This window comes from Aristolochia californica, unplaced genomic scaffold, assembly GCF_029961685.1.
Source record: "Aristolochia californica isolate CCGP_79_NKW_82.1479 unplaced genomic scaffold, dmAriCali1.0.hap1 SCAF_9, whole genome shotgun sequence".
Lineage (NCBI taxonomy): Eukaryota > Viridiplantae > Streptophyta > Magnoliopsida > Piperales > Aristolochiaceae > Aristolochia > Aristolochia californica.
The window spans coordinates 22591908-22663996 of record NW_027182290.1 but is presented as its reverse complement, the minus strand read 5'-3'; the positions used below and the strand labels follow the sequence as shown (position 1 = coordinate 22663996).

The 72089-nt window shown below is 39.4% G+C and overlaps 2 protein-coding genes across 2 annotated transcripts; both read left to right on the top strand.

Moving 5' to 3' along the window:
- Positions 1-28114: 28114 nt before the first annotated feature.
- On the top strand, positions 28115-52714 carry LOC137940127 (uncharacterized). Its single transcript, XM_068785057.1, has 20 exons — positions 28115-28479; positions 31377-31529; positions 45708-45886; positions 46042-46149; positions 46973-47143; positions 47258-47812; positions 47899-47973; positions 48062-48190; positions 48320-48394; positions 48473-48682; positions 48892-49044; positions 49151-49371; positions 49465-49582; positions 49691-49823; positions 49974-50178; positions 50284-50389; positions 50472-50612; positions 50706-50831; positions 51612-51726; positions 52025-52714. Exons 1-20 carry the CDS (start codon positions 28281-28283, stop codon positions 52423-52425), a joined length of 3573 nt encoding a protein of 1190 aa, XP_068641158.1. The 5' UTR covers positions 28115-28280; the 3' UTR covers positions 52426-52714.
- A 3531-nt stretch (positions 52715-56245) lies between these two features.
- LOC137941549 (uncharacterized) lies at positions 56246-59784 on the top strand. The gene is made up of 5 exons (XM_068787007.1): positions 56246-56842; positions 57626-57784; positions 58713-58808; positions 59067-59222; positions 59489-59784. The coding sequence occupies exons 1-5, from the start codon at positions 56291-56293 to the stop codon at positions 59615-59617; spliced, it is 1092 nt and encodes a 363-aa protein (XP_068643108.1). The 5' UTR covers positions 56246-56290; the 3' UTR covers positions 59618-59784.
- Positions 59785-72089: the final 12305 nt, after the last annotated feature.

The window sequence follows — 72089 nt, the reverse complement described above, 5'->3', positions numbered from 1 at the left end:
CCGTCGTGGCCGTCATCCGCGACGATAGGTCCTCCCCGGCGCCGTAACCCCCTTCCCTCCGCGTCGTCTCGGTGGAAAACCAAAATAGGGGAGAAATAATCTCCCCCTTCCCTCGCGAGAAGATGATCTCGCACGTGCTATTTCGCACATGCGAGATCATAAAATAAAAAAAATAAAAAAATATTTTCCTCTGGAAAAAATTAAAAATAAATTTTATAGAAATAATTTTCTATAAACTATTAGTGTCTCATGTATGTTTTTCTAATTGAAATTTTTTATTAAAAATCATATAATTTTCTAAGTAAGATTTTTTGTACCAATATGGGGTAAAAAACTGTATAGAAAATTTTTGAATAAGTATTTAACAGTTGATGTTGTAATACTTTTAGCATGAAGCAATTTTCATTGCAATTTTGTGTTTGATATTTTATTTAATTAAATTTTATCGATAAGTATAATAATATATTAGATTGATAATTAATTTTTATTTACTTCCCTAGAAGAGACAATAAAAGGTCCATTTAACTTTCCTAAGAAAATTTTGAAATATTTCTTGTAATTTTCTAATAAGTCACTAATAGTAATAAGATTTTATTTAAAGGTTTTTTTGGGAATATGTATCATAGGAAAAATATTTTTAGTTTTTCCTAGAATATAAATTTTTATCTAGGGGCACTAAGGACGCCATAATAAATTATGGCCAGATTCAAAAATTACAAAACAAGCTAGACAACAATTGGAGTAAAAAATATTAATATTGGTGCATTTTAATCCATTATTGAAATTAAATCCTGAACCGGCCCTATCATTATATTTTTTAAAAATGTATACATAATTTTATATATAATTTATTCAGAGCCACCCCTACGTGCAAGATCATAAACAAGGAAAAAAAACTCTTTGTCCCTTCCTCATGGCTCTTAAATAAATTGAAAAGATATTTTAGTAGAAATACGTTTCTAGAGACTATTAGTGGTTTTTTCAATAAATGTTGAAAATACATTTTTAATAGAAATATAGGGACCATTAGTGCCTCATATTTTTTCAAAATATTTTTCTAATTATAAATTCTTTTTAAAAAATCATATAATTTTCCAAGTAAGATTTTCTTGCCAAAAAGGGTTAGAAAACCATATAGAAAAATTTTGAATAAGTATTTGACAATTGATGATATAATACTTTGAGCATGAGGCAATTTTCATAGCAATTTTGTGTTTAACATTTTTTATGATTAAAAATTTATCGATAAGTATAATAATATATTAGATTAATTATTAATTTTTATTTATTTCCTTAGAAAAGGCAATAAGAGGTCCATTTAACTTTCCTAAGAAAAATTTAAAATATTTCTTGTAATTTTTTAGTAAGTCTGTAATAGTAATAGGATTTTATTTAAAGGATTTATAGTTTTTATTTGGGTGATTGTAAATTGATAGTGATATTTTATTTAATTTTGTTGTGTTTGATTATTGTATGGAGTTTATTTATAATGTTATGTAGTATATGGAGTGTTTAGATTATTTTATGGAGTGTATAAACAATTTCATGAAGTGTTTATGGAATGTATAAACAATTTTATGGAGTGTTTATGGAGTGTTTATGCAGGTATTATGTATATTTATTATGCCCAATTTTAAGTAGAGGTCATGCCGAATTTTATACAATTATTATATATATTATGCTCAATTTTAAGTAGAGGTTATGCCCAATTTTATGTAAAGGTCATACCCAATTTTATGTAAAATGTATGCATAATTTTATATACATTTTATTCGATATATATTTTTTGAAAAGTTTTAAATGTATGTTGAGGCTCGAGCTCGGCTCGAAGCTCGGCTCAAACTCGTTGGGCTCGAACTCGATAACAATTTTAGGCTCGAGACGAGGCTCGGCTCGAAGCTCAGCTCAAAATATTTAAATCAAGCTCGACTCAAACATAAGCAGGTTCGGGCTCGGCTCGGCTCGATGCCACCCCTACTCGTGAGAATCCTAACAACATGGTATCAGACAGGTCCACCCTCGGTGACTCCTCTTCTCCAGAGGAGATACGTTAAGTGCTTTAAGATCTTCAACAAAGGTCCACACATCAAGGTGCTGAAATTACAAACATCCATAATACATTGCACAAGCTGGAATCTTCTCTCCAAACCGTAATCCGTCAGCTTGCAGCACTTCAATCGACCGCACCACCACCAGCTACAAACTCTCAACCACTGGCAGCAAACCAACCACACTTCACGCCACCACCACCACCACCACCACCACTACGCCCACAAACTCTTCCTATGGCTGCTCACGCATAGGGACCAACTACGGTTCCCAGGTACTATAAACTCAATTTTCCTACATATGATGGCTCAAAGGATCCTTTACTTTGGTTCACAAAATGTGAGCAATTTTTCTATCATCAACAAACGTTGGATGTGGACAAGGTCACGTTGGCCACCTACCACCTGCTCGATGAAGCGCTCATGTGGTTCCATCGCTACCGAAATGTCCATTCAACTCAGGATTGGCAAAATTTTAAACATGCTTGCCAGATGAGGTTTGGAGCTCCAACTAGTAGCAATCCAGTGGAGGAATTGATCAACTATAAACAGACTGGCACTTTAGAATTGTACCAGAAAATATTTCAGGAAAGGTTGGCCCGAGCGAGTGAATTTGTTCCTCCTCACCTGCATGTTCAGATCTTTAATGTGGGATTGACCGAGTCGGTTTCGCTTGGAAGTGGAATTACTTGGTCCTATAGACTTGGATTCAGCCATGAATTATGCCAAGGCTGTGGAACAGAAACAAAGAGTTCTGAGGAATCATTAGGCCAAAAACCCTTTTGGACCAACAGACTACCGAGTACTGCACTTGGGCCACATTTTGGCTCTTCAGCCCCTAACCGTGCAGAGCAGTCTACAAATGTGCGCCCCGCCCCCCCCCCCCCCCCCCCCCCCAACACACACACACACACACACACACACACACACAAACAATCTTCCACGTAAATTCTTGACTAAACAGGAAATGGAGACAAGAAAGACCAAGGGCCTCTGTTTTAATTATGAGGAACAATTTCTCCCAAGACATACCTGCAAAAGATTATTCAGTATAGAACTTTGGAAAGAGGGTTCAGAAGTGCTTCCTAAAGATGATATTGTTGAAGAGGAATAGCAAGAACCAGAGCTCTCCCTCCATGCCATGCATGGCCTGCATAGTTCTAATACCATGCAGGTAAAGGCCAAGTTACACCATCTCCAGTTACTTGCTTTAGTTGATTCTGGCAGCACACATAATTTTATCAGTGAGCCCGCAGTGAAAAAATTGGGATTAGAAATCAAACAGCAAAAGGGTCTCTCGGTGTAGTGGCCAATGGGGCTAAAATTGCTAGTGTTGGGTTATGTGCAGCCACCCCTTTTACTATTGAGGAACATTCATTTAAGGCTGACTTACTAGTCATTCCTTTAGCAGGATTTGATTTGGTGCTCGGGGTAAAATGGCTTCAGCTATTAGGCCCTATATTGTGGGGTTTTCAAGCTCGGACTATGACATTTACAGCACAATAGGGCCAAATTACATTGCAGGGTACCAAGGCACAGGTGCCCAGCGCACTTCACACTTTCCAGATTCAGAGCACTGGTGATTGTAAGTTATCTCCATTACTTACAACCTTTGCCAATTTATTTAATGACCCTACTGGTCTACCACCAATGCGTCACTATGATCACCACATACGTTTGAAGTTGGGAACTGATCCAGTGGTGGTGTGTTCTTATCGTTACCCACATATATAGAAAGATGAAATCGAAAGACAGTGCCTGAATATGCTCACTCAGGGAGTTATCTAGCCCAGTAGGTCTCCCTTCTCATCCCCTGTGTTACTGGTTAGCAAAAAGGATAAATCATGGAGGTTTTGTGTCGACTACAGGCAACTCAATTTCCATACAATTAAAGACAAGTTCCCCATCCCAGTGGTGGACTAGTTGGTGGATGAGTTTCATGGTGCTACGATTTTTACCAAGTTAGATTTGCAATTGGGCTATCATCAAATTAGAGTTCACCCTGCATATCTGGAGAAGACTGCGTTCTGCACTCACCACGGTCATTTCGAGTTCCTCGTCATGCCCTTTGGTCTCTCGAATGCGCCCTCCACCTTCTAGGCCCTTATGAATGAGGTGTTTTCCTCACTTCTACGGAAATATGTGTTAGTATTTTTTTATGACATCTTGGTATATAGCACAAATTGGGACGAACATCTCCAACACCTCCATCAGGTATTTATCATTCTACGCTCCCATCATTTGGTTTTGCATGAATCCAAATGTTCTATGGGCACTTCAGAAGTCACATATTTGGCCCACATTATATCAGTAGTGGGCGTGAAGATTGACCAGAGTAAGATACAAGCTGTCACCGATTGGCCTCCTCCCACCTCCCTTACCGCCTTAAGGGGATTTTTGGGCCTAGTGGGATATTACAGAAAATTTATCCGTACTTATCGCCAGATAACAGCACCACTCAACAACCTTCTCAAGAAACATGCATTCACCTGGTCTCCCTCAGTGGCACATGCCTTTCAGCAGTTAAAGGAGGCCTTAGCCTCAGCGTCGGTGCTACAGCTACCGGATTTTGATGAATCCTTTGTGGTGGAATGTGATGCATCCAGAGGAGATATTGATGTAGTGTTACAGCATCTGGGACACCCCATTGCTTATTTCAGCCGCCAATTGGGACAACACCACCACAAGTTAGCAGCATATGAGAGGGAACTGGTTGTGTTAGCCAAAGCCATCCAACATTGGCGGCCTTATCTATGGGGACGACCATTTCTGATTCGTACAGATCATTGCACCCTCAAGTATCTTCTTGAGCAACGCCTCACCACATCACCGCAGCAACACTGGTTGAGTAAACTCTTGGGCTTCAATTTTACAATTCAATATAAACCAGGCAGTTTAAATTTGGGGTTTGATGCTTTGTCTCGTCAGGACATTCCAGAACCACACATTTATGCTCTCAGCCACCCACGCTCACTTTTGTTGGATTTTATTTGTGAGGAGATACATCAATATCCAGAACTTATTTCATTATATCAAGATATTCAGCAAGGGACATTAGCTAGTTATTGGACGATTCAGGATCGTCTTATCCTATACAAAAACAAGATTTTTATGCATCACACGTCCCCACTTCTTCACACCATTCTATCCTCTTTCCATGATAGCACACATGAGGGTCGACAGAAAACATATTTCTGAATCAGTTTGAATTTTATTAGAGGGTATGAAGAGCACAATTGCTGATTATGTAACTGCTTGTCAGATTTGTCAATGAAACAAGGCCGAATCGTTAAGTCCTGTCGGCCTACTACAACCTCTGCAGCTACTGTCTCAAATCTGGTCCGACATTTCCATGAATTTCATTGATGGCCTTCCAACTTCATCAGGTAAATCCGTGATATTAGTTGTGGTTGACCATTTTTCAAAATATGGTCACTTCTTTTCTTTGGCGCATCCATATACTGCTGCTCAAGTAGCTTAGTTATTTATGGACCACATTGTCTAATTACACGGGATTCCAGCATCTATTATCAGTGACAGGGATGTCATTTTTACCAGTACCTTTTGGAAAGAATTATTCAAGTTACATGGCACTCAATTGGCATTCTCTTCTGCCTATCATCCATAGACTGACGGACAAACTGAGGTCGTCAATCGCATGATCAAAATGTATCTTTGCTGTTTTGTAGGGGACTCACCTAAACGGTGGGTTAAGTGGCTTTCCTGGGCAGAATTTTGCTATAACACCTCTTACCACAGTGCACTGGGAACTACTCATTTCAGGGTAGTTTATGGCAGAGATCCACCTCGTTTGTTATCCTATGAACCAAGGGCTTCCAAAGTCACCACTTTGGACCAACCGTTAGCTGAAAGAGACGCTATGCTCACTGAGGTGTGTACTCATCTCCAGGCTGTTATGGTCCTGGGTTAAGTACCTATGTCTTCCGCTCCTAACAGGCCGGTCTTTTGGGTAGTATTGGCTAGGTGCTTAACATTTGGTATCAGAGCAGGCGCTACGTCCTGACTTCGAGTCCCAGCGGCCGCGTGCGCAGGTGGACCGCAAGCCCCTGGCGTGACCCCTGACCCGGTCGCGTTGCTGTGTTAATGCCGCCGTGGTCGTCGGCTCGGGCGGGCGGGGTGTGATGTTATGGTCCTGGGTTAAGTACCTATGTCTTCCGCTCCTAATAGGCCGGTCTTTTGGCTCCTAACAGGCCGGTCTTTTGGGTAGTATTGGCTAGATGCTTAACACAGGCCCAATACTCTATGAAGTTCTATTATGATAAGAAGCACCGAGAGGTATATTATTCCCCAGGAGATTATGTGTGGTTAAAGCTCCGACACTACCGCCAGCTGTCACTGACTGCCTCCAAGCGCCACAAGCTTTCTCCGAAATATTATGGTCCATTTCAGGTGTTGGACCGCATTGGCACCGTGGCCTACCGCTTGTAGCTACCACCCGAGGCAAAATACATAATGTATTTCACGTATCCCAACTGAAGCCGTTCCAGGGTGACTCTCCCTTTCTGTACACCCCTTTGCTACCACTCCATGAGGGTCGTGTCCTTTCTACTCTAGCTCAGGTATTGTAAGCATGCCACATTCAAGGCGATTGGGAAATTCTCATACAGTGGGCAGATGCCGGCCCCAGTGACACTACATGGGAGCCATTATTAGCATTTCGACTTCTCTACCCTTCCTTCAAGGTTGGGGACAAGCTCTTTCTCCTGGAGGGGGGTGATGTTATGAACTCAATAGCATCACGTGTTACCAGCAGGCGTGGGAAGTAATTAATGTGGTTTTCAATTTTAATGTAATTGATTTTGGTTTGATTTTGGTTTGGTTTGGTTTGGTTTGGTTTACAATTTATTTGGCTTGAACCAATGACCCAAGGGTCTGAAGTGTATTTGGTGTCCTCAACCCTATTTAAGGGGACGGCTAGATTAATGAAAGGTAGCGATTGAATTAGTAAATTAGCCTAGAGTAATTTAGATAACAGGTCGAGAGCTCCTTCAAGCTCTCCCCCTTTTTCCCCAAATCCCATTTCCGAATTTCATCCTACATCATTCCATCAATCTATCCCTCGTCAAGCAAAGCAATGGAAGGAAGAGAAGAGAGGATGGTGACAAGATCCATGGCTCGTGAGGATCCTAACAAAAACTCACAAAGCAGAAGGGAGGAGCAGTTTGTAGGGTGCACTGGTTTCCCTACGCAGGATGGAAATTTTAGTCAGGGTGGAGGTACTACACCCAGGTATACAAAATTGGATTTTCCCACTTTTACTGGGTCAGACGACCCCTTAATTTGGTTGCATAGATGTGAAAAAAAATTTATCAATAAAAAAACAGCTGAAATTGATAAGGTGGATTGGCCGCCTTCCACATGCTCGAGGAAGCACAACTATGGTTGCACCAAGTACAATTGGAGAGACTAGATTGGGAGGAATTCAAAAAATTATGTACTATACGATTCGGCCCTCCAACACACAGCAACCCATTGGGGGATTTAGTATTGTTGAGACAGATAGGATCCGTGGAACTTTATCAGAGACAGTTCCAAGAAAAATTGGCTCGAGCAAGCCAGATGGTTAGAGTCGACTAGTAGGTCAATTTATTTACAACAGGCCTTAATGAGTCTTTGAGGTTAGAGGTGGAACTTGTTGCACCTACTGATTTGGTCCGAGCAATGAATATATCTCGAGCACTTGAAGCACGAAAAAAAGATTAAATTTGAAGGACTGGTTGGCCAAAGGGGAAGGAACAATACACCTAGTTGGCAAGGGGGTAGAAACACTGCACCTCAGGTGACATTTCCACCGGTGCAGCCACCCAAACATAATCCGATTACCACTTTGGCAGTAGATACAAGGACAAACAACCCACCAGCCCAATACATACGAAAATTAACTAGTTCAGAGATGGTTGACCGCAGGGCAAGAAACCTCTTCTTATAATTGTGATGAACCTTACAAGGCAGGTCACCAATGTAAACGGTTTTTCTGGTTGGAAGAAGAGGTATTGGAAGAAGATGAATCGAATGAAAGTCCTCAAGAGGAAGACAAACCAGAAATTTTGTTGAATTCCATTACTGGACAAAAGTCAGCCAAAGCTATGCAAGTGAGGGCAAGGGTTATAGACCAGGAACTGGTGGGATTAGTGGACTCCGGAAGATCCAACCTCACCCAATAGCCACGATTTCAGTTACCAATGGAGAGAAAGTCCCTAGCTATGCGGTCAACAAGGTTGTAAAATTTTCAATTGGTACCACTCATTTTCATTCCAAATGTCATACCATTAGCTGGTTTTGATATGGTACTGGGAATCAAATAGTTGCAAACTTTGGGTCAAATTTTGTGGGATTTCTTTGCGTTAACTATGAGTTTTGCGGTGGGCAGACGCCAAGTAATGTTGCACGGCAGTCAAGCTACAATGGCACATCACATCCACCTACTCCACAAACATGACCTACCAGATAGTACTTTAGAAAAGCTGTTGGAAGAGTTCATAGACTTATTTAAGGAGCCTTCAAGGCTGCCTCCATTGAGGCACTGTGATCATATATGTTTAAAACCTGGCTCCAATGTCGTGGTTGTTAGACCATATAGGTATCCACACCTCCAAAAAGATGAAATAGAACGGCAATGCCAAGCAATGCTCGAACATGGACTTTTTCACAGCAGTCGTTTCCTATTCACTTCACCAGTCCTACTCCTTAAGAAACGTGATGGCACGTGGAGATTTTGTGTGGACTATCGAGAATTGAATTCTCAAACCATAAAGGATAAGTTTCCTATACCGGTAGTGGAGGAGCTCTTGGATGAACTGCATGGGTCACGGGTTTTCACAAAATTGGACTTGCACTCGGGGTATCATCAAATTCAAATGCATCCTTTTGACATCGTAAAAACAGCCTTCCACACTCTTTTTGAGTTGGTTGTGATGTCATTTGGATTGTCCAATGTCCCATCTACTTTTTAGGCGTTAATGAATGAGGTATTCCGAAACTATCTTAAAAAATTTGTGCTTGTATTTTTTTATGATATATTAATTTATAGCAAGTTAGGGGATCAACATTTAGAGGATTTATGTATGGTATTTCCATTGCTATGAGCTTATCAAATTTATTTGAAAAGATCTACATGCTCCTTTGCCAAGGCCCAAGTGGCCTATCTCGACCATATTATTTCCAATGTAGGGGTCACCGTTGACTCCGACAAGATTCAACCCATTTTCGAATGGCCACAACCTCCGAATAGCTTGGATTTGAGAGGGTTTTTGGGGTTAGTTGGATTTTACAGAAAATTCATCAAGAATTATGGGCCATTGGCAGCACCATTGACCAGCCTCCTCAAAAAAAATCCCACTATTTGGAGTGAACAAGCAGCACAGTCCTTCCAAGCACTCAAACTAGCCATCGCGTCCGCACCAGTTTTGCAACTCCCTAATTTTGAGGAATTATTTGTAATCAAGTGTGACGCATCCGGTGGGGGCATTGGGGCCGTCCTACAGGAACGCTACCACCCCATTGCATATTTCAGCAGGGAATTGGCAAAAAGGCATCACAAATTGGCAGCATATGGAAGGGAATTAATCGGCTTGGCCAAGGTTGTGCAACATTGGCAACCTTATTTGTGGGGCCGTACATTTCTCATACGCACCGATCATTACAGTCTTAATTTTTTGCTCAAGCAGTGCCTCACTACTTCTCCTCAACAGCATTGGATCAGTAAATTGATGGGTTTTGACTTTTCGGCAGAGTACCGAGCCAGAAAGTTAAACATGGCGGCAGATGCTTTGTCAAGGAGATTGAAGAATCAGCAGCTCATTTATGCAGTAAGTCAACCTCATTTTCTCTTCTTAGAATTAGTTAAGGAAGAAATTAAATATACTTCGGCACTACAGGAGTTGCACAAACAAATTACCAAGGGGGAAATGGACTCTAAGTGGTCAATCCAGGATACTCTTATTTGCTACAATAATCATATATATTTAATACACACATCAGTATTGATTGCAGCAATCTTATCTGCCTACCATGACAGTGCACATGAAGGCATCCAAGAAACCTTGCATCACATTAGGGTGGATTTTTATTGGCAATCCATGAAGACCACCATTGCTGAATATGTCATAGCATGCCAAATATGTCAGTGTAACAAGGCAAACCACTTGAGTTCAGCAGGATATTATGGTCCTGGGGTTAAGTACCTATGTCTTCCGCTCCTTACAGGCCGGTCTTTTGGGTAGTATTGGCTAGGTGCTTAACATTTGGTATCAGAGCTAGCGTTGCACAGGACTTCTCCAACCTCTCACTATCCCTACACAAGTTTGGGCCGACATCTCTATGGATTTTGTTGAGGTCTTCCCAAGACATCAGGCAAATCAGTGTTATTTGTGGTGGTAGGTCGATTCTCCAAGTATGCTCATTTTATTCCAATGGCACACCCCTATACAACATCCAGAGTGGCACAGGTCTTCCTCGAGCATATTGTCCATTTGCATGGAATTTCGGAATCAATTATTAGTGATCGGGATTCAGTCTTTACCAGCCATTTCTGGCCGAACTTTTTTGTCTGTGCGGCACCAAACTGAACTTCTCCTCATCATATCATCCTCAAATAGACGCCCAAACAGAAGTGGTTAACCGCGGCATGGAGATGTATCTAAGGTGCCTTACACTGGGTTCAATGGCTACCATGGGCTAAGTCTTGTTATAACACTTCCTTCCACACAGCTTTGTAGTCCACTCCATTTCAAGTTCTATATGGCAGAGATCCACCTCGGCTTCTCTCTTATACTCTGGGCTCCACCAAAGTGAAAGCCATTGATCAGGCCCTCATTGACCGCAATCAGATGTTACATGATATTATTGATCGCCTCCAGAGGACCTAAGTTTGTATGAAGGACTTTTATGACAAAGGGCATAGGGATGTCTCATACAAGGAAGAGGACTACGTTTGGCTACGCCTGCATCCTGACCGCCAGCACTCCCTTACTGGCCTGCAACGCCATAAACTCTCCCCAAAGTAATTTGGACTCTTCTCTATTATTAAGCGCATTGGAAAGGTTGCCTATCAGCTGAAACTTCCAGCCACTACCAAACTTCATGATGTGTTTCATGTCTCCCTACTGAAACCTTTTAAGGGCTTAGCCTCTCCTCCCATTCTATTCCTTCCTCCGGTGGACAACCGACGAGTTCTCCTTACTCCAGCCTCGGTGTTGCGTGTCAGACTTATTAATGACCAGTGGGAGCTTCTAGTCCAGTGGACGGACATAGAACTAGCAGCAGCTACTTGGGAACGCTTGGAAACCTTCCAGCAGATCTACCCAACTTACGAGCTTGAGGACAAGCTCTTTCTCCAAGGGGGGGCAAATGTTGAGGACTCAATAGTAAACTGAGTCATTCAAAGGCGGCGTGGCAGAGTCATTCAATTATTTATTTAATTGCTTTTATTTCATTTTTATTAAATTTATTAGTTAGTATGCCACAGGGGCATAATTGTAATTCTTCATCTTGAACTCTATTTGCGTGAACCCTACTTCGAGGGGAAAGAGAATGAAAGAAGTAAGTATGATTTTAGGTTAAACACAGGATTGGGAGTTCTCCTTAAGGAGCTCTAGGGTGTGCGTTCTCCTCAAAGAACCTAGGTTTACAAGTTCCCTTACGAATCTGATTCTATCTCTTTTCCTGTTTCTGAAATCAAGAGTGACATTGACAGAGAGGAAATCATGCTCTAAATACTGGATTATCCTTCTCAGCGCCGTGTTCCTAGATCCATGACCCAGGACCATAACACCAACGACCATCAACTCTTCCAAGATCGATATCTCCATCTATAAAACTCAGATTGAGAATTGGTTAAATAATTAAGAAAATAAACTTATAGATATTTCTTTGAATATATAATTCTCCATGTAAAGTCTCTTTCTTGATGACATAAGCTGGCTCGAAAGTTGAAGCTTTCTATTGTTGCTCGATCTACTCTTGCAATCCGACCTTTGCTGCTTCAAATATCGATTTCTCTTTGTATAAAATTCCAATTGCCAAAATTCATTTTGTGTTGGAAAGTAGACTCAAATACATTTCCATAAATGTAGAAGTTAGGACCCCATGAGAATGCTTCTAGGTTAACGTGGAAGAAGAAGGAGAGAAGAGAGAGATGAGGGAGAAAGGAAAAGGACGATAGAGAGGAGAGTTTGGATTAAGAGAGAAGAGAGGGTGGCTGGATGTTTTCTCAAAGAGAGGAGAAGGCTTGAATACCTTTCCTCTTAGCCAATGCTCTTATTTATAGTATTATAAAGCCCTTAGGGTTACAAGTCAATAGATTAAAAGACATACGAAGATAATGTATTTACATCTTCATGTCATCCTTATGGAACATTAACCACTTTGCCACTCCTTTGACGTGTGGGCATCTAGCAATGAGCTTGTGGGCTTGAGCCCATCTTCCAACACTCCCCCTCAAGCTGGAGGAGAAAATACATCATAAATACCCCGTTTGTCACCTATATAAGATAGAATTTTGGTTGTAACTGGTTTCGTCAGGATATTAGCTAATTGCTCTTGAGATGAAACATACTTGAGAGAAATTATTCCTGCTTGAAACTTTTTCCGTATAAAATGACAATCCACTTCAATATGTTTAGTTCTTTCATAGAAGACTGGATTTGACATAATGTGAATAGTTGCTTGATTATCACAATGTAGGCCCATAGAGCCTCCTTTATAAAATCCCAATTCGGTAAGAAGAGTCTTTATCCATAAAAGTTGACTTACAGTGTGGGCCATAGCTCGATATTCTGCTTCAGCACTAGATCTTGTAACCATGATTTGGTTTTTGCTTTTCCATGTGACCAAGTTTCCCCCAACAAGGGTACAATACCCAGACGTAGATTTTCTATTATCGGGTGATCCAGCCCAATCTGCATCTGAGAAGTCTTCTATATTGAAGTGACCATGTTGTTTATATAACAATCCTCTTCCTGGAGCACCTTTTAAGTATCATAGTATTCTCTACAACACTTTCCAGTGAGTAATTTGTGGTTTTTGCATGAATTAACTTACCACGCTCACAACATATGATATATATGGCCTGGTTACTATGAGATAGATCAACTTTCTCACAAGTCTTTGATATTTGCTAGTGTCAACATCTTCTCCAGTTGTGGCACACAATTTTTCATTCGCATCCATAAGTGTATCAACTGGTCTACAACCCTTCATTCATGTTTCTTCAAGAAGATTCAAGACGTATTTTCTTTGAGACAATACTATTCCATGGTTTGACTGAAGGACTTCTATACCCAAAAATTATTTGAGCTTACCCAAATATTTAGTCTTGAACTCTTGACATATCATATTCTTCACATCTTGTATACTATGAGCAACATTCTCATTCAAGATAATATCATCAACATACACGACTAATAATATCTTCCCTTTGATAGTATCTTTAACATATATTGAGTGATCTACCGAGCACCTATGAAAGCCAAATTGTAGAAGTGCTTGACTGAATTTATTAAACTAGGCCTGAGGGGATTGTTTAAACCCATATAAATATTTCTTTAACCGGCATACGGACTCTCCCTCAACCACATATCCTGGTGGTTGGACCATATAAATTTCTACGCATATATCACCATTTAAAAATGTATTTTTTACATCGAGCTAATATACTGGCCAAGATGAGTTAGCAGCAATAGAGAGGATGATACTTACCGAGTTCAATTTTGAAATCAGAGAGAAAGTCTCTCCATAATCTATCCCTTAGCACTGAGTATAACCTTTGGCAACTAGACGTGCTTTAAGGCTAGCAACTGATCCATCTAGGTTGTGTTTCACTAAAGAAAAAAAACCATCTGCAACCAACTGGTCTTTTCCCTTTTGGGAGCAATGCCAATGTCCAAGTTTGATTTTCATATAATGCATGCATTTCTTCATCCATAGTCGCCTTCCATCTTGGATGCTTCAGGGGCTCTGGATAGTATTGTGGTATGGAAATAGATGAAAGAGAAGCAAGAAACTGAACACACTCAGAATATAAGCGATGAGAAGACATAAAATTAGCAATTGGAAGAGATGTAGTACAAGAACGGGTTTCCTTTCTTAATGCAATAGGCCGAGTATCAAATTCAGGCCCAAACATAGGAGGAGGAGAAAGACTTACATCAGGTGGATCGGACAACTCCACAGTTGAGGGGTCGACTGGTGCGTTAGGGGGTCGAGTAATATCTTCATTAAACGGCACAAGCGGGCATGGAGTGGTAGGAGGAAATGTAAACCCTGAAGGAGCCTCACCTGACGAGTAGAAGGAAGTGTCTTCAAAGAAATTCACATCCCGAGATACCATCAACCTTCGAAGTGTAGGATTATAACAAATATATCATTTCTGAGTTCGACAATACCCCAAAAAAATACACTTCAGAGACCGAGGATCATGTTTACTTTTATGTGGTGAAGTATCATGAACAAAACATGTGCAACCAAATATTTTAAGAGGAAGAGAAAATGGATCTTCACCATGAAACAAAATAGAATACGGAGTTTGATTTCTAAGTATTGATGAAGGTAACCTATTGATGAGAAAGCATGTTTTAAGAGTAGCATGAGGCCAATAAAAGTAGGGTACCTTCATGGAGTAGAGGAGGCCTCGAGCAACTTCAAGGAGGTGACGATTCTTTCTTTTAGCAACATCATTTTGTTGAGGGGTATAGGCACATGATGTTTGATGAAGAAGCCCATTACCCTCACAAAACGATTTAAACTCATTAGACAAATATTCCTTAGCATTAATTGATCTAAGGAATTGAATTTTTTTCCAAATTACGTTAGAACCATTGCATGAAAGTTTTTCAAAATAGAAAGAATTTCATATCGTTCTTTAAACAAAAACAACCAAGTCACTCGGGTAAAATCGTCCACAAAAGTAACAAAATATTGAACCTAAGAAATGTTAGAGACCTTTAAAGGGCCCCATACATCATAATGTATTAATACAAATGGAGCAGTACTAGTAGTTGTAAGACGAGGAGAATATATACTCCTAACATGCTTACTTAATTGATATGCCTCACAATTGAAATTAGATAAAGATTTAAGAGATGGAACTAAAGAACGAAGTGACGAGGTAGATGGATGACCAAACCGGTTGTGTCATAGTTGAGCCTTAGATGTAGTGGATGAAATAGCAGCTACTGGTGGAAATAGTAAAATAGTATAAACCCCTTTTTCATGGCTGCTACCAATCACCTGTTTCGTAGTTAGATCCAGAAATATACACGAAGATGGTGAGAAGGTGATAGAACAATTCAATTGTTTGGTTAATTGACTAATGGAATAGAACAAATAACACATCTTGGAGAGGAATAGACATGGTAAGAGAGGAGGAACCCTTGCCAAGCACCTTGGTATGGGAACCATTAGCAGTAGTGACAAATTTATGAGGAAGACATGGAGACAATGAATGAAGCACGTGTTTGTTACCTGACAAGTGTTTGAAATCCCTAGAGTCAATGATCCCGGAGGAAAGGGTTGAAGTGGAAGAAAGCATACTTGAGGCAATGGTAGTGGCAGTAGTAGGATCTGGTGGAGTAGAGGACTAATCCAATAAGGATTTCAACTTCTGAATTGCAGCATAGTCTTCCGTAGAAATAGTCACATTCCCGGAATGAGAATCAGTCATATCCACCTTTTTCTCAACATTAACTAAGGTTGGATTGGTTGTCGCCTAATCAAACTTGCCATGTAATTTCCAGCATGAGTCCACAAGTGGTTCTGACCACCACAATAAGTGCACAATTGAGGCTCAATGGAGGGATGGGTTGGACCCGTTCGACCACCTCTATTGCGGCCTCCTCTTGTATTTCTACCGTATCCTCGAAATGGGGATGATGTACCCCGATTACCAGAGAACATAGCTTATGGAGCATCAATCGGAGAAGGAGAATATGGATCAGGAATCTGTAACAACATATCACTGATGCCATCAAAAGAGGGAAGAGCAAAGAAACTAAGAAACTGAGTCTTAGCCACCTCTAGATACGACTTAATATTGGTAAGGCAAATCGCCGCTACCAGGGCCTCGCGTTGTTTATCTTGAACGTCAATGTTGGTTGAGTATGGTTGAGAAATTTTCCATTCTTGGAGCAGGCCATGAAATTGGGCCAGAAACTCACGAATATTATCTCCTTGTTTGGTAGCCAGCATACTTTGGAAAACATCATATACTCTTTGCAAGGAGGTGGTACTGGAATAGAGCTTAACACATGTGTCCCAAATATCCTTGGAAGTTTCCAAGTGGACCACATTGTTAGCGACATCCTCTTCCATGTTGTTACTAAGCCAACTGATAACCATATTATCATTTTTGACCCATTTACAGTAGACTTCATCTTCTTCATCAATCAGAGGAGTGATTTTGATAACATGACTGAGAAGGTCACGAGTAATGAGAACCCTCCGTACCGATTGTGACCAGCTCAGGTAATTGGGAAGACCTCTTCATGGAATTGTAGTAATTCGTAGTATGTCACTCTTTGTTATGGACTCTATAGCATCACGAGTTACCAACAGGCGTAGGAATTAATGAATGTGTTTTTCAATTTCCATGTAATTATTTTTGGTTTGGTTTTGTCTTTGGTTTGGGTTGGTTTAGCATTTATTGGTTTGAACCCTTGACCCAAGGGGTCTTTAGTGTTTTGGACATCCTCAACCCTATTTAAGGGGACGGCTAGGGTAATGAGAGATATGAATTGAGTCTACTTTAGCTAGAGTAAATTAGATAAACAGGTCAAGAGCTCCTTCAAGCTCTCTCCCGTTTTTCCCCAATTCCTTTCCGAAATTCAATCTCCTTCATTCCCTAATTCCATCTCAACGTCAAGCAAGGTAATGGAAGGAAGAGAAGAGAGGAGGGTGACAAGATCCATGGCTCGTGAGGACAGACAGGTCCACCCTCGGTGATTCCTCTTCTCCAGAGGACATACGTCAAGTACTTTCAGAACTTCAACAACGATCCACTCTTCAAGGTACTGAAATTTCTCACATCAATAATACATTACATACGCTGGAATCATCTCTCCAAACAGTCATCCGGCAACTTGCTGCACTTCAAGCACCAACGCCACCACCAGCCACCAATTTTCAACAACAACCAGTACATCAACAACAATTCACACCACCACCAAATCCACCCCTGCACCAACCGTTGGTTCCCATGGCTACTCACGCACAAGGGCCATCCACGGTTCCAAGGTACTTTAAACTTAACTTTCCTACATATGATGGCTCTAAAGATCCCTTACTGTGGTTCACGAAATGTGAACAATTCTTCTATCATCAACAAACGGTGGAAATGGACAAGGTTACTTTGGCCGCCTACCACCTACTCGATGAAGCGCTCATGTGGTTCCATCACTACCGAAATGTCCATTCCACTCAGGATTGGTTGCACTTTAAACATGTTTGCCAGTTGAAGTTTGGACCTCCAGCTAGCAGCAACCCAGTGGGGGAATTGATCAACTATAAACAGACAGGCACCTTAGAAGTTTACCAAAAAATGTTCCAAGAAAGGTTGGGTCGAGCTAGTGAATTTGTTCCTCCTCACCTACATGTTCAGATTTTTAATGCTGGATTGACAGAGGCGGTTAGATTGGAAGTGGAATTACTTGGTCCGACAGATTTGGACTCAACAATGAATTATGCCAGAGCTGTGGAACACAAACAGAAAGTTCTAAAAGAGTCTTTACACCGAAACCATTTTGGAACAACAGAACACAGGGTACTGCATTTGGTTCACATTTTGGGTCCTCTGCCCCTAATCAAGTAAATCAGTCTACCAGTGTGCCTCCACACACTATGCCACACAAATTTTTGACTAAACAGGAAATGGAAGCTAGAAAGGCCAAAGGCCTATGTTTTAATTGTGACGAACAATTCCTTCCAAGACAAACCTGTAAACGCTTATTCAGTATTGAACTGTTGGAAGAAGATTCAGAAGAGCTTCCTGAAAATGAATTTGTTGAAGAGGTACAGCAAGAACCAGAGCTCTCCCTCCATGCCATGCATGGCCTGCGTAGTTCTAACACCATGCAGGTAAAGGCCAGGTTACATCATCTCATGCTACTTGCTTTAGTTGATTCGGGCAGCACACATAATTTTATCAGCGAACCAGCCGCGCAACAATTGGGATTGGAAATTCAACAACAAAGGGGACTCTCGGTTTCAGTGGCCAATGGAGCTAAAATTGCAAGTGTGGGTTTATGTGCAAACACACCTTTCACCATTTAGGGACATTCCTTTCAAGCAGATTTACTAGTCCCTTGGCTGGATTTGATTTGGTCCTCGGGGTCAAATGGCTTCAGTTATTAGGACCTATATTATGGGACTTTCAGGCTCGGACTATGACCTTTACAGTACCACAGGGTCAGATTACATTACAAGGAATTGAGGCACAGGTCCCTAACACACTTCACACTTTATAGCTTCAGCACAATGGTGATGGTCAGTTAGCTCCTTTACTTACAGCATTTGCGGATTTATTTAATGACCCTACGGGTCTACCACCAGTGCGTCACTACGATCACCGCATTCGTTTAAAGTTGGGAACTGATCCAATAGTGATGAGGCCATATCGTTACCCACATATACAAAAAGATGAAATAGAACAACAGTGCATGCATATGCTCGCTCAAGGCGTGATCCAGCCCAGTCGATCTCCTTTTTCCTCACCAGTGTTACTAGTACGTAAAAAGGATAAATCATGGAGGTTTTGTGTCGACTATAGGCAACTCAACTTGCAGACAATTAAAGACAAGTTCCCCATTCCAATCGTGGACGAGTTGCTGGATGAGTTACATGGTGCTACAATTTTTACCAAATTAGATTTGAAATCGGGCTATCATCAAATAAGAGTTCACCCAGCAGATGTGGAGAAGACTGCATTCCGTACACATCACGGTCATTTCGAGTTCCTCGTCATGCCCTTCGGTCTCTCCAATGCACCCTCCACCTTTCAGGCCCTCATGAATGAGGTATTTTCATCACTTCTGTGCAACTATGTGTTAGTCTTTTTTTATGACATTCTGGTCTACAACAAAAATTGGGAAGAACATCTCCACCACCTCCATCAGGTATTTAACATTCTACGCTCTCATCATTTGGTTTTGAATAAATCAAAATGCTCTATGGGTACATCTGAGGTGGCATATTTGGGCCACGTCATATCAGTTGTGGGCGTGAAAGTTGACCAGAGCAAGATACAAGCAGTAACATATTGGCCGATTCCCACCTCCATCACAGCATTAAGGGGATTTTTGGGCTTAGCAGGATATTACAAAAAATTTATCCAATCTTATGGCCAGATAGCAGCACCACTCAACAATCTTCTAAAAAAACATGCCTTCCACTGGTCTTCGTCAGCGGAACAGGCCTTTAACCGGTTAAAGGAGGCCTTAGCCTCAATGCCAGTCCTACAATTACCAAATTTTGAGGGAGACTTTGTGGTGGAATGTGATGCATTCGGGGGAGGTATAGGGGCAGTGTTACAACAATTGGGATACCCCATTGCTTATTTCAGCCATCAGTTGGGACAACACCACCATAAGTTAGCTGCATATGAGAGGAAATTGATTGGGTTAGCCAAGGCTATCCAACATTGGCGACCTTATCTCTGGGGACGACCATTTATCATTCGTACAGATCATTGCAACCTCAAGTATCTTCTTGAACAATGTCTCACCACATCCCCACAGCAGCATTAGTTAACTAAACTCATGGGCTTCGATTTTACGGTTCACTATAAGCCAGGTAGTTCAAATTTGGGGGCTGATGCTTTATCACGTTGGGATCATTCAGCCACACGAGTTTATGCTATCAGTCACCCACGTTCACTGGTATTAGATTTTATTCGTGAGGAAGTACATCAATATCCGAATCTCATGTCATTATATCAAGATATTCAACAGGGGATAGCAGCTCCTCAGTGGACGATTCAGGATCGTCTCATATTCTAAAAAAATAGGATCTTTATGCATCATACGTCCCCACTTCTTCACACCATCCTGTCCTCTATCCATGATAGCACACGTGAGGGTCGACAGAAAACATATTTCCAAAGCAGTCGTGACTTTTACTGGAAGGGCATGAAGAGCACAATTGCTGATTATGTAGCTGCTTGTCAGATTTGTCAACGAAACAAGGCCGAATCTTTAAGTCCAGCAGGCCTACTGCAACCTCTACAACTACCGTCTCAAATCTGGTTCGACATTTCCATGGAATTCATTGATGGCCTTCCCATTTCAGGTAAATCTGTGATATTCGTCGTCGTTGATCGGTTTCAAAATATGGTCACTTCATTGCTTTGGCGCATCCATATACTGCTGCTCAAGTCGCTCAATTATTTATGGACAACATTGTCCGATTACACGGAATTCCCTCATCCATTATCAGTGACAGGGATGCCATTTTTACCAGTATGTTTGGAAGGAATTATTCAAATTACAGGGCACCCAATTGGCATTTTCGTCTGCATATCACCCGCAAACAGACGGACAAACAGAGGTTGTCAATTGCACGATTGAAATGTATCTTCGTTGTTTTGTGGGGGACGCACCTAGACGGTGGGTGAAATGACTTTCTTGGGCAGAATTTTGCTATAACACATCTTACCACACAGCACTGGGAACTACACCTTTCAAGGTCATTTATGGCAGAGATCCACCTCGTCTGTTACCATATGAACCAAGGGCATCCAAAGTCGTCACTTTGGACCAAGCATTAGCTGAAAGAGACGCTATGCTCACTGAGGTATGTACTTATCTACAGGAGGCTCTACACTCTATGAAACGTTATTATGATAAGAAACACCGGGAGGTATCTTATTTCCCAGGAGACTATGTGTGGTTAAAGCTTCAACACTACTGCTAGTTGTATATGACTGCATCCAAGCGCCATAAGCTATCTCCAAAATATTATGGTCCATTTCAGGTGGTGGACAAAATTGGGCCGGTGGCATACCGCTTGCAGCTACCACAGGAATCCAAGATCCATAATGTATTTCACGTCTCCCAATTGAAGCCCTTCCAGGGTGACTCGCCCCTACTGCACACTCCACTGCTGCCACTACATGAGGGCAGAGTCCTCTCTATTCCAGTTCAGGTGGTAAACGCACGCCACATTCAAGGTGATTGAGAAATTCTCGTCCAGTGGGCAGATGCCGACCCCAGTGACACCACATGGGAGCCGTTATCAGCATTTCGACTCTTATATCCTTCCTTCGAGCTTGAGGACAAGCTCTTTCTCCAGGAGGGGGGTGATGTTATGGACTCTATAGCATCACGAGTTACCAACAGACGTAGGAATTAATGAATGTGTTTTTCAATTTCCATGCAATTGTTTTTGGTTTGGTTTTGTCTTTGGTTTGGGTTGGTTTAGCATTTATTGGTTTGAACCCTCGACCCAAGGGGTCTTTAGTGTTTTGGACGTCCTCAACCCTATTTAAGGGGACAGCTAGGGTAATGAGAGATATGAATTGAGTCTACTTTAGCTAGAGTAAATTAGATAAACAGGTCAAGAGCTCCTTCAAGCTCTCTCCCGTTTTTTCCCAATTCCTTTCCGAAATTCTCCTTTCCGAAATTCAATCTCCTTCATTCCCTCATTCCATCTCAACGTCAAGAGGGTAATGAGAGATATGAATTGAGTCTACTTTAGCTAGAGTAAATTAGATAAACAGGTCAAGAGCTCCTTCAAGCTCTCTCCCGTTTTTTCCCAATTCCTTTCCGAAATTCTCCTTTCCGAAATTCAATCTCCTTCATTCCCTCATTCCATCTCAACGTCAAGCAAGGTAATGGAAGGAAGAGAAGAGAGGAGGGTGACAAGATCCATAGCTCGTGAGGATCCTAACACTCTTATTATTCATATGTCCACTCTCCATGTTGACGCAAATCAACTAGTAAGGTCAATTGTCAAAAGGGCTCAAATAACAATTACACAAAGTAATTTGAAGCACCCGTAGACCAAATTAGCCACAAAAAATAAGTAGAGAATATTTTCATGAGAATAAGCACCAAATCATGGAAAAATTGGTGCTTGTTTCAAGTGATAACAAGAACCATCCACTACTCAACTTCTCTTATATTTATCAAAAAAATAAAGAGAAGAGAATAGATGCAACTTTTATCCTTAATCCAAACTCAACCACAAAACCGAGAGCAACTTTAGACAAGGCTTTTCTTGGCAAACCGAGAGCAATTTCTTGCCAAAATAAATTCCAACTCATGGGAATACTTCAACACAAAAAAAGATTCAATTGCTAAAGTTCAAAAGCAAAAATAATAGGGATAAGTGAGTGTTGGAATTTCATCAATCATATAATGGTCATCCAACAATATAACACACTCCCATGAGTAACACTAGATTATAGAATTGATAGCAACATATGTTGGAATCCCATATCAATCATGTTTGATTCCCATTTACATAAAGGTAACTGAATCCAAATAATAAACCAAAAAAAAAAATCGTTGATCAAGCATGTAATTTTGCTACAAGATGATCAAGACTACAATATCCTTTTAGTCATACAAGATAGATCACAATGTTTATGAAGATTATCTTGCCTTGCCGTGAATCAAGAATTCAAGAAGAGGGGAAAAAATTGAAAACGTAAAGAGAGAATATGAAAAAAAAAACAGATTTTACCTATCTCTTCATGACAAAACTCTTTCTTCTATACACAACTTCTTGAATGGATGACATAACTACTTGAATAGGGATCCTAACTTCCAAGCTCTGATACCATGTAGAAGTTAGGACCCCATGAGAATGACTCTAGGTTAACGTGGAAGAAGAAGGAGAGAAGAGAGAAGAGGGAGAAAGGAGAAGGATGTTAGAGAGGAGAGTTTGAATTAAGGGAAGGAGAGAATGCGTCAAGGGAGAAGAGAGGTCGTTGGACGTTTTCCCAATGAGAGGAGAAGGCTTGAATGCCTTACCTCTTAGCCAATGCTCTTATTTATAGTGTTACAAAGCCCTTAGGGTTACAACTCAATAGATTAAAAGACATACTAAGACAATGTATTTACATATTCATGTCATCCTTATAGAAAATACCATAAATAACCACTTTACCACTCCTTTGCCGTGTGGGCTTCTAGCCTTGAGCTTGTTGGCTTGAGCCCATCTTCCAACAATAAATATATAATATGAAATATGAAAAGCTTAGTATAGATGTAAAACTCAAAGAAAATAATGGGTATAGGGATAGAAAAGAGAGAAAAAGGATAGATGCAAACCTAACATGCTACAATTAATAAATCAGAAAAGGATCACATTACCTCTGTGGGTTGGCTGAGTCAGCTCACAGAACCTGGTCTGATACCATGTTGAATTTATGGAAAAGAGAAAAACTTCATTGACTTGATGTAATCTGAATACATGAACCCCTATTTATAATAGAGAAAAATATTAGAATCCAATTACAATTATACTACCCTTGTCCTAATTACTCCCAAACTCTAACACTTAAATATAAGTTCTAACATAATTAAATAACTCAATATAAATAGAAGAATAACGTAACTAAAGCACCTTTAAACTGAGATTCTTCTGTGAGACCTCCTTCTGTGAGACTCATTTAAAACTCCACGATCTTAACTCTGGCTCTGTGAGACTCCTGTAAGAGTCTTCCATATCCTCTCTGCAACACATGCATAAACCACAACTTACCCATTGGCAAACCTTGGAGAGGATATTACGATATTTAAAAGAAGCTCTAGGAAGAGAATTACTATATTAGAAAAATGGCCATTTCAACATAGAAGGTTTCTCTAATGCAGATTGGTCTGGATCACCTGATGACAAGAAGTCCACTTCTGGATATTTCACTCTTGTTGGAGGGAACCTGGTTACATATAGAAACAAGAAGCAAAATGTGGTTGTGTATCTAGTGCAGAAGCAGAATACAAGGCTATAACTCACACAATTAGTAAACTCCTATAGATCAGGTCCCTTCTTACGGAATTGGAATTTTATTAAGGAGGTTCTATGGGTCTCTATTGTAATAACCAAACAACTATTCATATCACTTCAAATCTGATCTTCCATGAAATGACCAAACACATTGAGGTGGATTGCCACTTTATATTGGAGAAATTTCAAGCGGGTATAATCTCCCTTAAACACATTTCGTCACAAAGAGCAAGTAGCAAATATTCTTACAAAACCGGTTACATCTAAGATCCTATCTTTTATATGTGGCAAACTAGGTATTTATAATGTTTTCCTCCTCCAGCTTGAGGGGGAGGGTTAGAAGATGGGCTTAAGCCCGCACATCGAAGAGGTGACATCTTAGTAAATAAGAAGACTTCTTATAAAGATGTAATTACTTGTCGATTTATGTCTCTTCTCTTGTAAAAGTTGTAGTCTTAATGGCATGATAATCATTGTAACATACACTCAAAAAACTATAAAAAGAGGCCCTTAGGCTAAGAGGTAGAGCATTAAGTTCTTTCATCTCCTCTCAAATTCATCCAAGTTCTCCTCTCCCTTCTCTTGGAAGCCTAGCTCTAAACTTTCTCTTTTTTCTCTCTTCTTCTTCTCCTTCTTCTTCTTCCCCTCTCCTTAAATTTTATAACTTTTAATCATTAGAATGTGAGGTTGGGCATTAGGAAGCAAGTCCTTTTCTACATTTTTGCTCCTTTCTGTAACTCTACCATTTGAATGTTGATAGGATCATTTGAATGCTTTGAGTTGTTGAGAATGAAAATGAATTCAAAATCTATCCAAATTCCACTTAAAACATATAATTATTTCTAGATATTTATCATTATCAAACTTGGTGGAAAGAGGATTTTGAAACTAATATTATTGCTATTTTTATGGTGACAATAACTTTTTTTTTAAAATAAAGCTCTATTGCACATGTATGACCTCCCAGCATGATACATGAATCTAACTTAGATTTTTTTTTTAACTTCCCCCATCATTGACTTGATGTAATCTGAATACATGAACCCCTATTTATAATAGAGGAAAGTAGTAGAATCCAATTACAATTAAACTACCCTTGTCCTAATTACTCCCAAACTCTAACACTTAAAGAAGATAAGTCCTAGCATAATTAAATAACTCAACATAAATAGAAGAATAACATAACTAAACACTTTTAAACTGAGACTCTTCTGTGAGACCTCCTTCTGTGAGACTCCTTTAAAACTCCACGATCTTAACTCTGGCTCTGTGAGACTCCTATAAGAGTCTTTTGTATCCTCTCTTCAACACATGCTTAAACAACAAGTTACCCATTGGAAAACCTTGGAGAGGATATTACTATATTTAAAGGGAGCTCTAGGAAAAGAATTACTTTATTAGAAAAATGGTCATTTCAACATAGAAGGTTTCTCTGATGCAGATTGGTCTGGATCACCTGATGACAAGAAGTCCACTTCTGGATATTGCACTATTGTTGGAGGGAACCTGGTTACATATAGAAATAAGAAGCAAAATGTGGTTGTGTATCTAGTGCAGAAGTAGAATACAAGGCTAAGACTCACACAATTAGTAAACTCCTATAGATCAGGTCCCTTCTTACGAAATTGGGATTTTATTAAGGAGGTTCTATGGGTCTCTATTGTAATAACCAAACAACTATTTGTTATGGACTCAATAGCACACCGAGTCACTCAGAGGAGGAGGCAATGACTCACCGAGTCACCTACTTTACTTTCATTATTTATGTTGCTTTTAGTTTCAATTTTCATTGATTATGTAATAAACTTGGACGTAGGGGTATAGTTGGGATTTATAACCCTAAACTATCATGACATGAAATACCCTATTTAAGGGGTAAGGAAAGGAAAATAAAGCAAGTTCGAAATTAGATTAATTTAGGGTAAGTAGTCTTCCTTGTCGAGTGCCTAGTTCTGGTTCTTGGGGTGCTTGGTTTTCTTGGTGAGTTTGTGGGTGGGCTAGGCTAATTGGGAGAGAAAGAAGAAGAGGATTTATCTCTCTTCCGAGCTCCAAGAGAATCCTTCCTCTTTCTCATAACAACAGGAAGAGAAAGAGGGTTTTGCGTGAGTCTTCTTCATCAAGTTGAGAGCTTTCAGTTGGCTGATGTGGTGTGTTCTTTAAGAGGTATTTATCATTCCTTTTCAGAGTATAGAAGGATTATAATTTGTTTCTTTACGTACATGATAGTAGATGCATGATTTATGAAACCCTACCTCTTGACGTGAACCATAAAAGAGGGGTTTCATACCTGGGTTCTTAAATAGTCCTTTAAATTGTTGGTTGCATTTATAATTGAGAAAAGGAAACTCCTTTTCAATCCTAATGTGAAGGGAGAAAGATAAGAGAGTTCTTTTCACAAAAAAGGTGATAAAAAAACCCTCAAATAGTGCTGGATTCGTTAGTACCTCGCCGAGTTACTAGATCTATGGTTAGGGACCATAACACTATTCATATCACTTCGAATCTGATCTTCCATGAAAGGACCAAACACATTGAGGTGGATTGCCACTTTATATGGGAGAAATTTCAAGCGGGTATAATCTCCCTTAAACACGTTTCGTCACAAAGAGCAAGTAGCAAATATTCTTAAAAAATCGGTTACGTTTAAGATCCTATCATTTATATGTGGCAAACTAGGTATTTATAATGTTTTTCTCCTCCAGCTTGAGGGAGAGGGTTAGAAGATGGACTTAAACCCACACATCGAAGAGGTGACATCTTGATAAATAAGAAGACTTCTTATAAAGATGGCATAAAGATGTAATTACCTGTCTATTTATATCTCTTCTCTTGTAAAAGTTGTAGTCTTAATGGCATTATAATCATTGTAACATACACTAAAAAAAACTATAAAAAGAGGCCCTTAGGCTAAGAGGTAGAGCATTAAGTTCTTTCATTTCCTCTCAAATTCATCCAAGTTCTCCTCTCTCTTCTCTTGGAAGCCTAGCTCTAAACTTTTTCTTTTTTCTCTCTTCTTCTTCTCCTTCTACTTCTTCCCCTCTCCTTAAATTTTATAACTTTTAATCATTAGAATGTGAGGTTGGGCATTAGGAAGCAAGTCATTTTTCTACATTTTTGCTCCTTTCTGTAACTCTACCATTTGAATGTTGATAGGATCATTTGAATGCTGATAGGATCATTTGAATGCTTTGAGTTGTTGAGAATGAAAATGAATTCAAAATCTATCCAAATTCCACTTAAAACATATAGTTATTTCTAGATATTTATCATCATCAAACTTGGTGGAAAGAGGATTTTGAAACTAATATTTTTGCTATTTTTATGGTGACAAGAACTTTTTTTAAAATAAAGCTCTATTACACATTCATGACCTATTAGCATGATACATGAATCTAACTTAGATTATTATTATTATTATTATTTTTAACTTCCCCCATCAACAAACTAACTTTCTCAAGTGTCTACATATAAAAATTTGGGCACATGGCTTAATATTTTTTTTATTGGATTAAACAATATAAGCAATAGGTGAAAAAGAGAACAAAAAATATATAAGGATTTCTAGTTTGGTCGTAAACAATATAATCATTAGTAAATAAAAAATATACTCAATTATTCAATTTATCCAATCACCCTTTCAAAGACAGAGGTAATGTTATAATTTTGATCTAATACTTTCGAGACATGGCCTATCTTCATGTAAGAGTATGACTTAATTTTATGTTGTTTTTATTAATTTATAATTTTTATAAAAATATAAATTATTCTATTGAATATTTATCCATCACCTTCGGTGCATAATTTGATAAATGAATAAAAATAATTAATTTTTATCTACTATGAATAAAATGAATAATAAAATAGATAACCGGGTAGTGATGAGTCATGTCTGAGTCATAAAAATAACCCGTTACTCATTGGATTCTAAGTTGTTACCCAGTTATGACGACTCGTAAAAATGTAAAGTTTTTAGGGGAAAACGATAAATTGCACCGACAGACACGTGCCTTTGGACGGAGTTATGAAACGTACGTCGATGTCGTAACTGGTTTCCCTACCTCAAACAGCCAGGTCGACGTTACTCATTTGCTTTGCCCAATCCAGCTGGGTGCAGACCGTGCAGATCTCGTCTCAGCTCTTCAGTTTTTCATTTCCTCCATCGAGTTTTTGCAAGATCTGCAGGAACTGAAGCGACTGACCATGCATCCATCTGTTTCGGTCGTTTCGATCTGAAGGGAGAGGAAGATCCTTGCTATTTCATTAATTTTATCGATGGATGTCGAGAAATCGTCTCTTTGCAATTGCGTCGTGAATTTCCTTCTGGAGGAAAATTATTTGCTCTCGGCCTTCGAACTGCTTCACGAGCTTCTCGAAGACGGCAGGGATGATCAGGCTATCAGGCTCAAGGAGTTCTTTGCCAACCCTACGCACTTCCCGCCTGACCAGATCGCGCGTTTCAATGGTCTACGAGGTATGGCGTCTTTCATTTCATTTTCTATTTCATATCACGGGGTTCCTCGAACGTCAATTTTTATTTTCGGTCAGGGGGAACGCCTTTGGTTCTGCATTGATTCAGTGATCATTTTCTAATTTTGGTTTGACCCTGCGATGGTCGGGTTTAATGCTCATATGAAATGCTGATTCTTTCTTCTTACTCCAAGCCTCCTTTGCTTTTATTTATGTTGAGCTTCCTGTCCTTTGACTCGTCCTTAGGCTAGATAACTTGGATTCCGATGTTTCGAGGCTTAAGTATGTTGGTACAAGGTGGGTCGAACGTAATTGACTTGAAAGTATTGTTTAAGTTCCCAATAAAGTTCCTAGTGATTTCTTGTGATAATTTTTTTTCAACGAGGAACGCGAGAATGCTGCATAGCATTTTGTTATATAAATTGATTAAATGTATTTCTAATTTTCATTTATAGCTCTGCTTTTTGAAGATCACAATTTTTCTCAAACCTGCTCTTTGTGCTTGTTATCCTTGTGTAAGACGCTTCTAGAAATGCACATGTAAGGATATGCAAATCTCCTACCTCTGTTTCTGCTAAAGGACTTCCGGTAAATGAAACTCTGAATTCGAGGTAACGATATGACCATGACCTAGTGAACCTCCTCTTGAATGTCTATTTCTTATTTTTCTTGGTATATTTAAAACTTCACTGAGATCTCTGTATTGAAATTAGACAAACTGTTGTTGGCCGCTAAAGTTTTGGCTAGCCTTAAAAATCAAAGCTTTCTTAGATATCGAAGAACATTTAGAAACATTGGCAAAAATACTTGACTAATTGGATTTGTAAATGCATGGATTTTGTAAGTTCCGTGGATTTCCCAAATGGTAAATAGTTAACGAATGTATCAATCCAAAAATAAAAAATTATTTAAATAATAAATTGGAAAGGAAATGTTCTTGTGAGAACAGGATGGAGAGGGGGCTCTTCCTCCCCTCTTGCAATAGCCTGCAGATGGGGAGGCTTCTTAGTGGCAAAGGAATGGTAGGGGGAGGACCTCACACTCCCTCCTTAACCTCGACAGAATGAAAATCTGATCAAATTTTCGATGTTTGGCCTTTCCCAATAATGCGAAGTGGCAAAAAGAAACCATACCAAAAAGGAGAATCGAAGCAGGAAACAAATTGGAGTAAAAAATAATTTGGTAAAGAGCCTGACACAAGGAAAAGAGTAAAAAAAAATTATAAACCTATGTGAAATACTGGGAAAATATCTGCAATTTTGAATGGAACATGAGAAGAAGCGTTTAGAAAATATGTATGAAACTCTAAAGAAACTTAATATGAAACTTATAAGTTGTAAGAAGCTCTTATGCTAAAATTTTAGAAAATTATATTAAACATTAAAAGAAACTAACAAGAAAAAAAAACTTCATCATTGACAAATGGGAAACTTTGTGAAACAAGACAAAAATGAGTGTGAAACTCCTCAAAGAGGCATTTAAAATTTTAAGGCACTACTTTTCTTCAAATTGCAAACACTATTTCCACCAAATAGTATTAACAATTTGTATGGTACCTATATTTCCTATTGCCCCTGGTACAAAATTTACTTATTGTTTATGACCATATAACATATATGTGAAGTAAACTCAGTAATGTATAGATCTAATTGTGTTCAGTATTTTCAGCTCCAGATAATTCTAACTTGTGCATCATATTTTCAATAGAGAAATGTTTCTTAAAGGTTGATGAAAGTAAAGAAAACAAAAAATCTAGAAAACTCATTAACACTTGAAGCCAATATTAATCTTCTATTTAAACAAAAAAAAAAAGAAGACAAGTTAGTTATTTATTTGATGTAAATAATGCATAAATCAATATTTTTTGAAAATTTATAAACCAATTAATATGATATATATAGTTGTATTAGCTTTTTAAATTATTCTATATGTAACTAGTATCCATGAAATTATATTGGAGTGTTCAGGCTTCCAACATAATTTTGGTGTAGTAGTTGAGACAATTCTTGTATCATGTACACAAGATGAAACATTGACTATAAAAATTAGCTTGATGAATATGTGTATGTGTGTTGCAGTGTGTTGTGTCTAATTAATTTGTCACGATTACCTTAAAATTTTTCAAGATTTTCATTTACATACAGTTGGAATCAAATAATTACTATCCAACTTTATCATTCTTTGTTTCTGGTTGAATTTGAATTTCTTAAAATATTATATTTCCTGCTTTCTTTAACGAAACTTTTATTATTATTTGCAATCCTGATAAACTTTGACAAAATTTTGTAAATTTCGACGACAATTTTTAGAAATGCCAGGTTATAATCTAATATACCTTAATAAAAATTAACTAATAAAGGTAATTGTCAGTAAAACCTTTAATAAATATGGTTTTTAAGGAGTATCTTTAATAAAGTAAATTAGGTAAAGTATTTTTTATAAGAATACACAAAATGTATAAAGAATCCTTGATAACTTTTTATAAATTTTTCTTTAATAAGTCCCATGTGTTTTTTCCGTTTCCAAAACGTTTTGAAAACCTTATGGCTTTGATTTTTAGACATTTCCAAAATCTTTTTCAGAAGCTTCTTGGTTTGTTTTACACGTTTTAGAAGTTCTATTCTTAATTTGTAATTTAATTCAAAAATTTTGTTGGCACTGAAACAATTCTGTTACACGTGCCAAATATTTCCTGGAGAGCTTCAATCTAGTTTTAGGCAAGCGTTTTGGGGGGAGTAACTAGGAAAAAAATAGGTTGTAGCAATGCAATTTTACCACTTAATGTGTTGATGGATCCTTTGACTCTTAAAGTGAGGTCCTTGGATCCAGTCGTGAGTGTGAGGTTATATTTGGTTGTATGCACATGTGACATGTTGGATATTTCCCCCTTTGTCATTTCAGTAGCCGATCCACAGAGTTTACTGGAAGAGAAAGAAGCAGTTGAAGAAAAATTAGCAATCAGTGAATATGAGTTTCGGTTAGCCCAAGAGGATCTCTCAAGACTAAAAGCAGAGTTACAAAAGCAAATCAAATACCCTTCTGACAAACCAAATGGTAAGGATTCTTGAAGTTCGAATTGTGACCCTTATATCTGCATATCTCTTGTATTATGTGCAGTCAGGTTTTCTGATTACCTCTCTTCTGGTTGTATACGGTTCCCTTGTAGATTTTGCCACTTCAGTTAAACTCTCCTTATTAATTGATTACAATTTTTAAAAGGCATGAAGAAGTAAATGAAAATAGTAGCTTACTGTTGTATATATTTTAGGTTACTATTATCTGCTGGCCATGCACAATGCCATTCCTTTTCATCAGTCATGTCTCATATATCCTTAGAAGTCAGGGACATGAATCCTCCTCTCTCTTGTGCTTTATCATTTGCTACTTCTATCTCTCAGTCAGGCATTTTAAAGTCTTTCTTGACTATTTCTGTCTGCTAATGCTTCAATTTGCCTTCTTTTTTTTGAGAAAAAAAATTCCATGAATTTATTCTTATGTAATTCAATACAGTAAATTGTAGTAAATCATTAATTACATTTATGTATGAAACTTCTGCATGCAATATCTCTTGCTATTAGGTGAAACCAATGTCATAAAACCCAGACTGGAATAGTCAGTTGAATCAGGCTTAACTGAAAGCCGTCCCTCCCTGGGTAACTATTCTACGAGACCTAGAATTGGGTCAAGACCCGGTTGAGTTGGCTAGGTTTGCTAGCTCCCAAGCTGATCGGCTGGATCACCTATCATGTAGGGAGAAATTCTTCCCATATGACACAAAAGTGGGGTGCAGGCTGGTGATTGGCCTCCTTCCCCCCACTTTGGTTATCATTAGTGGAGGGGCCCTTGCCATCCCTGCCCTGACACTGGAAATAGAAAAGGTATTAGCAGTCATTGGGCTCCTGCCCCTCCCATTGAAACTAGTAGTTTCCCTCCTAAAGGGGGAGATGGGACATCCAGTTGTGGGCATCTCAAAATTCTGAGATTTCTTGATTCTTGGGATATCTTAGGCAATATGCTAGACGTTCTGCTCAAGAATCAAAACATCTCAGGTACTCTGTTACTTCTAGCAATTGAGACATTCCAATAACTGAGACATCCCGTGCAATGAAAATGGAGATGTCTTGGGATGAGTAGGGTCAAATAACAATTTTCAACCCAGTAATTCAACCGAGACTTGGGTTCAACTGGACCCAATATTTGAGCCAACAAGGTGACTGAATCAGCTTTTGTTACCGTTTTTTTTGAGAATGACGGTTTTTATTTCCAAGGGCAAAAGAACAAACAATCAGGGAGGAGTCTCTGATACAATGAGAGATAGGAGAGAGACTCCATTTTTAGCAAGAGAGTCAGCAAGATGATTTGCTGACCTTAGTACATGATTTCAAGTGCATGAAAAAGAGGAACTAATATCCAATATTGCATTAAAAACATACTAGTGACGCCATGGGGGATCTGCTGGTTTGGACCACCTACTAATGACCACCTTGGAGTTGCCCTCAGTCTAAGATGATTGCAGGATAAGGATCTAAATATGAGGAAACCATGACGGAGTGCCTGGATTTCAGCTGTTGTGAATCAGCAATGCGAAAAGTCCTGAATAGGTGGCAAGAGTACACTCATCATGACTGTGAAAGACCCCCCTAAAACCTGCCAGACTTGAGTTGCTAAGAATGCACCCATCAAAATTGAGTTTGATGGTACCAGAAAGAGGGATCTATTCAACGACTTAAATTCTGTTTGGGCGGAGTGGAGGGAAGGGGAATCTGAGCAATCAATCTCCAATTATTCTTGAAAAGGCCCTCTTGAAGGCTTTCAAATTTAGGCTGCATGCTGACCCAAGCCATGATTTGTTTTTTTTGAAAATACTATCAATGAAGGCATCCTGAGATCTACAAACTCCTCTGAAGCATCTACCATTCTTCCTCTCCAACTAGAGTCCCCAAGAGATGTGAGGCACATCGAGAGGAGGTCCTTGCTAAATTCTAGGATTTGAATCCCTACAAGGGGCTTTCACATTTCATCAAGTTTTTCAGGAATGCAAAGGTTAATGCCAAGCTTCTCAAGGAAGTGAGACCAGACTTGCCAAGAGAAGAGGCAATGATGGATAAGGTGGGAGTCGTCTTCATCAATGACACTGCAAAAGCTAGAAGGGTGGTTGGGGACTACAGTGCCACGACACCTCAAATTGTCCACCATCAGAATCTTGCTACGAAGAGCATTCTGGAGGAGCCTTCAGCTGGTCGAGGAGCTTCCAAGTAATGCTGGTGCTATGCTGATGTTTAAAGTCCCACTGCATCAAGCAGGTGTAGGAGAGGCAACAGTAAATTTTCCGTTATCAAGAAAGGTCCATATTATCTTATCCTTCACATGGTGATGCATGTGAATCCTACTCAGGTTCAAGAAGACCCAACATCCTTGGCTTCTGAATTGCTCAACCCCCTTATCAGACGAAGATCCCAATCAATCTGATCTCCCTCAGTTCGATAAGGATTTTGGATGCACATTGAACGATCTGTTGTGACCTGTTAAAGCCTCAGTTTGGTGATCGAGAGGGGACCATCTCCAATCCACCAGTCCTCCTAGAATCAAATGGTGTCTCTTCTTCTAGCATAAAACTTCTCGCCTTTGACAAATTTGGCTAGGAGGGGGAAAAAAGCATGCTAAAGAGGGGAGAGCTTGCTACAGGTGACCCCCTCCAACCACCATCTATACCCTGCAAAACCCAATTTCTTTATGATAACCCGACTCCAATTTAAGCCACTGTCTCATTGAATTTCCAAAACTATTTGAGAAGTAATGTGTGGTTCATCTCCCTCACAGCCCAAATACCTAGACCACCCATCGCTTTTGGTTTGCATACCTCCTTCCACCACAAGATGATGCTTCAACCCATCCACAACTCCCAGCCATAGAAAACACCTTTTGTGGGCTTCAATTTACTTCGTGATGACATGGTAAAACTGATAGTTAGTAGTTGGGAAGGCTGCAATTTAAGAGTTGAGGAGGCCCAATCTGCGTGCTTTAGATGGGAGCCCTTCAAAGTCAAAAGCTTCCTTTCTAACTTCTCCACCAAAGGTTTCATAAGATTTTGTCAAGTCTGCTAGAGAAAAAGGGAAGCCCAAGGTTGGTGGGAGCATCCCAAGTGTTTAGCAATTTCATCAATCTGGCCAGCCTCCAAGTAAAATCCCACTAGCATTTTCTTGGACATATTAATCTTTTGCCCTGTTGTGATTTCAAAAAGGCCGTAAAGCTTTGAGGTGAATAGTTTGCTCAATAGATCTGTTTCAAAAGCAAATTGTGTTGTCAATGAATAGCAAGATGGGGATATCCATCTCAGGTGATTCGGACATAGGATGCAACCAATCAACCTCCTTTGCAGCATAGATCATGGAGGAGAGGCACTCGCCAACAATGTTGAATAAAAGAGGGGATAAAGTCTCCTTGCCAGATTCCTCTAGTTCCCTTAAAGAATCCACATGCAATGCCATTTTATGAGAAGTGAGAAGGAGGTTGACGATAGACAACTTCAAATCCGGCAACGCCATCTAAAGCTGAAATCCATTCTCCCAAGCATAGAGTCAATTAACCACCAACAGACCTGATGAAACACCTTCTCAAGATCAAGTTTGAGGGCCAGTCTTGGCCTCCCTTCCTGCGTGAAGGTGATCAATAATTTCACAGAGGTACATGGTTGAATCCAAGATATTTCGACCTGTTATGAATGCACTTTGACTTTGATTGATAATCAGGGGAAGAGTTACCTTCAACTGATGAGCAAGGATCCGGGTTATGATTTTATAAGGACTCGAAACAAGGCTTATAGGCCTGAAGTCTTTGGGTGTCGCAACTTGGTTCTTCTTAGGCACAAGGGTCATGAAGGAATCCCAAGGAATCCCCCATTGCTCAGTAAGTGATCCCATGAAAGTAAAAGCTTCTAACCAAAGCATAAACCTCCTACCTAATAGTATCCCAGTATCACTTGTAAAATTTGCCATTGAAGCTGTCCAACCCAGGCATTTTGTTGCTTGGTATTGTGGTTACCGCTGCATCAATTTCCTTGGCAGTGAAGGGAAGCTCAATCAGATGAGCTATAATGTGTTAGGAATGTGAAGCACAAGAGCTGGATTCCCAGTTGGTTGATTTGTTCCTCCGTATACAGTCCCGAGAAAAACTCAAAAGCTCACTAGTAAAAAGAATTCTATCTAAAGTGACTTCACCGCCAATGTTGAGGAAAGTGTTTCAGTTAGATTGGTGTCTGGCTGAGGTGGTGGCATGAAAGAACTTTGTATTGCCATCACCTTCATCTAGCCATTTAAACTGAGCCCTTTGTTTTCAAAGGACTCGCTCACAGTGAGCATGCTTTTGTAATTCATTTGAAAACTCAATTCTTAGATAGAATTCACCAGGAAAGAGGGTTCTATTTTCCTCAGCCTCGTTAAGGGACACCTTTTGGGAGAGAAGATCAGCATGATGGGCAGTAGCAGCAGCATGCCGTTGGCTGGACCAGGTCTTCATATCGGACTTTAGAGACTTGAGTTTGCTGCTGAGATGATGAGCCGGGCCACCAACAGCAGTGGCATTAGACCACCACCCACTGATCAGGGCATTAATTCCCTCAAGGAGCCAATAATTCTCAGACCAGAAAGGTGGAGAGCCCCACCTCCTATTGGTCAGACGTTGCTTTGTTCAATGGTCTACCAGTGGTGTCGTCATAAAGCCAAGCCAATTTGAGGTGGCTAGGAAACTGTCAAGTTTGGAAAGAATGGGACTCCTTTCATCGTTACTCTTTGAGTGAAAGTCTCGCATGAGAGAGGAACTTCAATCTCAAGACTCTGGATGAAATCAGCAAAGTTTCACACCGATGAGGTGATTCTAGTAGAGGGAGGGAACCTCTCATTGCAATAGCATATGGCATTGGATTTCCTGTTAATAGCCAAGGGAGATCCCAGTTCTGAATGGCTCCTGAGAGCTCATTCCAGACGACGTGCCTTTGCCTGTATCTTGTAGGACTGTAGACCCCAGCAAGGCATCATTTCCTCTGGGGAATCACGATCCAGCATCTTGACACAGATTGAAAATTCACCAGCCACAACTCGAAGCAGATCAACTGAATTGTTGTCCCACATCAGTAGAATCCCATCAGCAAGCCCAATAGCATTGACAACATGCTATTGAAGGGAGTGACAGTTCCAAAGGTTCTGTTATACTTTGCACCTTTGTTTTTTGCAACACAACAACTTAGCCTTGCAGTCTTTGAGAAGGTTTCTGATGGATGCTCTCTTTCTACTGCACCCAATCCCAGGAAAATTCCAAGAAACACTAATCATTTCTTCGAAGATTCGACTCCTTTACCCTTCTCATACCCCAGCAGTTGGTCTTGATAGATGACTCTCATTAATTGTGCTAGCTCCATCATCCTCTCCCAGTTCTCTTTGTCATACTTGTGTCTCTCAGATTGACACTCATCTACCTGCCCTATCTGATTTCTGTTACTACATTCAGCCTGGTATTCATCTTCCCCTTCTTTGGTAAGTCTAGGAGAGGTTGGTCAAGGGGCTAAGTTTTAGGGTAGAGTGGATGCTTGGGTATTCAGCTAACGGAAAATAGAAAGGACTAAGGCGTTGTGGGGAAGGTTCTCAGCTGGATGAACGATGTTGGATGAGGAATTAGAGGAGACAGAGAAAGCACTATTTTAGGGGGATGACGGAAGGGAGTTGTTGGAGCTGCTTTGGGAGGCCATTTTATTGTTTTTGGAAGTGGTATGGTCATTTCTGTCAAGGGTGGGATGTTTGTGTTAGGAAATAGACGTTTAATTCCAAACTAACGAGAACAATAATAATAATCGCAGAAGAAGAAAAAAGCAAGCATGAAAATACAACAAGATTTATACAGGTTTGCCTCAAGGTGAGACTATGTTATGTCTTCAGCCGCTGCAGTAATCCACTATGAAGATGAAATAGTTTACAAGAGAAATCTCACACACACTGGTGTTTTCTCTAACCTTTCTTGGGCCACAACTTAGGATCCTTCTCTGATGATAAAACCTTAACAACGACGCTCCCAAATATAAACATAAAATTAGGGCAACTGGATTACAAGAGTGAAATCTCCGAACTACCCTTAATGAGACAACAATCAATATATCGTGGATTCGCGTACCGACTTAGCGTAGGGTGTTGATTAGGTTCCACAACTTAACAATCTCCCACTTGGAGACTAATCTATCATCAATATCTCCTCTACAGTAGCAACACTATCTCAATCCTCAGAGAGAAGTCCAACTGAAGTTGCACTCAACTTCAGTTTCTCAATTGTAACTGTCTTTGTCGACATATTAGCTGGATTCTGACTCCCTTGAATTTTCTCAAGTGCTAATACTCCATCCTCAAGAGCCGATCTAATGAAGTGGTAACGCACTTGTATGTGTTTTGTTCTGGCATGATAAACAGGGTTCTTTGCTAATTGAATAGCACTTTGTCTGTCACAATACAACATATTCTTCCTAGAAAGACTACAACCATACCATCTCTTTGTTGGCTTTAGTCACGATGACATATTTTGCCTTAGTAGTGGAAAAAACAACTTTCTTCTGCAACTTAGAGATCCAGCTAACTGTTGTACCCCCCCATGTGTATACATATCCAGTGGTATTCTTCTTGCAATCAATGTCTCCAGCCATGTCAGCATCTACATAACCCTGTAATCCCAAGTTTGACTTTCAGAAACATAAGGTTGAGTCTACAGTGCCTCTCAAATACCTGAGAATCCACTTCACTGCTTCCCAATATTGTTTACCCGGATTACTCATATATCTGCTCACAACTCCCACTGCATGAGCTATGTCTAGTCTAGTGCACACCATGACATACATGAGATTGCTAATAGCAGAAGCATAAGGCACATTGGCCATGTAGGCTTGTTCCTGCTTTGTAGAAGGTGATTGCTCCTTAGATAGCCTAGAATGACTAGCCAAAGGAATACTCATTGGTTTTGCATCGTTCATGTAGAATCTGCTCAACACCTTCTTCACATATTCTTCTTATGACAGTTTCAAAACAATAGTATCCCTAGTAATTCTCATCCAAAGGATTTGTTTTGTAGCACCCAAATCCTTCATTGCAAACTTCTTGGATAACTCCTTTTTCAACTTATCTATTTCCTATTTGCAAACACCTGCTATTAACATGTCATCAACATATAGCAGTAGAATGATGTAGGAGTCATTAAGCTTCTTTACATAACAACAGTGATCCGCCTGGCACCTCAAGAAACCATTACTACTCATAAAGGTGTCAAATTTTTATACCATTGTCTTGGAGCTTGTTTAAGACCATACAAGCTCTTTTGAAGTTTGCACACCATTTTCTCCTTTCCTTGTGCTTTGAAACCTTGTGGCTGCATCATATAAATTTCTTCCTCCAAATCACCATGAAGAAAGGCTGTCTTTACATCCAATTACTCTAAGTGCAAGTCTTCATTTGCCACTAGTCTAAGCACTATTCTAATAGTAGTCAATTTCACTACCGGAGAGAAAATCTCAGCATAGTCAATGTTTTCTTTTTGTTGAAAGCCCTTTACCACCAGTCTTGCCTTCTACCACTTGCTGCCATTATAGTCGGCTTTTATTCGGTACACCCATTTGTTCTACAAGGCCTTCTTCCCCTTTGGTAACTCGGTCAACTGCCATGTCTGATTGGATAATAGTGAGTCCATCTCATCCCTCATGGCCAACTCCCACTTGGTTGATTCATCAAGTTGCACGACTTCCTCATAACTCTCTGGTTCACCTTTATCAGTCAACAAAATATAATTCAGTACAAAGGAGTACCTTTGTGGTGGTCTGCTAGTTTTGGCAGATCTCCTGAGTTTAGTCACAGGAATGTTCTGATTTACTTCTGGGGGTATGTTTTCTTGGTCTTCCTGAGCAATATTTTCCATCTCAATAACTGGAAGATCTCTCAACTGAATCACTTTTGACATCTGGGATTCATCACTTGTGCTCTCAGATTTTGTTCTCAACTTGTCTTTATGCAAGGCACCTTCATTGAAGATCACGACCTTGCTCCTGATAACCTTACGACTTTAGTCATCCCAGAAGCGATAACCAAACTTGCTACCACCATAGCCAATAAAGAAATATATCTTACATTTAGGATCAAGTTTACTTCTAACAGCAGAATCAATATGAATATAGAAACAAAACCAAAACCTTTCAAGAAAGAAAGATTTACCTCTTTGCCTCTGCAGACCTCTCTAGTATTTTGCAATCCAATGGTGTTGAAGGACCTTTGTTGATCAAATAGGCATCGGTGCTAATAGTCCTAGACTAAAACTTCTTTGGCAATCCCGCATGTAATCTCATGCTCCTAGCACGCTCGTTCAAGGTCCTGTTCATCCTCTCAGCTAGACCATTCTGTTGAGGATTTCTAGGAATGGTCTTCTTCATCGGCATAGTATTGCTTGAAATCATCATCTATGTATTCTCCCCCATTATCTGATTGAAAGCACTTCACCTTCAAATCTGTCTCATTCCCAACCATTGCTCTCCATCTCTTGAATGTATAAAAAACATCAGATTTTTTTTTTCATGAAATAAACCCATACCTTTCTGCTTGCATCATCAATAACTGTCACATAGTGGTTAGAACAACCAAGGGAAGTAACAGTTGAAGGTCCCCACACATCTTTGTGAACCAACTCCAATTTTGTTGTCTTTTGCTCATTTCTAGCCTTAGAAAAGCTATAACCCTTTTTTGCTTGTCGAAAATACAACCTTCACACAAATTGTTGTTTACAATTTTCAACCCTGGTAGTTTCCCTTTGGACTGAAGCACTTTTATTCCCTTCTCATTCATGTGACCGAGCCTATAATGCCACAAATCAGAATCAGTAACAACACCAGCAATTGCAACCGTGTCTCTACAAGTTGAAGAGATGTAAAGAGTTCCAGTTTTAACTCCTTGTGCAACAACCATGGTTCCCTTAGTGACTTTCCATGCAGCACCATTTAAAATCACATTATGACCTTCATCATCAAGCTGCCATATTGAGATCAGATTGAGCATAAGTTTTGGTACATGTCCCACCTTGTGAATTTTTCACACTGTCCCGTTTGACATCCTCTAATTGACATTACCAATACCGACAATATCCAAAGGTTCTCCATCAGCAAGATACCCTTTCCTGTGATTTCCAACTATATAATTCTCCATGATCTCACGGTGCGCAGTGGTGTGAAAGAAGCTTCTGAATCTAACACCCAAGAGTCAATAGGGCTATCAACCGACAAGAGTAAAACATCTTGTATTTCTTTAGTCACCACATTTGTGGCATAATTTTTCTTTTCATTCCTCTTTAGTGCTTTGCAGTTTTTCTTTATGTGACCAGACTTGCCACGATTCCACCACTCCACATTCCTTCCGAATTTGGACTTGCTTCTTCTATTCCTTGACTTCCCTCTACCGTTGCCCTTGTTGGAATTCCTCTCAAAGTTCTTGTCCCTAGTATCAACACTTAGGGCAAAATTAGATGACGATTCTCTAGAGCCCTTTCTATGAACTTCCTCCACAAGCCTACAGAGTTGCTAACCACAACCCTCATAGGCTCCTAACAATTTGGCAGAGACGCTAAAAGAATTAAAGCACGAACCTCATCATCAAATTTAATCTGAACGGAGGTCAATTGATTGACAATTGTGCTAAACTCATTCAAATGCGTTGCCACTGATGTATTTTCTGTCATCTTTAAATTGAAGAGTTTTTTCATGAGATGTACCTTATTATTTGCGGAAAGTTTCTCACACATGTTGGACAAAATCTTCATCATCCCCGTTGTGGTTTTCTCCGACGCTACGTTGTGAGCGACGTTCTTTGACAGTGTTAACATGACTACTCCCAACACCTATCTATTAAGGAGATTCCACTCATCATCTTTTATACCTTCTGGTTTCATATCCAGAAGTGGTGAGTGCAGTTTTTTACTGTACAAATATTCTTCGATTTGCATCCTCCAGAACGCAAAATCTATACCATTGAACTTGTTGATTCCAAGTGCCGATCCTTCTCTGCTAGCCATTGCTCTCAATCACGAACCAAAGCTTTGATACCACTTGTTAGGAATTAGACGCCCTAATTCCTAACTAACGAGAGCAATAATAATAATCGCGGAAGAAGAAAAGAGCAAACACAAAAATACAACAAGATTTATACAGGTTCGCCTCAACGTTAGACTACGTCCTGTCTTCCGCTACTGCAGTAATCCACTATGAAGATGAAATAGTTTATAAGAGAAATCACACACTTACATGTGCCTTCTCTAACTTCTCTCGGGCCGCAACTCAAGATCCTTCTCTGATGATAAAACCCTAACAATGGTGCCCTCAAATATAAAGAGAAAATTAGGGCAACCGGATTACAAGTGTGAAATCCCCGAACTACCCTTAATGAGACAACAATCAATATATCGTGGATCTGGCGGAGGCTCCGCCCTCGAAACCCCGAGGAGGGGGGCAGGCTACAACGACCTTACCGTGAAGGTCGTTCCACGTAACAACTTAGCATAGGGCGTTGATTAGGCTCCACAACTTAACAGTTGGTAAGATAATCTATGAGGGGGATAAGATTGGGTAAGGATTTTAGCTTTTTCCGAGTCTGGGTTGGATAGCAGGGAGGGAAATTGATGATCTGGAAGGAAGAGAGTGTTGACTCTCTTCAAGATTGGCTGGGGTGTCAAGAAGGGGTGGCGGAATAGGGGACAGGTTAGTTGAAAATGGTTGTCACAAAGACCCATGAGGCCAGTTGGACTGGGTCCCATTTTTTGTCACTATTACATGGGGATCGGCATGGCAAGGATTGGTTGTTAGTAGTGGGGACAAAGCTTGGTGTCAGTGTCAGGGCAGGGGTTGTCAACAGAGGCTGTAGTAAGGCTTCCAGGGCCACAGTCCCGCTGGTCACTGGGAGGTTCAGAGCTAGGGTCAGGTGGCAGGTTTGATTTTTGAATTTCCTCCAATGTTCCTGGGTTGAGGATCAGATGGTGAGTTTCAGAATGGATCACAAGTTAGCAGCAAGTTGGCCATTGCTTACCTGAGTCCAGAGCTGAATGCTGCTGCCCTTGTTGCCTCCGGTTACTCTGGTTTCTCCAACCATTGCTGCCAGTGAAAGAGAATTTTTGGAAGGTCATCTTGATTCAGAAGGCTTCACCTTCAGAGCTCAGATTAAGTATTTTGGAGCCATTCCATTGGTGGTTTGGTATGATGAAGATCTGTGCTGAATCAAGTCTCTTCTGGTTATGTGTCACCTCATCAAGCTTCACCAACTGCCATATGTTCTTGCAATCTCCTGGAAAGCAGCATCCTGCCAAAGCTTCACTTGCAGTCCTTCAATCCAGAGCCACTGGCCCAGGTTACTTCACAGTCATTTGTATTAGAGAAATGCAACAGCCAGCCCTTTCCTCCAAAGTGGGAATGGGTGACTGCCAATGAAATCTCACTCTTCTCGTCAAGCTGTGCACAGAGTAGTTCTATTCATGGAAGCATCAAGCAGAGCTAACCCAAGTAATTCATCCACTGTTCCCTTCCTTCTCTTAGGATCTGCTTTGGGAGTATGAATGTGGAATATGTTTCAATGGGTTAAGGCAGGGAGCAGCCATTTCTGGGTGGGGCAGGTGCAGTAATCATCCTACTTGGCAGTGAGGGGAAGTTCTCATCAACCCATGGTTTGTGGTGGAGACGGGCCCAAAGCTGGTGTTGCTAGGGGGTGGGGGTGGAAAGGCTGGAGTCCATTTGCAGTAGCTTTTGGAATATACATCCTTGCCATGATCTTGTCTCCTTGGTGCTACGCGATCTTGTTGGCCCAAATGGCTTATCGAAGGAGACTCAAAGATTGTCATCAGCTGGTGTTCAAAAGATAGCTCCCCCCCTTGGCGCCACTTGCCAATCATTGATTGTATTGCTGACATTGTGTCATCTATTCATTGTAATTGGAACCTCGTTCCTAGATCAGCCAATTCTTTGGCTGATAAATTGGCAAAATTCGGAACCTCCTAGCAATCTCTCATTGTTTGGGAAGGCTTCCCCTTTTGTAATCTACTCGTTTGAGCTCTCTTAATAAAGTTCAGCGTCATTTAAAAAAAAAAAATAGGGGGTGAATTGAGGTTTTACAAAATTAAATTTAAGTGTGCAAGAATTTAAGTGAATAGAAAATGCAAGTATTGAGACAAATTCACATACCACAAATAACACCAAATGTTTTATTATCAATGTTTCCCAATTGGTATTCATTGCCCAAGAATCCGTGCTTGGAAAATTCCACTAATATCAGCTCTATTAGCTTGGAATTTACAAGAAAGAGATTTTGGCTCTCTTTCAAGCCACATGTATGCCCAAATACACGATTACAACACAATCTCTCCAAGAGATTAACTAGATTCTAGCTCTATAAATCTTCCTATCTAGATTGAGTAAGTTCTAAATGAACCTATCAAGAAAACGAAAACTACACAATAATGAAAAACTTACACCCTTTTTTATTTGTGGGGAGACAACCTTCTTCTTGAAATGTCTAAGCCTCCAGCCTTTGATGTACAATGGGGATGGATAGGAGCTTGACTAAAATGTATGCAAGGAGAGGAGTTTGAGAAATGATGGATGGTTTTGCAAGAATATGCTCTTTCTTTCTCAAGGACTTAGGAAGGAATTTTCAAATTATTGAGAATAGAATGTAGTATGTATGCCAATAAAAGCTCATTAACTTCTTAAACGGACATTTGGTGGGGTATTTATAAGTTCCCCAAGCCAAATTGGCCATTTTTTCCCATATGCAAAAAGCTAACTTTCCATTGATTGATCAATGTAAAATATTGATCGATCAATCGTGTGTAACAACTATATTTTGTTAGAAAATGACTTATTGATCGATGGTATGATCAATCAATATCCTCCCGTTGGGTCTGACAACTTAAGTTGATCGATCAATGTACATGGTATGATCCTACTAATAGTGTACAGCTGTACGATCAATCAATAGTTTTTCTAGGATCGATCATGCTTTATGTCTGCAGTTGGTAATGTTTTGTATGATTGATCAATGTCTAGAGGTTGATTGATCAATCAATGTGATTTTATATTGCTTGAATAACATTGATCAAACAGTCCATTGGGGAATGCATTGGATAGACCTATGACTTTTGTGTCTCTTGAAGGAAATGCATCCGAAATGATTGAATTTCAATTGTTAGATCAATTAAGTTTTTTTTATCATCAAAATCAAGAAGGGAGCCGATGCTCGGTCAACAAATCCTGCATTCTTGTCCAATGTTGTGCTGGAAAGTAGAGAAGTAGAATACACACTCACTAGCCTAGAGTTCTCTGTTTTGGGTCACAATCAGGTCATCGCCAAATTTGGCTTGCAATTGTTTGATAAACAGGCACTGACAACTTCTTTCATAATACTGATGAAGGATACTTTGTCACCATTCCTCACTGCGACCTTGGTCATTGGATGACCCTGAATAAAGCTCTCTCTCCAATGGTGAGGAGAGTGCAACAATATCAAAGGATAATCCATTCTTGTCTCCAAGGTTCTCAGCTCTTTTCTCCATACTTCTCCTCCTTGTAACTGTCCTTCACTCTCCACCTTCATCACTGTTACCCATAGTCCATCCATCGTTGCCTCATTAGGAGTCTCGGCAATGAATGTTCTGGATAGCAAATGTTGCTGATGAATATCATTCAAATAATTTTTTTGGTTAAATGTCCCTTCTGAAGATTGACACGTCATTTATATTTGGCTGGTGCAGCTAATTTGTCAATTTATTACTGTTAGTTTTAATATCTTGGTGCCCATTTTGCGGCAAAGCGAAAAAAAATGGCAAACAAGTTAAATAGATCAAACTGCATCTCAAAAAAGGAAATTTCTAAATGTAGATAGTGTCACCAGCATTTTTTTGGGTAAAAAATCTTATGGATTTTCTCCATTACATTATGTTTCTTAGTAAGATAAAATAAATATAAGGTAATATAGGATATAAAAGCAATAGCGTAAGTGCTCCATGAAATCTGACTCAATACACAACCTGAGCTCTGGAAAATAATATATATTTATGTAACTATGTTTTTTTCTAAAGGAGTTATGAAACTACACTTATCTCCAACTCCGTATAATTGCTTGCTTTCAAATAGAGTAATTGTGTTTAACTCTTGATCCTCATCAATGATCTTCTTCTATGTATTTTCAGGATCACATGAGTCTATTTCTGAAAATGAGAACTCCACATCGCACTACAGAGAAAGGAAGGGTTCTTTTTCTGATTTGGGCCCTCTGAAAGATGTTGAACGTAGAGATCTTAATTGTGCCATAAAGGAATATTTACTTTTAGCAGGTTATCGGCTTACTGCTATGACATTTTATGAGGAGGTTGGTGTGCCCTCGATCTTCCACATTGATGCATGCACATTTACAGACATGGACTTAGCTGTTGATCTTTTGATCCATCTCTGTTTAACTACACTTCATCTCATTAACTCTTATAAAATTAAGAAATTGATTGCATAATTAATCTCTCGTTGCAGGTCACAGACCAAGACCTTGACGTCTGGCAGAACTCACCTGCTTGTGTGCCTGATGCTTTACGTCATTATTACTATGAGTACCTATCATCCACTGCAGAAGCTGCTGAGGTACTTTCTTTGTCATTTCCATTAACTTTATGTCATCATTCTAAATGAGCGATGTTAAGTTGGGTCCAAGGCCCATCCCAAAATGACTAGCCACCTTAGGAAGCCTCTTTCTCAACTAATAAACTCAAGATATTTGTACTCACTAATCTATGTGGGACTATTTCGTTAACACTCCCCCTCACGTGTAGACCCTCTTTTTGTGGTTCTACAAGTGGATAATTTAGGAGTAGGCAGTTTAGGTGTAGGCCCTCTTTTGTGGCTCTACAAGTAGATAATTTAGGTGTAGACCATCTTTTGTAGCTCTACAAGTAAATAGTTTAAGTGCAGGCCCACATATGAGTACCTGCTCTGATACCATGTTAAGTTAGGTCCAAGGCCCATCCCAAAATGACTAGCCACCTTAGGAAGCCTCTTTCTCAACTAATAAACTCAAGATATTTGTACTCACTAATCTATGTGGGACTATTCCTTAACACTTTTGTAGTTTACTGTTGTACACAGATGTTACATGAACTTTAAGATCTACATTTCTGTAGTTGCTCATATTTCCCTCTTTGTAGACATTTTAACTTTGCCTTTCTTGACTTCTCAACTTATTGGCCAGTATGATTGTATGAATGGAATTTTTTTATACCATATGAAGGAATAATAGAATCAAAAGTGTAGGCACTCAATTATGTGTGTGCAAGTTTATTAATACTCTTTTTCAGTATCTCTAAATTTCTGATAGTGTCATAAAGCACCTAAAGGTTGACACTGTAATCAGTTCCCTGATAACTTATTAGCATGATATATTTTTAATATTGTTAATGTTGTGCTACAGGAGAAGATTGCCATTTTGCGAGAAAGAGAGGCCCTAATCAAAGCAAATGAGAGTCTTTATATTGAAAAGGAGTCCTTACTAAAACACAAAGACTTAGCTGATGGTCAGATAATAGCCCTGACAAAGTCTTTAGATGCTCTTCATAAGGATCTCAAAGATAAAGAAGTTCTGGTAAGTTTTGCTTATTAGGTTTGTAAGTTTGCATTTTAGGAAGATACTTTAACATTTCCAACTTTTTTTTCTTGAAAATGATCGTACATGAGCAATGAGAATAACATCTTGCAGGTACAAAGTTTAAAGCAATCACTTGAGCACCAGAGGAGGGAGCTGAATGAGTGCAGAGCTGAAATTACCTCTCTTCAAATGCATATTGAAGGATCTCGATCTAATAGAGGATGGGTTGGTGGGGATTCTGAAAATGTGAAAGCCCCACAAACTGATGACTATGAGGCTGAAATAAAGTCATTAAGGATAGAAATAGAAAAACTGAAAGTCAATAATTCGACTTTAGAAAATCATGTGGAAAACGTCAAAAACCATTATGAGGATTCACCTTCAGAAGTTGTTGAAATACATGAAGATAAAGCTGGAATGGTTCAGTCAATGGAATCAGTAGTTGAAGATTTGATTGTAGAAGATTCTGTAGTTCATAACATGGAGAATATATCAAATAAACCTAAAGAAGTGGAACAGCAGCTACTAACTACAAATTCTACTACCAGAGCAGTTGTTGCAGATCACAGAAATGCTGACACAAGTGATTCCATGTTACCTATGAAAGATAGGGTAGAGGTAACTAAACCAGAAAGCTCAAGGATGGAGGCCTCTTCTGAGAAAATGGTGAGACTTTCTAGGAGCAGTTTTAACTATCCTCCAGCTGTTGAAATATGCCCTCGGTACTTAGAATTAAAGTTTTCTAATGACAGGGTTTGGAGGCCATCCAAATTTTATCAGATGCACTGCCTAAGATTGTCCCCTATGTTCTTATCAACCATCGTGAGGTTTGAATCTGGTCTGAAGCCTTTATATTATCTCTTGTTCTCTGCTCAGGATATAAGTCATCAGTGTGCTGTGTTCTATCAACTGCAGGAGCTTCTTCCTCTAATAATGTGTGCAATTGAGCTTCATCCTGATAGCGACACCCGAGATTCTTTAACACACACTTTATTTAACCTTATTAAACGACCAGATGAGCAGCAAAGAAGGATTATAATGGATGTAAGTTCTACGTTCTATAAACATGTAACAGAAAATTCTTGTTCTCTTAGTACCCATTTCATAGAGAGTATCTTTGGTTTTGTACGCTCTGCTTATAGGACACTGGGATTTTACATTTTTCTCTTTCAGGCCTGTGTTACCCTAGCTAGAAATGTAGGGGAGATGAGAACTGAATCGGAATTGCTTCCACAATGTTGGGAACAGGTGAGCTTTGATCTTTACAGCTGTTCGTTTTAGTATCTGAGCTATTGGTTTCATGACTCCTTTTCTGTTGTATGGTAGATTAATCACATGTACGAGGAGCGTAGAATGCTTGTTGCACAGTCCTGCGGAGAGCTTGCCGAGTTTGTTCGACCTGAAATTCGTGACTCTCTGATTCTATCCATCGTCCAACAATTGGTGGAGGACTCAGCAACAGTAGTGAGGGAGGCTGCTGCACACAATCTGGCTTTGCTGCTTCCGCTCTTCCCGAATATGGACAAATATTTCAAGGTCAGCCTCACTAAATATGCTCAAGAGGCCATCATGGAGCAGAAAACTGACTTGACAGAAATGGCTGCAATGTAAGCTCTAGAACAGGCTGCAAAGAAAAATAGAATATGGTTGTGGGAATCAGCTGGGAGAGGCTGTTTACTGATCATCATGTCAGTGCTATTCTAAATCAAGAATATTCCAAACCTGCTTTTTTGTTTCTTGATTAGGTTGAGGAGTTGATGTTCCAATTGGTATGTGATCCATCGGGTGTGGTGGTTGAGACTTCACTCAAAGAATTAGTTCCTGCTGTTATAAGTTGGGGAAACAAGCTGGACCATATTCTCCGTGTGTCACTTTCCCATGTTGTGGGTTCTGCTCAGGTATGTGCCCTGCAAATTGTTATTTCACCTTAAACACTTCAGAAACTTCTAACCAAAATGTAGGTTCAGTCATGTATCTGATACTGGTACCCCTCAAACTTGCCAGCGGTGTCCTCCGCTTTCTGGTGTCGAAGGATCTGTGGAATCTCATCTTCGCGTTCTAGGTGAAAGAGAACGCTGGAACATTGATGTTTTGCTTAGAATGCTGACAGAGCTGCTCCCATTTGTGCATCAGAAAGCAATTGAAACATGTCCTTTCCCTTCTACGATGAGTTCAGAACAAGCTGTACCCTTCTTTTCTACTTCAGTGCTTGAGCTTTATGCAGGGTATGCTCAATTTTTTTCATGAATAATCTGTCCTTTAAAGATTTCAGTGGCTCCTAGAGATATTGTTCTGATGGCCTGCATTTGATTGGGCAGGGGACATGTGGACTGGCCTGCATTTGATTGGATTCACATAGACTGCTTCCCCAGTTTGATTCAACTTGCTTGCTTACTGCCTCAAAAAGAAGATAGCCTGAGACATCGAATTACTAAGGTACAAGACTCAGGTTGAGTGTTAATTATCTGGAACTTTCCTTCATTTTTTTGTGTGGCCAATTATAAGAGTATTCGCAAATTCAAAATTGGTGTGAATTTATTGCAGTTGCTGCTAGCTGTATCTGAGCTTTTTGGGGATCGGTACTCTACCCATATCATGCTGCCTGTTTTCAAAGTAATGGTGGGAGACACTGCTGATTTTACAATGTTTCCGTCTACTATTGAGAAAAGAATTAGAGGTATAAATAAAATTCGTTCAAGTACTAGGTTTTGTTTTAAATTCAAATTTCCATGCAAACAATCAAATCTTTCTTCATAAGGATCAGCAAGAGATTTTTTCTTGAGGAACATCAAGAGATTCTCGGATCATTTTTTATACATTCTTACAGGTTTGCGTCCTAAAACTGCTGTGGCCGAAAAGCTTGCTATCATGTGTGTCCTTCCGCTTCTACTCTCAGGCATCTTAGGTACCTCTGGTAGGGGCGAAGAGCTTGCAGATTACTTGAGAAAGATTTTGGTACAAAACACAATGCAAGAGACTTCTTGGTCAGCCTATCAAACTGGTGACCTCATTGATGCTGTTCGTTTCCTCTGGTAGGCATCTCTTTACTGGAAAGTGTTTAATTCTTAAAAAATAATGCATAAAATGATTAGTCTCTTTTCATTACCAAAGAAGCTGAAGAATGACTTTTCCTGCAGCACATTTAAGGAGCATCACGGGATTATATTTAACATTTTATGGGAAATGGTTGTCAGCTTCAATGTGAATATGAAGATCAGTGCTGCTAATCTCTTAAAAGTTCTCGTAAGCATTTGTCTTCAAACAGTTTTTGTTTCTTTGTTCAACATGTTGATTGACACACAATGCTTTCTGCTTTGTCAATTAGGTTCCATATATTGATGATAAAGTTGCTTCAACTCATGTGTTGCCTGCTTTGGTCACACTGGGCTCTGATCAAAACTTGAATGTGAAGTATGCCAGTATAGAGACATTTGGAGCTGTTGCCCAGCATTTTAAAAATGACATGGTATGCAACTTCATTCTTTTTACTTGAATGTTTGTAAACTTGGTGTACTTTCCCACTGGCTCTGGACTATTATGTAAGTTCTGCTCCTATCAGATTGTTGAAAAGATTCGTGTTCAAATGGATGCTTTCCTAGAAGATGGGTCTCATGAAGCAACTATAGCTGTTGTCCGTGCATTAGTGGTAGCGGTCCCCCATACTACAGAGAGATTGCGAGATTATATCCTCATCTTTATGTTGTATTTATTTTGAGCATCTTTCTAGCAATTGAAATCACATGTCAAAGCTTCCTATGCCTTTTCATTTGCAGTGTCCTGAAAGGGCTTTTCTTATGTGCATTTTCTTCCTAGTGTAAAATCACACACACACACACACACACACAAAAAGGGTCTGATTTAACTAGTTCGATTTATGGTCGGTCATCCAGTTTTTGTCTAAATAAGAACCTAAAAAGGGTCTGTATCTGGTTTAACCTGGTTGAACCGGTCGGTTCAGTCAGGTTTTGACAAGATTGCTTCACATTGTTACCTTGAGTATCTCACAAGGGAGGGGCCGGTTCAGTCTGGTTTTGACAAGATTGCTTCACATTGTTACATTTGAAGACCTTTAGTGGAATGATATCCCTTTTTTTTCTTCCTTAAATCAGCAATGGTGTTTCCTTCATTTCCCTAAATAAAGTTTTATTTGTGTAAAACATTTGTGTTTTTATTTCCTTTGTAATTAAATGAGCTTTTCTCCTGTTTTATATTCTTGATTTTCTGAGTTCACCTTTCAAGGGAGTTTATGATTGATGAGTAAGAAGGAAACTATGATTTCCATATGAATTGTGAATCACCCAGCTTGTTTTTTTATTTGTTAGCAATTGATGATTAATCAAATGACTAATACTTTCTGTTGTATAAATTTGCGGTTGTATGTTTGTTTGCCTGCGTACTTTACACTCAACTGGCTCCCTGTTGTCAATTTTGGCAATTCTTTTTGTTTCTTTGACCTTATGCACATCTATTGTCCAAGATTTTCCAACTTACAGCTACAATGGCTCAAGGAGGTGATGTCATTCGCCGTTGTGAGAAAGTCAATGCATTTTGTGAAGCAATTCGTGCTTTGGATGCCACAGGTTCTCTGCTCAAACATCACATTGCTTTAGTTTCATATCTTGATCTAGTTCTCCCGATATTTTGTTTTAGAGTACTCCATTTTTCTGGGTTGATGCAATCACTGACTGTTCGACATGTGAGGCTGATGTTTATGTTGGTGTTCATGTACTATATAATGTAAAAAAGTTTTCTCTGACGTGCTGTTTGCTGCATGCTTGTCCACCTCAATTGCCTGTGGTCCATAGTGCTTATGTTTGATTCTCTCTTTCTTTCTAGAAGTAAGCTATATTGTTTTAATTAACAGTCAATTTGCTGCAGATCTTCCAACGACGAGTGTCCGTGAGTATCTTTTACCAGCTATAAACAACTTGTTGAAGGATTTGGATGCGCTTGATCCAGCGCATAAAGAAGCTTTAGAAATTATAATGAAGGAGAGGTCAGGAGGTACTTTTGAGACGATTAGTAAGGTCATGGGTGCACATCTCGGTATTGCATCATCTGTGAGCAGTCTCTTCAGTGATGGTGGGATTCTTGGCAAGAAAGAAAGTGGAGAGCAGCCACCTGAAGCAGCCTCCAATTCTTCACAGCCTACAACACCACAGGCACAGGTTGCCCAGGAAGACACGAGGTTCAGGCGAATTATGAGAGGCAACTTTAGTGACATGCTCAGAGTCAGAGGCAAAGTTCAAGAAGAGAGTTCTCAGAATCAATCGGGTTAGATCCATTATTTGTCGTCTACTTTTTCAAAAGTTTGTATTTGGTCATTGGGATATGGTTCCCGTTATAGGAGGGTGGTTTTGTTCCCATCCCTGAAGCAAATTTGAAACAGGAATTTGTTTGCATTTTAAGAAAACGAGGAAAAGTACTGAGAGAATTTTAGGGAGGGTAGCGAAAATGTTATTTGTTTGTGATGAGCTAAAATAAATTATTCTGGGGGAATTGGTAGAAGAGTCTCATGAAATGTGCCTTGTCCCCGTTTCTACCGTACGCTAGAAAAATCTGAAAAACAAAAGCAAGACATTGCATGTCTTTAAAGTACTGATAAAATACGAAGAAACAATAAAATGGATAAAATGAATTAAAAAAAAAAAAACATGCTTTAATTCTTTCAATTCAAATTCGATTGTTAAATAAAAAATTGGACGTACCTTCATTTGTCTATGTTCAAAATTATTATTTGATATTATCTTATCCATATGCCACTGAGACTCCTGGCATTTTAGTTTTACTTTTCATTAAGATGATAGAAAGGAATATGGAGATGATTGAGATTCTCTTTGCCGACGATGCCAGCCATGGAGATTGATTTGCTTTGAGACATGGAAGCAAAGTAGAAGCAAGGATGGCATCAATGAAGATCACCGACACTTGTTTGTCTGAGTTGGTTGTTGCCAGCCTCCATATTTGATTTTTTTTTTTTTTTCTTTTTTCTTTTTGGCCTGTATTCTCTTGAGTACGATGTAATGATTAACGCTCATTCCTCATCCATCGCATTTCCTAGCAAAATTCTCTATATAAGAGAAAATGTGATTCATAATTCCAGCTTTTGACAAAACAAATTGCCAGCCATCAGCCGCTTCTATTATTTCAGATATCCCTCCGTGTTTTTTAAATAAAAATTTAATAAATAAATAAGTATATTTATAATTTTCACTTTTTTTTATTTTGATCAAATCTGTTTAATCCGTTGGATCTGAATTATAAGCCCAAATTAGTTATCTAGCCTATTTATTTAACATTAGAAAAAGTATTATTGGGAAATTACCATTTACAGCCAGATGAGGAATGTCTTTAAATTCTTATAATCAAATTGCTGCAAAAAACGCCCATAAAGCCGAGAGCTTGACTGCCACATGTACATTAGCGGATGTCTGAACGTGAAAGGGATACCGCGTGGGGACTTTATCTCTCTTTTCCCGTTCTCGTCTCCTACGTAAGTTCTTTCTTGGGGAGATCAACAGTGAAAGAAAAAGTGGAAATAGCTCAGTGCTTCACTTTTATCCTGAAACGGCGAAACACAGTAGAATGACTGGTCAAACGGGAGGTCCGTGGAGCCTTCCGACCGATTCCCAGTCTTCCCCTCCACCAATCAATTTGAAAATGGAGAAGAAAAAAGAGAGACAGGAAGTCTCAGAAGAGTGGTCGGCTCCGACCACCTGCCTGTATCCTGCACTGTTGTAACTTTTTTCTGAAGCATGAAATTGTGGTTACTTACCATCAGGAGGAATCAATCCGTCTCTCTGAGGTATAGATTCTGTACTTTTTCTCGGCCCTGTATTTTTTGAATTTTCCCGACTAGAGGCCCCAGGCATCTGTGGAGTCTCAAACAAGGAAAACTATTCGTAGGCTTCTGACAATTTTTTCACCACTCGACAACTGATCACCAAATTCGATTCTTCCCTAACAAATGAGTAAGATTTTAGATTTGTGTCAGGAGCAAGAACAAGTGTTGTAAACAAACAAACCTATGAGCTTAATTTCTGCCAACCTACAACCCTTCTTTTAGGGCATTGCTGACACTGACCTCTCTCTGCCCTCGATTATTGAGCACTGAATAGCAAATGCTTCCCAGAATCTGTGTCTCTGATTTCTTTATTCATCAAGTCCGCGGATGTAATCAATTTAAGCAACGGATCCAAATCCCAACGCTCTAAATTTAGGTCCTTGGAGGTTGAGATAGCAAAAGAATTACTTGTATATTCGTCCATCACGAGGGACGGCAATGACTTTATCTCCCACCACTCGTTTTAGTTCCATTTTTCCCGTTCTCCTGTATTCCGCTAATGGACAACATTTGGAAAAGAAAATGGAGAAGTGAAAGAGAAGCTTTCGAGGGGACCCATCCCCATGATGGGATTTCATCTTGAAATTTCATCTTGTGGGTGTGGCTTGACTTCGAAATTACTCCAAATATCTCCAACGCGGTGGAGCGGTGCTGTGAAAGATCACTGTGGATTCTTGCTTCTTCCTGTGATTATTTTTCTTCTTACAGGCCACCAAACAAACGACTGGAGTGCCTAAAAACGAAGCAGGTTGCATTCAAAAGATGTGATTCACGAATCGAGAAACCAAATGCATAAATAAAACCGAGGTGGGAACCTGAAAAGTGTGGGACTTTTTGAATTTGGGGCAAGTTGACAGCTGCATTTCAACTAAGTCGAATCCGAAAACACATAAAAAAAAAATAAAAAATGAAATGCATGGTTCAGGTCAAAACTTTTTGATAACGATGTAAACATATTTTAATGGTTTTGCATTCAGGTGAATCAGTGATTAGCGAGACAGGTTGTTCTGCTGCAAATGGCAAGTAAAAAATTAGGTGAGAGGAAGACTTGTGTCATTCTCAAAGATTAGAAAATGTGAGGAGACTTGTTGGCCATGGCTGAGTCAGAGCTGGGAGTTAGAGAGGTTAGAGAATGAAATCGTTTAGAGGAATTGATTAAACTGTGACACCTGCTGAATCTTGAAAAGGAATGAAAGATGATACAAGCTTCCCTTCAGACGAAAGGGATTAAAGGAAAAGGTTCTGGTTTTAGTTTCTATTGATGGTCACTTCAGAAAAGCAAGACTTGAGTGAGTAAATTTGAAGAATTAATCTGGGTTATATGTTGATAGAGAGAAGGAAAACAATTGGTAACCATTATTACTTGAGACGGAAGTTGACTCGACAAATCAGAAAATCATGGGTATACGAAATCGATGAAATAAGCTATCTGATTTAATATTTTAATTAAAAATTAATAATTTGAATTTCATTCTTCCTTGTTACATGGAGTTAATAAAATATTTGAGAATATAATTCTTTTAGTAACTTTGGTTTTAATTAAGTGCACTTGATTGTTTTGTCGAATAACCGGCTCCGTTGCTCCGGAATTTGAAAGAGAAAGAAAGAAGAGAAAGACGAGGACGCAAAGAGGTCACAAATTTCGTTCATCAATCCTAGCAATTTAATAACAATAAAAGTTTGACCGACCCATTTCAATACGTTACTGCAATTAGCAACTGTTGAATTGGTTGAAGATTTTACCTCGCAAGGAGCCCGATTTGTTCACATCATGAACCAAAATCTTTTACCGTGTGCAGACGATCTGGATAGACTCTGAAAGAAAATGAAACCAGAATGATGAACGCAGCATTTATCGCCTCTGCGGCGTACAGAAATACGGCAACCCATTTTTTAATGTTTTTCAGAACCATGGAGCTCCGTCCATATCTCCGCTGTGAAATCGTTTTAGGTTTTACATCTCTCTTAGGGTAAATACGTTTTTCTAGAATAAATATATATATATATATATTTTTATTTTATTTTATTTTATGTGGAGTGTAAAATCCTATGGAGGTTCCCCGAAGCTTGAAGCTTAGCTGCTGGAGTCCAACAATTCCGAGACTGCGATCGGTATCGACAGTAGAGTGATAGAAGGGAAAAAAACAAAAAGAGTTTTTAGTAGTATTTCGCCACGCGCGCGGTGCGGCCTTTTTGAGTCTCACATTGTATTCACTATTTCACCCACCCATTCGAGTCTTCTTTCTCGTCAGCCATCAGCCATCAGCCATCAGCCATCAGCCATTACCACCACCAATAATATGGCCTCTCAAACCCAGCAGAAATCCAAGTCTGCCAAATCAAGGCCGTTTCTGCACCTCAAACACCCAGCTCCCCTCAATTCCTCTGCAACTACGATTCCTTCGTCTTCCTCGACTTCTCCTCCTTCTCCTCCTTCTGGACCCACGCGCCATAAATCTGCTCTCTCTACCCTCTTCTCCGCGACCTTCTCCAGCAACCCACCTCCTGCTACTGCCTCTGTCTCTTCCAAGATGATGCATTTTAAATCTGCGACGTTTAGAGGACTGGGTTGCGCCTCAGCCGCAGAGGTTTCGGCGCCCGAGAACCTTGTCAGGTCTTCCGCCGATTGGCAGGCCAAGAGGATCAGGAAAAAGAAGCAGAGAAATGGAAGAAAAAAGAAGCAGTTGTCGTCGGGGAATAACAATATGGCGCTCCTGCCTGATGTCTGGTGCGCGCCCGGAATTGGGTTTGCCACAGATGCCACATCCGTGGATTGTGTAGTCGCAAGGCGGAATCCGAATGCCTCTGGAAGTAGTAGAGGCCGTGCTGAAGGAGATAGGAATCTGGGAGAGGTAATTCTTTTTATTTTATTTGAATGCTGATTTTCTTTGTCTGCTGTTTTTCTTTAGTCCGATCTTTAAATGCCACTTCTGTTTTTTTTTTTTTTTTTCTTTTTTCGAAATCCTGTTTCCATCTTGCTTTCTCTTTGCTACTTGAGTTTCTTTATTTATTGAAGGAGATGAATGATTTCCCGAATGTGTTCTTCAACTGCTAGTACTTAGGGCACTAATGGATGCTGGTTCCTCCTTTTATTACCTGTCTCTTTTACTTCTGTTCTCTTTTAAATCTTCTATTTGGAATATATTTGCGGCCGTTTTCTTGAGCTCAGCTTTTCACCGCCGATACTGTTTTCAGAAATTTAGCATAACTATCTTTTCTAGTATCTTACTTTAGCTTGTTAACATTGCCTGCAAATTTTGGTATTGAAGTGGTTTTTCCGTTACTCCATATTATTAGTTTGGTTCATTCTTTAGTTTCGCATACTCGATTCTTATAGCAGGAAGCCATTAGAAATGTCACTTAATGATTCATTGTCAGAAGTTCCTTTCCTTCTAGACTTGCCTGTGGAATTCAAAAGAGGAGTCTTACTGTCTAATTCCCCGTTTTCTGATCTTTATCCTGTTCTATCCCCGCGTGATGAAGTACACTTTTTCGTTTTGTTTCTAACTTTTCCTACTTCTGTTTGTTTCTTTGATTCCCGGTGCTTTTGACTTCATGATCTTTTTACTCACGCATGTAACACATCATTAGACCACCACAAAAGTTTTTCACATTCTGTTAACTTGTCTAAACAGCGGCCGAGCATTACAAGACGCAACATCCACAATCTAGAACAGATCTATGGTCAAGATACACCATCTACCATTGAAGCACACCACTCTGCGTCAGATGTACTACCTGGTGGACATTTTCGCCATTTCCGGAGTCTGCATCAATCTCCAGGACTTGCTGAGGTATCCTCCCTTTAGAGACACTCAACATATTCTGATCTTACAAAAAGTAATTTGTTCTGAAGTTTCCAATTGTCTGTTCGGTGTGATGTCACCTCAGGCCAACTTTTGTAGTTCAGAACATTGTATTTCTGTCTTCAGTTTGCTTTTTTTATCAGTATTTTGTATCTTTTTGAGATATGGCTGCTAGCTGCTTATTGTTTATTGTCCAATTCAATGTGATTTTAGGTAAGAGTTAGGCCTTGACTGGGAACTGGGGAAATAGTTCCGATGGCTATAACTTTCCCTGGTGGCATTAGTTTGTTCTTATTCATAGCTATCAGTGTGTGCTGTGATAACTGTCAGGTCCTTGAGGAGAGCCCAAGTTTTGCGGCATTAGGATCATTTGCATGCCATTGACCTCTTTCCTTGTCTGTTCTAGTCTGCTCTAGTCTGCTTTTCTGATCCCATAATATATCCCTCATCGGCTTTTTGGAATTCCTCAATTTCAGATGAGTAGTGAAATTATTAAAAAACTCTGAGAAAATGCCACTGCCAGAAGCATGAAAGAGAGTTCCAACTTCTCAAGTTTTAATCATCATCTTAGGTTTCTCTGTGATATGCCTGAGTAGAAATTAGCTAAAATCCTGTCGCCTGCCTATATAAAAATGCCCATTTTCCTAAGCAATCCAACTCTGAGACACAGATATTTGTTGTCTGCCTGGAGAGGACTTATCTTCCTTTGATCTATACAGATATCTGAGCTCTATCTTATAGATAAGCGGCTAGAAACAAATTTTGGAACTTATATTTTTAAGGCAACATTGAAATCTTATATGAACTCAATCTTATACAGTATGCACCTTGAAATTAATTTTAGAAATTTTTTATTTGAAGCAACATTGACATCTTTTCCATTGCTCTTCTGTTTTTCTGGTATAATCTTTTGCAGATTATGATGTTTCAAACTAGTTTCTTATCAGGTGCATCAGATCACTTTGATCAGTACAGGAATTTGAGACTTGATGTTGATAATATGTCCTATGAGGTATGTCATTTCGTGTGTCATATTCTCATCATCATGTTTCTGCTATTTCCTTTTACACCTGCTGCATTAGCTTCATAAATTCCAGCTATTCTGGCATGACAAATACGAGAAAATGAAGGCTGCCTTGCATGCCTGTATATCATCTGAAAACACGTGGCTTCATATCATCATTGTCTCAAATGGAATGTCAACATTTGGTTTGAGCTGTTGCATCAGTTTATACTAGATTATAACATCAAATATCTTTCTGTTCAACAGGAATTGCTTGAGCTAGGTGATAGAATTGGCTATGTCAACACAGGGTTGAGAGAGGAAGAGATTCTACGCTGTCTCAGGAAAATGAAGCATTCAATCTTGAGCAATGCACCTTTACATGTAACCACAGGGATAGATTGGAAATGTAGCATTTGTCAGGTAGCTATTTATCTACTACTTGTCCTAATTATCTTGGTTCCATACTTGCTATCAAGTGTATCCACTACATGAGACAAGTTCAGCCATCATGTTAATGCATATGAAAGACCCTGTGAGAGGAGAAAAAGAAAAAAAACTGATATGTTTGAATCAGTAAGCTTCAATGACTTTGGAACCGTTAGTGGCTATCCTGTGGGTAAGATCTTCCAGGATTCCAAACCCATGTTTAGAAGTTTGAACATGTTTTATTGTTGATGGAAATGCAGGAGGAATATGAAGCAAATGATGAAGTCGGAAAGCTAGAATGTGGTCATAGCTACCACTTATATTGCATAAAACAGTGGCTTCTGCAGAAGAATACTTGCCCGGTTTGCAAGGCTGTAGCAGCTCAATGAAGATTACAGTATACTGGGTCCTTGATGAATGTCTTGTCTTTGTCAAGGGTTTTGAATGTAGTGATTGCAGCTCCTGCACTTTGAAATGTATAGATTACTATTGCTGAAATAAGGAAAGCATTCAATTCTTTCATGTGTAATCTGTGTTGGTTTTAAAATATAGTGATTTGGGCTTTTCAGTTTTAAGTTAAGTCTCACCATGGATAATAAGGGGGATGTGTGCGTGTGTAATCAACATTCACACACACACACACACACACACACACACACACACACACATATATATACATAAAGGGATGATCTGATATGAAAGCCTCCATTTTGCAAAAAAATACAAAATTTCATTCTTGACCATTGATCGTAGCTTTCACTTGATCAACAATCCTCACCCTCACCCTATTCCTCTTCAATCTCACCCTATTCCTCTTCAATCGCCCTTTTTCTTTCTCCTACCCGACCAAGATCCAAAGCCACACAGTTGACCACCAAGCCGACTCGAGATTCCTCCCCCTCTTCCTCTTTCGTTTGCCCTTTCTCATTCTCCCGTTTGATCGACCTCTCTTGTAACATCCTGTGTTGCGGAGCCGAACGTCCTAGTTAACCGTCGTTCACCACCGTTTGCCATTTGCTGCACAAAGCACCCTTTACTACCTCATTCTTCTTGTTTGCTGCACAAAATACCCCTTATTGTTGATTTTTAGGACTCCATGATTTAACTCATGGAGAAAAGGAGAGACGACATATTAGGAGAAAACAGGAGGGAGAAAGAGGTTATGGTCTTGCGTCCTAACCCTCCCCCCTGAGGCTCAATTTATAGATAAATAAGATTACAATATTACAATAATACCCATAAAACTTAAACTAATTACATCAATACCATCTTTATGAGATGACTCTTTACCATCACTTGTGCCTGTGGGCCTTCTCCTTGGTATGTAGGCTTGAGCCCATCTTTTGCTTCTCATGGATGTATGGGCCTTTATTGGTCTTATGGGTTTGAGCCCATCTTCTAACACACTTAGACTTGTGGGCTTGGCCCCATCTTCTAACACTCCCCCTCAAGTTGGAGGTGAGAGAATATCATCAACGCCCAACTTGATGCAAATGGTGTATAGGATCTTCTTGTATAAAATGCCAGTTCACCATATCTTCCAAATGTTAGAAGATGGGCTCAAGTCCACAAGCCGAAGGCAAGGAACCCCGTACATCTAAGTGATGGCATATGGGTAATATAGGATGCTTCTCATAAAGATGACACGAAGGTGTAAATACTTGTTCTTTTTATGTCTCTTATTTTATAAATTTTTAGCACTAAGGGCATTGTAAAAGATATAAATAAAGGTATCGACTAAGTGGTAGAGCATTGAAGCTCTCTCCTCTTTTCTCCCAAATTCGTCCAGCCTCCCTTCTTCCCTCGGTCGGTGCATCTCTCCTTCTTCCTACTCCAAGCACTCTCCCTTTTGCAGTTGATCCCTTCTTCCTCTTCTTCTTCTTCTTCTTGGTTGATCTAACTCCTCTACATGGGATCCTAAATTCTATATGGTATCAGAGCAAGGAGTTTAGGATCCCTCTTGATGAAGTATACAAGCAAATATTTATGAAGATCTATCCAAGAATTTATTCATGAAAGGAGTCTAGCCATGAAGAGATAAGTCAATTCTAGTCATTATTTAGATATTCTCCTTCTATAAGTTGAGGTCTTGATTTATGATTTACATCAAGACAAGATGATCTTCATATGAGAAGTTGTGAAGATTAATCTCTTGTGATGTTATAATCTTGATCATCTTGTAGCTAAATTGAAAGCTTGATCAAGATTGGTTGCTGCTAGTGTTTCATCGAGATTGATGTGTTGATGAAAATGATTTACGATTCGGTTACCTACATGTAACTTGGATCAATTTTCTATGAGTTGGAATTCTAACACATGTTGCTGTAAGTTCTCTTAGACTTGACATATTCATGGGACCTTGTTATTTTGCTGGATGATCGTCATATGGTTCCAATTCCAGTGTCTACTTGCGTCTATTATTCTGCTGCCCCTTCTACTTGAACTCCAACACTTGTTTCTTTGAAGTTGGATTGTTCCCATGCGTTAAGGAGTTATAAGAGACTTGACTTGCTACTAAGGATTTCAAAAGAATATTGTGATTCTTAAGTGTTTGGCCATAATTTTTTTGAGTTTGGATTACATAAAGGTTTAAATCTATCCTCTTTTTTAAAGGATATAAGAAGAAGTGATTGATTCCTGGATGATGTCTCCACTTGACATAAGCACAAATTCTTTGATGATTTAGTGCTTACTCTTGTGGAAAAAATTCTATATCTCTTTGTAAGTGACTGATTTGGTCTACGGATCTTCCAAGTTGCATTAGTAGATTTTTTTTTGAGACACCCTTTACAATTGATCTTGGTGTGATTTAAGCATTTGATTTTCTTCATCATGGAGATTGGACATACAAGTAGTAAGAGTGACATACTCAGAATTAGTTCTATCCCCTTGAAGGGCCTCTCCAATTATCTTAGTTGGTCACAATGGGTACGACGGGTTCTCATTACTCATGATTTTCTTGGTCACTTAAACAAACCATCTCCTCCGATTAATGAAGAAGATGTAACCTAATTCAATTGGGTTAAAAATGATAATCTGTTTATTAGTTGGCTCATAAATAGCATGGAAGAACATGTAGCCAACGATGTGGTCCACTTGGAAACAACCAATGATATTTTTGACACATGTGCTAAGTTATACTCTACCACAAGCTCCTTGCAAAAATTATTTGATATCTTACAAAATATGTTAAATACTAAGCATGAGGATAATATTCATGAGTTTTTGGCCCGGTTTCAGGGACTTCTTCAAGAATGGAAGATCACTCGACTGTACTCAATAGATATTGTGATTCAAGAAAGGCAATGGGAGGCTTTGGCAACAACCATTTTCTTGACGAATATCATGCCATATCTTGAGGTTGTTAAGACCCAACTCCTTAGCTCATTCGCACTTCCATCCTTTAATGAAATCAGTGCTACGTTCCTACAGATCCTTGACCCATTTTCTACTACTACCTCCCCTATTGATGCTCCATCAGCTATGTACTCTGGTAATAGGGATACATAATCCTCCAATTGCGGACAGTGTAGAAATTTTAGAGGGGGTCACACAAGAGGTGGTTGAACGAGTCCCACCTTTTCATGCACTGAGCCTCGCATATGCACTTACTGTGGTAGTCAAAACCACCTTATGGAAAACTATTGGAAGTTTCATGGCAAACTTGATTAGGCCACAGCTAACCCAACCTCAGTTAATGTTGATAAACGGTAAGAAAAGACTGACTCCCAATCCAAAAAAATGACTCTTACTGCTGAAGACTATGCCATGTTTCAGAAGATGAAGTCCCTTATGGAGTCTTCCCGTCCACCGCTGCTACCATCATTGCTTCAGGTATGCTTTCTTCCTCTTCCTCTTCCTCCTCTTAGATCATAGACTCTGGGGCCTCTGAACACCTGTCAGGTAACAAACACATGCTTCATTCCTTATCTCCATGTTTTCCCAATAAATATTTTACTATTGCTAATGGTACCCAAACCAAAGTACTTGGAAAGGGTTCTTCATCTATCACATCTTCTATCCCTCTTCAAGAAGTCTTATTTGTCCCTCAATTTCCTTTAAATTTGCTTTTGGTTAGCCAAATAAAAAAAAAACTGAATTGCTTTGTCACCTTCTCACCCTCTTCTTGTATATTTCAGGATCTAACTACGAAACGGGTGATTGCTGGCAGCCATTGAAAAGGGGGTTTATACTACTTCAACCTTCCTCCATTAGCTGCCTTATCATTCACTACATCCGAGGCACAAATTTGGCACAACCGGCTTGACCATCCTTCTATACCTTCCCTTCGTCATTTACTTCCTTCGTTAATATCTCTCTCTACTTTCAATTGTGAGGTTTGTTAATTAAGTAAACATCATAAGTGTACATATTCTCCTTGCCTTACAACTATAAGTAATGCTCATTTTTCTTTAGTGCACTCTGATGTATGGGGACCTTTGTGTCAATTAAGTAAACATCATAAGTGTACATATTCTCCTTGCCTTACAACTATAAGTAATGCTCCTTTTTCTTTAGTACACTCTGATGTATGGGGACCTTTGTGTGTCTCTAATATTTCTCATGTTAAATACTATTGTTGAATTTATGGAAAAGGAAAATACTTCATTGAATTATTATAATCAGAGTACATGAACCTTTATTTATAATAGAGGAAGGTAGTAGAGTTCAATTACAATAAAACTACCTTTGTCCCAATTACACCCAAACTCTAACACTTAAAGATAAGTCATAGCATAATTAAATAATTCAATATAGATAAAATACAAACATAACTCAAACTAAAACTCCTCTAGGACGTGACAATAAGATAAATATGGCTTTGTGAGTCCTTCTTGATCTTCCAACTTATGTGATAAGGATGCCAGTTCGTGGTAATCATGGTGGGTCTTACTTTTTATGGGCTTGGGCCCATCTTGTGGGCCTTCTTTGGTCGTGTGACCCATTTTATAATACTCTAGATATGTGGGCCTTCCTTGGTCGTGTGGGCTTGGGCCCTATCTTCCAACACTCCCCCTCAAGCTGGGGGTGAGAGAACATCAAGAATTTCCAGCTTGCTGCAAATGATGTATATAATCTTTTTTGTATAAAATGGCACATCTTCCAATATGCCTTCATCTTCCAACACTCCCCCTCACGCTGTTGCGTCCTTCCATGAGGCCTTACTGGCATAATATAAGTGAGAGTAAAAACCATTTCTAGTCGTATGACATTGCTCTTTAATCCAGTCAATTAACTCATGTTGGATGTTCGACACACTCCTATCTTCTATAGGTAGTGGGTCTATATGCTGTTCGGAAGAGTAAAATAAAAAACTCCTCTATCATCGTGTCCCTCCACAGGACAATGACTCTCAAGTGGTAGGAGGAGTAATAAAGGCCATCACAGGGGGGGGGGGGGGGGGGGGGGTAGTGGGTTTATTTATAATGGGGTCCCAATCCGGATACCAACTGTGATATTTTTGAGAGTTAAATTTATCATGGTATCCCAATTCGGGCACTGAGTCTCATGGTGTCCCAACCGTGATTATTTTTTAGAGTCAAATAAATTGTGGTATGAGAAAAGGTACTGAGGCCACCTCTTATTAAATAATAATGTCCCCAAAGAAACATTATAACTGCAGCTGAATATACCATGACCATCTTCCAACTCATATAACACGAACCAAAATAATAAACCTTGTAGAAGGACCCATGAAATAATCATAATCCGATATAAATATTTTTTTCTTAAATGTAGAAGCTTCATCTTTTGTGCACCCCCTTTCTTGAATATTTTGGTCACATAAACTTGTCCACAACATATGAAATAAAATACCTTTTTTTGTACTTCTTCTACTTCTCCTCCTCAAGCTGGGAAGTAATGGCAGTGATCCCAACTTGAACCAAATATCATAGATGTAGCATAAACCCATATAACAGAGATGTACAAATAAGTCATCAAACCAGGGAGAAGTGAGATATTTTTTTTATACATCAACTCAAAAAGTGACACAAAACAATGGGCATAAATTCGGATTTTTCAATACAATAGAATACCAGCATAACCTTTGATTCTTCCAATGCGAATATATCTTTAAATATAGATCAAATTGACATAAAATTTTATCTTTCTCAAACTAGACTTAAATAAATTTCATACAAGTATAACTTCTCTTCATAAAATATAATTATCAGATGATAAATAGTTTGATAGATTTTGGTCTCTGTCATCTGGCCGAACTAAGTACTGTTTCTCCTTTTTTTACAGAATGACCATTGACTATTCCAAGATCAATATCTCCTTATAAATGTTTTTTTACCAAGAATTTGATGAATAGGTAAGAAAATAGACTTAAATTTATTTCTTTTGATATATAATTCTCCATATAAAGTCTCTTTCTTGATAGCATAAAATACCTTGGAAGTTGAGGCTTTCTGCTACTGCTCGAACCTCTTTTTCAATCTGACCTTTGCTGCTTCAAATATCGATATCTCTTTGTAGATAAGTCAGATAAAAAATTGGTTGAATAGGTAAAAAAATACACTTAAAAATATTTATTTTGATATATATTTCTCCATATAGAGTCTAGTTCTTGATAGCAAAAAAATACCTCAGAATCTGAAGATAGCTGCTGCTGCTCGAACCTTTGTGCAATCTGACCTTCGCTCATTCAAATATCGATATCTCTCTGTAGATAACTCAGATTGGAACATATAATTTTTATTTGGAAAGTAGACTCAAATATATTTCCTTCAATATATATTTTACAATATGAAAAACCTCGTATAGAGGTAAAAGAACTCAAAGAAAATTACAGGTGTAGGGACTGAAAAGTAAATAACTACGAACCTAGACTTAGGGTTTAGGGTTTAGAGAAAAGGATCACATAACCTCTGTGGGTTGACCACGTCCATTCACATTACCCTCTTTGATACCATGTTGAATTTATGGAAAAGGAAAATACTTTATTAAATTATTATAATTAGAGTACTTGAACCTCTATTTATAATAGACAAAGGTAGTAGAGTCCAATTACAATAAAACTACTTTTGTCCCAATTACACCCAAACTCTATCACTTAAAGATAAGTCCTAGCATAATTAAATAACTCAATATAGATACAATACAAATATAACTCAAACTAAAACTCCTCTAGGATGTGACCATAAGATAAATATGGCTTTGTGAGTCCTTGAATTTCTAACTTATGTGATAAGGATGCCAGCTCGTGGTAATCATGGTGGATCCTACTTTTTATGAGCTTGGGCCCATATTATGGGCCTTCTTTGGTCGTGTGGCCCATCTTATAATACTCTTAGATATGTGGGTCTTCCTTGGTCGTGTGGCCTTGGGCTCTATCTTCCAACAACTATGTTATGTTTGTTGATGATTTTACCCAGGTCACGTGGTTATATCTCTTTAAAGAACGATCTGAAATACTTACTATCTTTAAAACCTTTCATGCTATGGTGTTAACTCAATTTGGAAAAAAAATCAAGTCCTTAGGTCTGATAACACTAGGAATACTTGTCTAGTGAGTTCCAATCATTTTGTGAGGGTAATGGGCTTATCCATCAAACATCGTGTGCCTATACCCCTCAACAGAATGGTGTTGATGAAAGAAAGAATCGTCATCTTCTTGAAGTTTCTTGGGGACTCCTCTACTCCATAAAGGTACCTAATATTATTGGCATCATGCTATACTTACGACCTATTTTCTTATCAATAGGTTACCCTCATCTGTTCTTAGTCATATAACTCCTTACTCTGTATTATTTTCTAGTGAAAATCCTTTTTCTCTTCCCCTCAAGATTTTTGGCTATACATTCTTTGTCCATGTTACATCTCCAAAAAAGCGTAAACTTGGTCCTCGTTCTATGAAGTGTACCCCAAAAAGGTTATGTCTGTTATAATCCTACCATTCGCAGGATACTTGTATCTCAAGATGTGACCTTCTTTGATGACACCTCATTCTACTCCTCGAATGATGCTCCTCCAGGTTTGTCATTTCCTACTATCACTCCTTGTCCACTTATGTCCTTCAATGTTGATATTACTTAGCCCCTTGAAGCACCGCCCGACACCTCACCTGTAGATTTTTTGTATCCACCCGAGGTAACTCCATCCCCTCCTATGTTTGGTCCAGAATTTGATACTCGTCCTATTTCTTTAAGAAAAGAACCCTGTTCATGTATTACTTTTCACCCTATATCCAACTTTATGTCTCACCATCGTTTAACTTCCAAAGGCTTTAAGTTCCTTGCATCTCATTTTCTACTTCAATTCCTAGTCCTATAAACATCCAGGAAGGAAGGCGGCTACAGATGAGAAAATGCATGTCTATGAGAATCAAACCGGCACTTAGCACCGATCCCAAAAGGAAAAAAACCAGTCGGTTATAAATGGGTGTTTTCGGTTAAACATAATCCGGATGGATCCATTGCTCGACTTAAAATCTGACTCATTGCTAAAGTATACCCTCAGCGTTATGGAGTGGATTATGAGGAGACCTTTTCTTGTGTTGCCAAGTTAAATTTGGTACGTATCCTATTATCTCTTGCTACTAACTCATCATAGCCCGTATATCTACTCGATGTATAGAATTCCTTCCTAAATGGGGATATCCATGAGGAAATTTATATGATTCAACCACCTGGTTATGTGGTTGAGGGGGAGTCTATATGCCGATTACAAAAGTCCTTATATGGGCTTAAACAGTCCCCTCGGGCTTGGTTTAAAATTTTTAGCCAACCACTACTATGGTTAGCTTTCATCGGTGCACAGTAGATCATTCGGTATACTTTAATGATACCTCAAAAGGAAAAATATTATTGGCTATATATGTTGATGACATTATCTCAACTGGCAATGATGCACATAGGATACAAGAGGTAAAAAATATGATATGTCAGAAATTCAAAACTAAAGATCTGGGACTAAATTATTTTTGGGCATTGAAGTTCTTCAATCCAAACATGGGATAATATTGTCTCAACGGAAGTATGTTTGGGACCTCCTCAAAGAAACATGAATGAAGGGGCGTCGACCAGTTGACACACCTATTGATACGAATGTAAAATTATGTGCATCAACTGGAGAAGATATTGATATTGGTAAATATCAAATACTTGTGGGCAAACTAATCTACCTCACGATAACTAGACCAGACATATCATATGCTCTAAGCGTGGTGAGTTAGTACATGCATAAACCACAACTTACCCACTGGCAGGCCTTGGAGAGAATATTACGAAACTTAAAAGGAGCCCCGGGAAAAGTATTATTTTATGAAAAACATGGCCACTTCAACATAGAAGGTTTCTCACATACAGATTGGGTTGGATCACCTAATGATAGGAAGTCTACGTCTAGATATTTTACTTTTGTTGGAGGGAACCTAGTTACATGGTGAAGTAAGAAGCAAAATGTGGTTGCAAGATCTTGTGCCGCAGTAGAATACAGAGCTATGGCCCACACAGTTAGTGAATTCCTATGGATCAGGACCCTTCTTACCGAATTAGGATTTTATAAAGGCGGTCCCATGAATATACACTGTGATAACCAAGAAGTCATTCATATTACTTCAAACCCAATCTTCCATGAAAGGTCCAAACATATTGAAGTGGATTGCCACTTTATACGGGAGAAATTTCAAGCGAGTATAATCTCCTTCAAACATGTTTCAATACAAGAACAAGTAGCTGATATCCCTACTAAACGAGTTTCATCTAAAATCCTATCATTTATATATGGCAAGCTGGGTATTTATGATGTTTTTTGTCCTCCAGCTTGAGGGGGAGTGTTAGAAGATGGGCTCAAACCCACGTGTCCAAGGCAAGGAAGCCCACACGTCTAAGTGATGGCATATGGGTAATATAGGATGCTTCTCATAAAGGTGGCATGAAGGTGTAAATACTTGTCCTTTTTATGTCTCTTCTTTTAAAAAGTTGTAGCTCTAAGGGCATTGTAAAAGCTATAAATAAAGACATTGGCTAAGAGGTAGAGTATTGACGCTCTCTCCTCCTTTCTCCAAAATTCGTCCAGCCTCCCTCCTTCCCTTGGTCGGCGCACCTCTCCTTCCTCCTAGTCCAAACTCTCTCCCTTTTTTAGTTGATCTGTTCTTCCTCTCTTCTCCTTCCTCTTCTTCTTTTTGGTTGATCTATGTCCTCTACATGGGATCCTAAATTCTACACCAACACTCCCCCTCAAGTTGGTGGTCTCTTTGTTCTTTTCCAAGAGACCCAACTGACATAATATAAAAGAGAGTAAAATCACTCCTAGCCTTAAGACATCGCTCCATACTCTAGTTAAATGGTCATAGTCAAAATATTTTCCGCTCAATTTCACAGGCGTAAAAGTAGCCCTATTGTGGGGCATAGAGTCAATCCACTTTCTTAGGATAGCTAATAAAACAACTCTTGGGTGGATAATAGACTTAAATCATGCTGGATGTTGAGCATTCTCCTATTCACTATAGCTAGTGGGTCTATAGGCATTGCTCAGAAGTGTAGTAAGAAACTCCTCCATCAATGTCCCTTCATAGGGCACTGACTCTTAAATAGTAGGAGTAAAATTACCAAATAAGAGGGTAAAAGTTAATCATCGGAAGATAATATTCTAGGGCCACCATATGATTTCTTCTTCATGAGAATAACCAATGTTGAATACAATCAACAATTGAGAAGTCCTTCAATAATAATGTTTCAATCAGAGAGATACAATAGAAATAGTTGAAATGGGCCTCGGCCAAAATAATACGTACCAAATAATTAAAATCCTTAAAAAGGACCCACGAAATATTCCACAAAGAGTCCATTAGAATAATGAAGCTGCACCAAATAATATGCTGAAACCAAGTAATAAGTTGCCAATATTTCAAGATAATAATCCAGTTGGAGACTGGGGACCAAGTGAAGCCAAGTCAAGTAGTAGACCAATATAGCTGAGTCACAGAAGAAATAAATATAGAACTCGGGACCCAGACACATATAACTAAGGGTGGAAACAAGTGGATCGAGTCAAGTTGACCCGGACCCGAGTTGACAGAAGTCGAGTTGGTCCAAGTTGACTCCGTCATGCTACTGCAACTCGATAGCAGTGAGATGGGTCAGCTTGGTTCGTTGGGTTGACCCAACAAATTAAATCGACTTACCTAACTTGGCATTTTATTTTAGAAATATTCATCGTCTTCCCCATGGCGATCGTAGCCGAACAGAGAGGGAGAGCTATGAGAGCAGAGAGGAATCATCGCGGCCACCGGTGATGAACTAGAGAGAACCAAAAATAGCGAGGTCTTCGTCCTCCAAAAAACAACAACAAAGCTGGTGGGATCAATCAGCCAACGTCATTGTCCTCCTAAAGTGGGAAGACAATTTGTAATGAGTTTCCAAAAGAAAAGCTTCCATCAACGAATAAGGTTGTCACTAGCTGGAGGAGATAATCAATCAACGAGACTTCTGACAAATGTAATGGGTTGGATGATCATTGAGTCTCCAGAAACAGCAACATAGCAGTTATTCATGGCAGAGATCATGGACTAGCTCTGCCTAGTCATTCAAAGGCGTTGTGGTTGAGTCAATTAGTTAGTTATTAAGTTAAGTGCTGTGGAGGGGCATATCTATAATTTCTATTGAACCTTGTTAGTGTGAACCCTACTTAGGGGGTGTAAGGAAGGGAAAAAGGTCAAGTCTTGATTTACCTAAACCAGGGATTGGAGTTCTCCTCAATGAACCCTAGGATTGGAGTTCTCATCAATGAACCCAAAGGTCCAGGTTACCTTCAACGAACCTGCTTTATTTCTTCTCTTCTTGTTCTAAATCGTTAGGACCCAACATTGGATCCTTTTCCGCAACGCCGTTTTACAAGATCCATGACTAGAGACCATAACAACTTGGTATCAGAGTAGGGTAACATGGAGGATTCATCCAATAGTGACGAGTTGAGAGCCATTGTCAAAGAGATGCAAGCAGACAATGAAGTGCGAATGGCAGCATGGGAGACCAGACTCGGACAAAAGATGGAGAACAAGGTTTTAGAGATAGTGGCTTGAATAAATCGCCCCCTTGATCGAAGGGTGGAAGATAACTCGTACAAAATATGGGGAGAACAGTCTGCAGGGTGCACAAATTTCCCTACGTAGGGTGGAGGTTCTGTGCCCAGGTGTTAGGTTCTTCCCGAGCCATGGATCGAGTTACCCTTTTTTCCTCTCTTCCCTCCATATTGGTTCTTGGTGCTGGAAGAGGATTCTTGTTTCTTGAACGTGGAATGATGAAAATCGAATAGAATGATTGATCTTTGAAGGAAGCTCGACCTGAACCTCAGAGGGAGAATCCGACCTAGACCTCTAAGGGAGAATCTGACCTGTTTACTCTAATTTTCTCAATACTTGCTTTCTCCTTCCCTTGACATCCCCCTAAATAGGGTTGAGGACGGAATTACAAAAGTGACCCATAGGTCAAGTGGTTCACGCCACATTACATCTAAACCAACCCAAAGTAAACTAAACCAAACCAAATGAAATTACATTAAATGTAAATTGACATAATTTAATTCCTATGCCTGTGGATAACTCGTGATGCTATGGAGTCCATAACATCACCCCCCTCATGGAGAAAGAGCTTGTCCTCAAGCTTGAAGTAGGGGTAGAGGGTGTGGAACGCAGCCACTGGCTCCCATGTTGTGTCACTGGGATCCGCATCAGCCCATTGGACTAGGATCTCCCAATCGCCCTGAATGCGGCGAGCTTGTAATACCTGTGCTGGAGTAGAAAGGACACGTCCCTCATGTAGTGGGGGCAGAGGTGTGTGCAGCAAGGGAGAATCACCCTGGAAGGCCTTCAGTTGGGAGACATGAAACACATTGTGAATCCTGGCCTCTGGC

Excerpts from the sequence above, each read along its gene's own strand:
- LOC137940127 (XM_068785057.1), top strand. The coding sequence starts at position 28,281 with ATGGATGTCGAGAAATCGTCTCTTTGCAATTGCGTCGTGAATTTCCTT. Across the intron at positions 48,191-48,319 it reads AAAGAAGGATTATAATGGAT|GCCTGTGTTACCCTAGCTAG; the intron begins GTAAGTTCTACG and ends TTTCTCTTTCAG. Across the intron at positions 49,045-49,150 it reads ATGTTGTGGGTTCTGCTCAG|CGGTGTCCTCCGCTTTCTGG; the intron begins GTATGTGCCCTG and ends CAAACTTGCCAG.
- LOC137941549 (XM_068787007.1), top strand. The coding sequence starts at position 56,291 with ATGGCCTCTCAAACCCAGCAGAAATCCAAGTCTGCCAAATCAAGGCCG. Across the intron at positions 56,843-57,625 it reads GAGATAGGAATCTGGGAGAG|CGGCCGAGCATTACAAGACG; the intron begins GTAATTCTTTTT and ends TTGTCTAAACAG. Across the intron at positions 59,223-59,488 it reads GGAAATGTAGCATTTGTCAG|GAGGAATATGAAGCAAATGA; the intron begins GTAGCTATTTAT and ends ATGGAAATGCAG.